The 71,918-nt window shown below is 36.2% G+C and overlaps 6 protein-coding genes across 6 annotated transcripts in view; 4 read left to right on the forward strand and 2 right to left on the reverse strand.

The window, feature by feature from the left end:
* LOC112697535 (probable receptor-like protein kinase At1g80640) overlaps positions 1-2,516 on the forward strand; it is a 6,325-nt gene extending 3,809 nt beyond the window's left edge. Inside the window, exons 8-10 of the mRNA XM_025750766.3 lie at positions 814-932; positions 1,014-1,103; positions 1,951-2,516. Coding sequence (XP_025606551.1) covers positions 814-932; positions 1,014-1,103; positions 1,951-2,136 — 395 coding nt within the window. The 3' untranslated portion in view covers positions 2,137-2,516. The remainder of the gene's footprint in view (positions 1-813; positions 933-1,013; positions 1,104-1,950) is intronic.
* A 1,201-nt stretch (positions 2,517-3,717) lies between these two features.
* On the reverse strand, positions 3,718-8,373 carry LOC112697536 (aspartate aminotransferase P2, mitochondrial). The gene is made up of 12 exons (XM_025750767.3): positions 8,094-8,373; positions 7,825-7,905; positions 7,664-7,705; positions 6,752-6,946; positions 6,524-6,562; positions 6,345-6,434; positions 6,146-6,254; positions 5,942-6,051; positions 5,446-5,589; positions 5,087-5,253; positions 4,548-4,812; positions 3,718-4,174 (listed from the first exon to the last, which is right to left on the reverse strand). Exons 2-12 carry the CDS (start codon positions 7,903-7,905, stop codon positions 4,043-4,045), a joined length of 1,374 nt encoding a protein of 457 aa, XP_025606552.1. The 5' UTR covers positions 8,094-8,373; the 3' UTR covers positions 3,718-4,042.
* Positions 8,374-20,266: 11,893 nt separating this feature from the next.
* Positions 20,267-23,652, reverse strand: LOC112805919 (uncharacterized). The gene is made up of 2 exons (XM_025848239.1): positions 21,307-23,652; positions 20,267-21,259 (listed from the first exon to the last, which is right to left on the reverse strand). The coding sequence occupies exons 1-2, from the start codon at positions 23,650-23,652 to the stop codon at positions 20,267-20,269; spliced, it is 3,339 nt and encodes a 1,112-aa protein (XP_025704024.1).
* Positions 23,653-25,848: 2,196 nt separating this feature from the next.
* On the forward strand, positions 25,849-31,248 carry LOC112697537 (disease resistance protein RPM1-like). The gene is made up of 2 exons (XM_025750768.3): positions 25,849-26,574; positions 29,110-31,248. The coding sequence occupies exons 1-2, from the start codon at positions 25,956-25,958 to the stop codon at positions 31,161-31,163; spliced, it is 2,673 nt and encodes an 890-aa protein (XP_025606553.1). The 5' UTR covers positions 25,849-25,955; the 3' UTR covers positions 31,164-31,248.
* A 27,685-nt stretch (positions 31,249-58,933) lies between these two features.
* On the forward strand, positions 58,934-63,430 carry LOC112697538 (disease resistance protein RPM1). Its single transcript, XM_025750769.3, has 2 exons — positions 58,934-59,551; positions 61,179-63,430. Exons 1-2 carry the CDS (start codon positions 58,954-58,956, stop codon positions 63,179-63,181), a joined length of 2,601 nt encoding a protein of 866 aa, XP_025606554.1. The 5' UTR covers positions 58,934-58,953; the 3' UTR covers positions 63,182-63,430.
* Positions 63,431-69,232: 5,802 nt separating this feature from the next.
* LOC112698308 (ethylene-responsive transcription factor ERF003) lies at positions 69,233-70,387 on the forward strand. The gene is made up of 2 exons (XM_025751609.3): positions 69,233-69,385; positions 69,786-70,387. Exons 1-2 carry the CDS (start codon positions 69,303-69,305, stop codon positions 70,309-70,311), a joined length of 609 nt encoding a protein of 202 aa, XP_025607394.1. The 5' UTR covers positions 69,233-69,302; the 3' UTR covers positions 70,312-70,387.
* The last annotated feature ends 1,531 nt before the right edge of the window (positions 70,388-71,918 follow it).

The following is a 71,918-nucleotide window of genomic DNA, read 5'->3' on the forward strand; positions in this document are numbered from 1 at the left end:
ATGATCTGTCAAACTTGTGGTGTGTTCTTGCATTGGGAATGTAGCAGCTGCCCCAAGTGACCTAGCAACTCTAATAAAATAATACATTATTAAATTGCTTATGTTGTTTGTTACACTTTGCAACTCATGCATGGTTTGCTCTAGTTGCTTCTTGTCAGTGATTTAAAAATAATATATGATCATAACTACTAACTAGTGTGGTAAGCCCTGCATACATTGAGTGAGGTGGAGGATTTGATTATTGTCTCAAAGATGGGAAACATTGCAAGGTTTTTCCTCAGTTGAAAATTTAATTAATTTGGTGTGGGGTTGTTATGTAGTTTAATTATTGTCCTTTCTGAGTTAAAACTATATATTAAACTTTCAGATATAAATAAGAGTTTAGTTTAGAGTAAGTGTTAAGACCGTTATGCCAACGAGCTATAACTCAAATGGTATAAAAGAAGTGTTAAGACTGTTATTAGTGGAAATTTTTTAATTTTTTAATAAATATATAAAAATTTGAATTATGTATATTTTTTGTAAAATTGTTTCAGTTGAGAATTTTAACATGTGTTTTTACAATATATATTAACTAAATTCTATAAACAAATTGAATTATTTTTCAATAATTTTTTAAGGACATTGAGTAAACAGCTAGAATTCCTACTAGTTTGACTTTTTGGAACAATATTTTTGTTCCGATATTTAATTAAGTTTTATGTTGACAAAGGTAGTTAATTTTTATAGTATCTAATTAGATATTGTAAAAAAATATTGGATTATCTACTAATAAGGAGATTAAAAGTAGATTATATAATTATTTGGTTCCAGGTAAATTGACTGATAAAAGTGATGTGTATGCTTTTGGAGTTGTGCTTTTGGAGCTTCTATTAGGAAGAAAGCCTGTGGAGAAACTGGCACCATCACAATGCCAATCTATTGTCACATGGGTACTAATTTTGTTTTTAATTCCAAGGATTGAAATTGAATTTGGGATTTGAGTGACAAATGGAAATTCTTGATTATTGCAGGCCATGCCACATCTCACAGACAGATCCATGCTTCCAACTATTGTGGACCCTGTGATTAAGGATGCAATGGATCTCAAGCACTTGTACCAGGTTTGAGAACCTAGTCAAAATTTAGACATAAATTTCAGTTTTTATGGATTACCCTTTTTGGCAATTACATTCATCATCCTATGTTTATTCTAGAGTTAGTAAAACGTTCTTGCTTTGTATATATGAATTAAGTCTTAATGTATTATCAGTGTAAAACCTTTTTAATCAACTCTCACTTTTGTCTCTAACAAAAGATATAAAAGGATAAATTTGTTATTTTTAAAGACGAATTTATCTTAAGGTGATTTTAGTTAGAAAAAAAAATTTGAGATTTACTCAATGTCATTTTGAAATAGTATTTTTCTCTTGTGGAGTAAGGCTAAATGCATATATATTTGTATATAAATACATATATTGTTGAATTCATTTTTAATATGTATTTTGCATTTCAACATGTATTTTATATGAGTAATTAATTTTCAATTTACACGTAATATATATTTGGTTTCTATCCCATGACAATAGGAGACAGGGGCACAGAAACAGTGAGGGAGAACACAAACTTTTGGGATCATTATTGTGTTTGGTTACTAGTGGTTAGAATTTAGAATGAGAATATCTTAAAGGGGCAAAATAGAAATATACAAGGAAAAGAAGAACAAAGACATGTTGGAAAAACAATTTCCCACCCTCTCAATTCACATCCTTGCATGGACACAAATTTTTGTCCCTTAATATTGCATGTCCTAGTAATCAAACATCTTTTGTCCTTTGTTTTCATGTCTTTATTGTCTTGGATTACTAGGACAATAGCCAAACAGAACCTTTGATATCTAGTGTAACTCAAAAGATAAAATTAAATGATAATAACTCTTTCAGCATCAAAATTATTTTTATGTGTGTGTAGGTTGCTGCCGTGGCTGTGTTGTGTGTGCAACCGGAGCCGAGTTACCGGCCGCTGATTGCGGATGTTCTGCACTCACTTATTCCTCTTGTACCTGTTGAGCTTGGAGGAACACTCAGAGTTCCACAAGTGACACAACAAGTTTTACCAATTGATGATGTTGCTGAGAATTCTAGTCACTCAATTTGAAGACAAGACAACATCACATAGTGATAATAATCCAGGGCATGTTTTTGTCATGCTGCTAAAACCAGTTAGGCTTAGGCCTAATAATCAAGGTAGGAATTCTAAACAGAGACATGATAATTAGGGTCTGTTTGGTTTCTGTTTTTATTTTCAGTGTTGCAAGAAAAAAAGTGAAAAAAAAATAGAGATCCTCCCCATATTCCCTCCAATTTTCACTTTTTTTTTTCCTGCAAAATTTTGATAACTAGAAATATTGAAAATGAAAATCGACCAAACTTGTCTTAAGCCTAAATGCTGTACAAGAGGATGAGAATGTTCATGACTAATGTAAAGAATAAACTAATTGCACATTTTGTATATAGTGGCACTTTCTTTTGGAACAACGAATAATTTCAATGATCTTATTTTCTTGAGATATTTAAATAATCAAAAGCAGTGCGTATCAATATTGAGAACAAGAGTTTACATACATGCCTATCAATTTATTTATGTATAATAAATTATCATTTCACTAAATCATTAGAAGTAAAAGTGATTTGGCTGATTTTATTCGATGGTTTCTTTGGAAACCGGTTCCTTGGGAGTGGGACCAAGATAAATTAGGGAAGATCTTCAAAGATATTTTAATATGGTAACTTCTATGAGGATGAGTGACTGAGTGAGGCATGCATCAATTCTGTTAGAATGCAGTTCTATGGTCCATGCAAGAACATGGTTCTTGACTCGAGTATAAAGATTTTGCACCTTGTTCTCTCTGAAATAGAACTAACACTCATGTAAACTAAAGTAACGAATGAAGTGTTGAACTTACTTAAGTTGCATTGTGCCAAATTTTAATGGTAAAGAGATGTATCTTAGCTTGATTTATGAGATATTTTCATTATACCCAAGGTCCCAAACGTTATTTAAATATTAACTCTACAGAATATTAAAGAGTCAATAATTTTAGTTAAAAAAGTTAACTAGTATTAATTCAAATGCGCAATATATATATATATATATATATATATATATATATATATATATATATATATATATATATATATATATATATATATATATATATATATATATATATATATATCACCTAACATCTCTCAATTTAGCTTTTGGTAAATAAGAAATTAGCCACAAACATTGCATATATTTAGTTCTTAAGGATCAAATCTAGGACATTATCTTTAAGCAAGCCAACTAACTAGCACTTTTGTTAGCCTATTTAAGTATCATGGTTTCCTATCAATTATTTATTTTATCTGGATCTTTTGTATACACCTTTTAAATACCTTGGGTGTTTTTACAAAATTTAAATCAAATACACAATCACTTGTGTAAATAAAAAGAACAGTACATTTTGTCTTAATTTTTAGAAAATCATGTCATTTCTTTCTTCTTTTTGAAAATCGCCAGAAAACTTATTTTTTGACACAAAGTTGATGGTTTACTCCTAAAAGAATAACAACACGGGTTGACATTTTTCTATCAAAATAAATTATTTGATCATATACTGAAAGCAGGATTATAAAGAAAGAAAGAAAAAGAAATTCGAAACATAAAAAGAACTGATAACATCTGAAGCACATATAGTGAACAAAACTACTGTTATTAATATAGTCTATTCAATCTTACAAACCATAAATGTTAAGAAACAGACTCATTATTCATCAAGTTTTAGATTCAACTTGCTTCAAGTCTATGAGAAGCTAACTCATTATGCATCAACACTTTGATTCATACTGCTATATAAGGTTACAAAATTTCCTAAGTTTCCTTCAGGTACATGCATGTGTGGCAAATCAATGCACACATAATGTATTATTGTTTTCAGGTATGTCACCCACAGTGGTTTGCTATATAACACTCACCAAAAATAGAAGTTTTGGTTATGGAGCATATTTAACTAGAGTTTTCAGCTGACATTATGGTATGAATCAATGATAGCATCAGCCAAGTATTCACATTTGGCCAATGACAATCCTGCCAGTGAAATCCTTCCATCCTTTGTCATGTATACATGCCACTTATTGGTCATATTGTCACTCTGATCAACCAAGAGGAGAAAAACATTCAGCAAATAGAATAAGAATAGCAATATAGCTACATAAAATTACATATTGATATCATGACAAATTACTCTCATTCCCCTTGAGTCCTTTACATTATGTGATATTACACTGAGCATGCTTTGGTTCATCATATCTACATTAACCTCCCCTTAGTGTCAGATTTTAAAAATACTAGAGAGGACAGTGTCATATTTTACTAAATATAATGGTATTTAGGGTAACGTGATCTATATCGTGAGAGATCATAATAACTTTTTGACTGGGAGAAAAACAAGAAAAGACATAATTTACCCTTCATATTAAGATATAGATTCAAAGAAATGAGAGAAGATAAGGTGACTCAAATACCTGGTTCTTGTTCAAGCCTGTGTATGAGAACATGCCTATCTGCTTAAGTATGAATGACCAATCTTTCCCACTCTTATCTTTTGAAGAAATACTATCATATAGCTTCTGCCTGACATTCTTTATCCTTCCAGCCATCATCTCCATCTCCGCTTTCCATTCATCAAAAAGGACAGGAGTTCCAACAACGTTGGCGACAATCCTGGCCCCGTGAACTGGGGGATTAGAGTACATTGGTCGTGCTAGCCTCTTCAATTGGCTCTTTACCCTGAAAAGGCATATGAACAGAATTGCGGATTATATAATCAACATTACCAAGGCATAAATAAAATCAACGATATCTTTCTTAAAATGATTGAGCATTTTGTCATGATGGTTTCATATCAATATAGCATCAGATTCCAACTATTTCATGCTACTTGTACTTAAATCACCTTGCCAGAATGGGAATAAACATGCATGAGAAGTAACAAAAGTAGACTGATTCAATCTTTTACTTAAACCATGATTAAAGAAAACAATGCAAACTCAATTCATCATACCTTGTTGCAGATTCAGAAGATGATGAAATGACATTCATTGCTCCAATCCTTTCAGCATAGAGACCAAGATTTTTACTGTAAGATTGGGCAACAAGAACCTCCATGCCACGTGCCACAAACAATCTCACAGATGCTGCATCTTCATCAAGGCTTCCACTAGCAAATCCCTAAAAATTAAAACCATTTAGAATATAGCAACATTGTGAAACAGATTATATATAATATCTACCATTTATAAAAAGTATCCATATTTTTATCTACAGCGATTATTTTTCACAATTTCATATGCAAATAGTGTTTTGATACAAACCATACAAAAATGAACTAAAATAATTGCTTATTTACCAAAAGATTTGTACCTGGTAAGCAACATCGAAAAATGGAATGTGGTTCTTCTGTTGAATTACATCTGCTATTTTTTCCCACTGTTCAGGTGTTGGGTCAATACCAGTAGGGTTATGAGCACATCCATGAAGTAGCACAAAAGTTCCTTCGGGGGCTGCCTATGAAAATGGAGAAGTATACAATTAGGTAAGAAAGCACTTCCATACAGAATAGAATTGAGCTTAAAAATTAAATGAGAAAATTTGTGTTTCTATTTCTTATTCAAATTTCTATCACTAAATCAATTATTTGTCAAACACAATTTTACAGTGCAACAACATATCTTAATTAAAAGAATGATATTGATTATATACTTCAAGTGAAAGTTACATTTGGAAACAATACATCAATTTTGATAATAAAAGAAGAAAGCATAAAGGCATAAAAAACTAAGATAAATGAACAAGAGAGAAAAAGATTAACTAGAAAGTACAACAAAACACAGTTCTTAATTCTGAATTAGGATATAACCTTAATATCTTCTATCATGCCCTCAAAATCCAAACCAACTGTCCGGGGATCATAATAACGGTACTCAGACCATGGGACCCTAGCATCATTAAAAATATTCTTGTGATTACCTGCAAGACAGTATTGTTAGCCATGGTGAATGAATTCCCATTTTTTTTCAAAGGTAATGATTAAGTTGACAGAGGTAAGGAATGAATTGCACACCCCAGGTGGGAGCTGATATCAAAACTTTTGACCCGGGAAAATATCGTTCTATCAGAGCTGCTCCTAGTCTGAGAGAACCGGTTCCAGAAAGACCTTGGACAGTAGCAATCTGAGTGTATTTTGAAAAACAAAAGAACAAAGAAATAAAACATTGATTTTTACTCTATCATAAATAATAATCACTGAATCCACTACGTACTCTTTGTTCTTTGATTGCAGGGTTGTCTGCTCCGAGTAACAACTCTGCTGTTGCCTTATTAAATGCAGCCAAACCCTCAATAGGGAGATACTGCATATACAGGTTAAATCATAGTCAATAATCTACCGGGAAATAATTCCATGATAGACACAAAAAGCATATGATGCAAAGAAAATTACCTCTTTGTTGTCACCTCTCTCCAGCATAAGATTCTCTGCCTACACATTCAGGAAGAAAAAAAAAATATCAGATCAATCATCAATGTTCACTCAATTTTGAAAGTCCTGGTTTTTTGAACAAGAAGTAAAATTAGCAACAAACATATGACGAGAGTTATAAAAAAAAGAGGATGAAAATAAGCCATCAAATCACTGCATGGTTCACACCATCAAGGAAAGAACATAGACCTTCTTCACAACATTAAGCACATATGGCTGTAGTTCCTCTGTCCTGTAGGCCCCAACTCCAAGGTTGAGCTTGACATCATTTGTGTCTGCTCTAAATGCTTCTGATACTCCAAGAATTGGATCAGGAGGAGCCATCGGAATGCCCTCAAATCGAGAAACATTAACTGCAACAGTCATAGAGATCCGTCCAGAAGACTGCAAATAAACATGATTAAAACCAGATTTAAAAAGAAGGGGGGGAGGGAGAAGAAAAAGAAAAAAAGAATTCAAGATCTTGAAAAACTTGAATGTCTATTCACCCTCATGGTTACACCCTTAAATCACAAACTTATAGTTTGTCAAAATTCAAATATCAACAGAAAAGGTGGAATATAATAACTCTCAATTTGAATTGAGTTTTGAACATCAACAACAAAGCCGTATGTCAACAAGTGGAATTGGATCATACAACGCTGAAGATCTAGTCATAACATGTCTATCCTCATACCACTAAAATATAAACATCTTTTAGTTTGAATTGAACAATTAACAAAAAGTTGCAAAAGTGAGGATATTACTATTACAACAACAACAAAAACAAAATTCATTCCTCACTAGGTAAAGCCAATTACATGAATCAAACAACGTCACTGTATTTTGTTGATTAAAGTGGGTATAATTTTACAAAAAGAAAAAAAAAAAGTATAGTTGTTGAAAAAAATATTACCAAGTCTTACCCAGTTGATCAAACAGTAATAACTAATCAATAGTGAACCAACCAACCAAAGCAAGGAAATTTTTTTTTATGCAAAAAAAAAAAAAGAAGAAACAATTTAACAAAAAATTCTAGTAATAACTAATAAGGTTGTTCCCTGGGACATAGTAACAGTACATAGTAACCCTTGAATTTGAAGAAAAGTGTAAAGTATTTACCTTGCTAAATCTCAACGTACTTCCTCCAAGCTTGGCCTTTCCCTGTTCAACTCAACACCAAAGTTCAATACCAGTTATTTTCTTTTCTTATTTTTAATAAAATAAAAGAATTTAATTATTAAAATGTGTGTATTGGTGCAATTTCTGAAGAAAGGGAGTACCTTGTGGGTTTCGTTAATCGACAGTGAAGAAGCATTGGGAGAAACACACTGTGTAGCTATGGATAGCACTGAAGATGCCATCTGCAACAAATTCAAATTAGAAATTAACAAACAATTCAGAATATAGAATAGAAACTGTTGATTAGTTAAAAAGAAATGATTAGGATGATTAATGAAACAGAAGCAAGTAGAATATTTGAGGTGTGAATAATTATTAATCATTAATAATTCATAATTAAGAGAGACAAAAAAAAGATAAAGTGGCGTACCGAAGCGAATTGGGGTTGAAGAAGAGAAAGGCTAACTTCAGAATGAGATCAAAGTTAAGAATTTATGAGTAAAGAGTGTGAAAATGAGTGTAGTGACAAAGTGAAGAAGCGGAGAGAAAAGAATATGGGCGAAGAGATCGAAGTTAGAAGAGCCTCACGTTGTTTGATTTATCACCTTGTGATTTTATAAATGTTTATAATAATGTTATGATTATAATATAATACAAGGTTAGAACTTTAGATATGATGTCACCGGGATTTTGATTTGTGATGCTGCCTTGCTGCCCATAATGTATTCTTACAATATTTATTTTTGTTTAAGGGTATCCTTGACAATTCACACGGGATTAATGTAATGTTTGGATTGGTAAGCTACTACTGTACTAGTATGAGTATGAGGTAGACTAAAATTGAGTTTATGAGAATTTGAATTTCAAGTTTCTTATGCGTGTTTAAAATTTTTTAATGGTATAAAATTGAATTGAATTTTATTAAGAATTAAATTCAGTTAAAAGAATTGGATTTTAATATTTAAAATAAATTAATAAAATTATAAAATTGAATTAAATTTTATTATTTAAAATATTTATTAAATAAATTAAAATTTTATAGTAAATAATTTTATTTTTTATTAATATAATATTATATTTAAATAATAAATATATTTATTTATTTATTAAATTATATAAAATAATTAAAAAATTATATTTTTTAATTAAATTTTTTTCAACTAAAATTTGTTTATCTCTTTATAAAAAAAATTGGTTCAATCTAAAAAATCAAATTTTAAAAAATATTGTTATTAAGTAAAAAAATTAAATGGTTCTCCATAATTAATTTCAATAACAAACTAATAACAAAAAATAAACGTGAACTATTAAGAACCAATTTATTAAGTGATATAATAATATAACAAATAAAAAAATAGTTATTAACAATAAATTATAGCAACTAATTAATATCTTATATCGATTTAGCTCTATTCACTTTCACTCCTTCTTAATTATGGCCTTTGGACGTGGTTTTGAGCTCATGATCACAAGAAGACATTTTTAGTTATTATTTTAGTAATTACTTATGAGTTCATGAATTGATGTTAAAATTGACTAACAAATAACAAAGAAGTACTTCTTGAGTTCTTGTTTGAAGTTTGATTCAAGAGTGAGGTCAAAACATAGAGTATTCAATTTATTTGTTGTTTTTTATTTTTTTTGGTGACTTAAAAGAAAATAAACAAAAATTAAGAGAGAAAAAAAAAACAAGAAACTGTTTAAGAAAGGCAGTTCCGTTGAATACTACTCTCAAACTCCTTCCAAGGCAACGGAAGCTCCACTTGGGGAGAAAGGGTTCTCATTGCAGTCTTTGCCATGATGTCTGCTACTGTATTTGCATCTCTCAAGATCAACCGAAGATCAGCACGCCATTTTCAAGACATGATATCTCGAATTTTTAACACTAAAGGATCAATAAACCCAGAGCAATCTTGCAAATTATTGACAATAGTAAAAGCCTACACATAGTCTGTCTCACATATAATGTCTCTTTGTCCCGAGTCCCATGCTAAAAGAAAGCCTCTCCAAATAGCAAATAACTCTCCTTGCAAAATGCTACGACTCTCAATTGTTCCCAGACAGCCTCGTTGCCACCTTCCCTTCCAATCTCTGCTAACACAAGCAAAACCAACTCGAGTACCACTGTTAGGATAGCTAGCATCACAATTAATCTTAAAGGTACCCATTAAGGGGGGAATCCAAGAGCCACTAATGGGTGAGGGGATAGACAGTCGTTGCAACTCAAAAATATTTCGGAGCTCCTTTTCCAAGGACAAAGCCATACCAATCACCTTGTCTGTGGTCCAATACTCGTGAGGATGAAAGATCTCGTTATTCCTCGAACGCCAAATCCACCAGAGACCAGAAAAGAATCTAAAGGGGCGTTGTTTGCTATTATGTAAGAACCAACTCATCAAATCCACTGGTTGATCGGAGATCTCTAAAGCTTGCCAAACAAGTTGGGCTTTTGGACAATCCCGAATACAATGTAAAACCGATTCCTGACCTGAGAAACATCGTGGACAGCTATCCGTGTGCGAAATGCCCCTCCTAAAACGAAACGCGGCAGTAGGAAAAGCCTCCCGAAGACATAGCCAAGCCAAAAATTTGTGCTTTTCCGGAACATGTTGACACCAAAGCCAAAGCCAATTACCCCTATCCTTCCAACTAAACATCTTCTTACTGAGCCACAAATAGCCACTATAAGCATCATAAATCTTTGAAGCCGCACCAGTCCAACACCAACCGACCTCTGAACCAGCTTGAACATCTGGATTGTAAGAGTTAATGTTGCTCTGCAGAGACTGATTCAGAGGAGAATATATATTCTTAAGGTTCCACTGTCCAGATGACCAAAGGTCCAAGATCCTGAGATCCGAATCAGAAATGTGAACATAATCCATCTCCTGACACAGTCGCCCCTCTCTTCTCCATTTAGAAAACCAAAAGTTTTGTTCCAAATCCCCAATGCACCAAATAAAACCTTCCTTCAGGATATCCCAAGCTCAACATATACTCTTCCAAACATAAGATCCCCTTCCTCGAGACCGACTAAAACAATCATCCTTAAAAGAATGATATTTCTCCGTCACCAGTTGAACCCATAGCTTATCGGGATGGTGAAAAAGTTGCCAAACTAGTTTTCCAAGAAGAGCAATATTGGCACAAAAAGGATCTCTAATTTCCAGACCTCCAAACTTCTTAGGGGTGACCAATACTTTCCAGTTAACTAGATTCAGGCCTCTACCATCAGCTTGACCCTTCCATAGAAAGTTTCGCATCATGGACTCTATCTTATTAGTTACCCCTTTAGGGAAGAGAATACTTGCATGCGATAAGTAGGAATCACAGTCACTACCGAGTTGAGCAAACAGAGTCTGCCGGCCTTATTAAGCAATCTCCCTTTCCAGCTGGCTAGCCTTCCCCGAATCTTGTCCAGAACATCGTTGAAAGTTGCTCGTGTCACCCGAGAGTGATTAAGGTTTACCCTTAAATACTTGTCCAAGTTTTGGACGAATCTGATGGAGGATACTCCAGTGAAAATCTCTTTTCTTGTCGCTGAAACATTCCTAGAGTATAGCGCTTTAGATTTCTCCACATTAACCTTCATCCCAGAGGCTCTGCAGAAATTTTCCAAAGCTACCATTACAGTTTGAACATGCTATTTTTCAGCTTTACAGAAAAGAAGCAAATCATCGACAAATATCAAATGAGAAATTCTTGGACCCCCTCTAGAAACCGCAACCGGCTTCCACAAGTCCTTATCAACTTGCTGATTAATAGAACTAGATAATCTCTCCATACACAACACAAACAGATACGGTGATATAAGATCTCCTTGCCTAAGACCCCTGCTCAGAGTGAAGCTATTTAATCTATCCCCATTCCAGAGGATAGACAGTGAAGAAGCAGTGACACGATGCATAATCAGATTGACTGTCGGAGGAGGAAAGCCAAAACTCACCAGGGTTTGTTTCAGAAATCTCCAATCCACTTTATCGTACGCTTTCTCCATATCAATCTTAAAGGCCATGGTGCCTTTCTTTGACTTTGTCTTATTTATGAAATGGAGAACCTCTTGTGCTACAATGATGTTGTCTGGGGTTCCTCTCCCCGGGATAAACCCTCCTTGAAGGGGCCCAATAATCTCTTTGACATGGGGATGAAGTCTATTGACCAGAACCTTCGTTATAACTTTGTAAACCACATTACAGAGACTAATTGGTCGGAAATCCTTCATGGAAACTGGGTTTTCTACCTTCAGAATAAGAACCACAAGAGTTTTCATCATCCTTGGATCCATATCCAAACCAGAGAACGCATGACGAACCATAGTCCAAACATCAAACCCAACAATCTCCCAGTATTCTTTAAAGAATAAAGCTTGAAACCCATCAGGGCCCGGCGCCTTAAAAGAATGCATACTGAAAACGGCGGACTTAACTTCTTCCAGAGTAACTGGCGCTGTGAGGCTACAACAGGCTTCATCATTCAGGGAAGGCAGCGGCACATCACCAAGACAACCTAAGTCTACATCCTCCGACTGGTAGAATAGGCGTTTATAAAAGGATTCAGCTTCCCTTTTAAGGACATCCGGGTCCATTTCCCATACCCCATCTTGAAGAAAGAGACCATGAATCTTATTATGCTTTTTCCGCACAAGAGTCTGGACATGAAAGAATTTGGTATTTTTATCCCCAAATTTTACCCACTGCTCTCTGGATTTTTGAAACCATAAAAGTTCCTCCTGCACAAGCATGTTATTAAATTTCTCAATTAGCTATTTTTCTTTTTGCCACATAGACAAATCTTCCATTACTTCAAGTTGCTTCTGAAGAAAATTAATCTGTCTCTCTAATTTGCATTTTCTAACGAAAATGTTGCCGAACACTTTAGAATTAAACTCCAAAGAGTTCTTCTGCACTTCTGAAAGCTTGCCATGCATCTCTCTGTAGCCAGCCTGCCATGACTGGTTCACAATATCTCTGTACCCCGGATGAGTTGCCTAAGCCGTAATAAACCGAAAAGGTCTATTATTTTTCGGTTGGGGACGACCTGCATAGCGTACTAGGATAGGACAATGATCAGACTGAAGCCTATTTAAAATTTCTACGTAAGCCTCTGGAAAGAGAGATAGCCAGCCACTATTGATACAAACCCGGTCAAGTTTTTTCGCCACCTCAACACCATTTTTAACCCTTTTGTACCAAGAAAACCGTCTTCCAATAGTCTTCAAGTCAAACAGATTACTATCCCCTTAGAGATGCAGCAAGCCGATCTACATGATGACTCGAGAAGAGGCAACTCTTAGATTCATGAGAGAATAGTGCTTCATTAAAATCACCAAGAACAATCCATGGCCCGCAAAAAGATGAAGACTGAGTAACAAGATAATCCCATAGCAGAACTCTGGTATTAAATTGAGGACTACCATAGATACCACTGCACCTCCAAATCACATTATTTACCAGAACCTCAACTGTAACACACTGATCGAAAGCATCAACCCATTTGCAGTGAACACCCTGCATTGCAGAAAGGAACCAGATACCCCCCTTATGTCCTGATGCCTCCACTATACCAATAAGGTGATAACCAAGTCTTTCCCAGAACAGTTTCAAGTGTTGAAAAGGACAGTGAGTTTCAACCACAATAAAAATTACAGGTTTAAATTTCCTAACCAGCTTTTTACAATTCACCCGGGCTAACTTATTAGAAGCACCCTAATATTCTAAGCTATTATATTTAAACTATCCATAATATAAAATATAAAAATATAAAACAAGGAAATCAAAGTGCTTCACCAACCTCAAACCGAGGCTTGCCCAGCGGAAGTGACTCCCGTGACCTTCAGGTTTGCCGGATCTCCATGGAATATCTCCTTATTCCCGTCTACCGACGCAATAACAGCCGGCAACGCGCCTTCCTTCTCCAATGGAACCGCCACGGTAACATTCTCCTTCACGGTTGCAGGAAGACATGACGATGCTTCCACCACCGTGCCTCCATTCTTCTCAACTGGCGAGCTCTGTAGGGACCACGGCCTTGGTCGTTTCCGGAGAGAGGACCCACAAGGCATTGGAGTGTGTCGGGTTGAGGAGATCGATGTCTCACCAACACGGAAAGCGCTGTGTCCGACCTTGACTCGTGACCCGACCCTGGCGCGATAAGAGCTGGATCCATTCGTGTGAGAGAAGTGGATGGTGGGCCTGATTACTCTACCCGAATCGGTTCTGGATTGAGTGCCTCTTTGGACCTTGTTAGATTGCTTCTTGTAACACCCTACCACACAGAGCCTTACGCTTAAGTCGTAAAGCAGAGGTGGGGAGGTATTACGACTTCTAAAAAAATTAAAATACATACTTGTAGTAGTAGAAAGAAGATAATAGACTAGGAGTCTTGAAAAATGGGTAAAACAAAATTGTAAAATGAAAAGCGCCACGCTCCAATTCTAAATTAAAATATCAATTACTCAAATTAAAATATAAATGACTAGAATTATAGTTTTAATTATGTAAAATATTTCGTCATAATATATATATATATATATATATATATATATATATATATATATATATATATAAAAGAATATGAATTTGATTGAATTCAAATATTTATAAAATTAGTTCAATTTCTGATAATAAAATAATTTTTTAAAAATAGAAAATTTTAATTTATGAAATAAATTATAACTTATTTATATTTATATTTTTTTTAAATTGAAGGTCACTACACTTCTGGCCCAGCTTGGTTTTACCTTTCTTCACAACTTGCTCCCAGCCTGGTTCATCATGCATGCAAGCCTCCTCAACATTATTTCCTTCCAAATTATTAGCCTCCAAATCCTCTTGCAAACTCGGTGCAGGATTCTCGCCAGTAACGCCACTTACCACATCAGGTTTTACTTCATTTGAATTGTGAATTTTGGTCTCAGGATGTGACACTGCCTTTGTACCGTACCGTGGTTTGGTGGCATCGGAATTAACACTCTTTCCTTCCTTAGAGTCTCTGCCCAATCACTGTGCCATATCGTGACCGTAACGTACACAAGAGTTACAAATTAAATTTAAACTTTTATACTCCACTACATGAGTTACGCCTTCCACAATGATATGCTTGACCACTGGCAGTCCTAAATTTATTTGAACACATACTCGGGTATATCGTCCTCTCTCAGCCAACTTAGTGGCTAAGTCCACTTTGATGGGAACTCCTATTGCAGAAGCAATACGCATCATGGCCTGTTCCTGATAGCACCAGATTGGGAGCACCGAAATTCGAACCCATACAAGTGTAGATCCGAAGGATTCCTCACATGGCCGAAAATCTATATCCCACAGTTTTACAGCAACATAGTGCTCCTCAATCAACCACGGGCCACTAAGCATGACATTCTCACGATCTTCACCTGCATCAAATTTTACCATGAAGTACCCAAATCCTACATCAAGCATATCAAAGCCACCTTTGATGTGCCAAACCATCCGAAGCTTATATGAAAGAGCTGTGTAATTATAATTTTTATCAAGAACCTTTATCACCAAAGCTTCTCGATAAGGCTCTGCCAAACAAAGGTTGGCTTCTTTAGTGAAGTTTACACATGGAGGTTGGGGATCGTCCTGCTTGCTCACCACGGTCGCTATACTATCCCCAGATAGAGATTCTGTAAGTGCAAAGACTTTCGATTTCTCTGGACCAATGACTTTATCTCTAAAGGAGATCTTTGTTGACTTTGAAAAACCCTCTCGTGACAAACCCTCTTTGGCACCGGATGCACCTCCACCCACACTCTCTCTCTTATCTTTTGCGACGGCATGGCCGCCATCTTCACTGTGTTTCGCCTTCAAACACTTGTTTCCGCTCTCTCCTTCTCTCATTCTCTCTCTCTCTGAATACAGAGTACATACTCTTTCTCTTGTTGTTTTTCATTTAATCCAATTTATTTGAACTTTAATTGATTTTTTTTCCTTCGTTTTCCGAATAAACTTGTTTTACTTCGTTACTTCTTTTTGAATTTCACAAAATTAAAATAGCTTATTTCATTTGATGCTTGAGATTAAAAAAATGGAATAAATGTTAGCGTAAAATAGCGGAACCTAAATATAAAATTTAAAACAATAATAATATGTTTTTTTTAATGAAAATAAATGTTGCATGGTGACTAATCCATTGCTTAACTGATAGGAACCTTGATAGATAAAATATCTGGTCCCAATGTTGTTCATTCTACTTTTTTTATGTACCAATTTCAATAAGGAACATTCTATTTTACACATTTGTTCGGTTGTCGAGTTCCGGACTGGTCGGGTGAGGGTTAATGGGGGCGAGGATTCCTCAATCGCGATTGTGTAGGGCTCCGGTTTGCCGTGAAGTCGAGCACTTGTTGTGAGAGGAAAAAAGGGGGGTGCCACCTGCAAAGACACTCCGACGATCTAGTCAGTCCGTGCGCAGGTGGAGGGATATTAGGTGAAAAGGTGACGTACCTCGAGGGAAGGGCAGGTCCTTCCCTATTTATATCGTGTCAGAGGTGGGCCCTACGAGGACAGGCCCACCTTCCTCGAAGCTTCCTCACAGCTGTAGCGAGGAGCTGCCAGGGACGCGTGTCCAGGTCGCGCTGTGATCCGTTCGCATCCGGTCGTCCGGGTCGGGTTGTCATCGGGTCGAGTTGACCCGCGAGCTGTTTGGACTGGGCCGTAACAGTGCCCCCACGCACCAGTGGTAGTCGTGGGGACTATTAGTGGCGTGTCGTCTCCTGTTTCGTCTGTTCTCGTCAACTCGGCCGCACGTGGGGAGAATGTGCCCTTAACGCGCGTGTCCCTTGGTTTGCATAAGCAACCGTTTTGCCGTATTGTTCCTTGTGCGAAGCATTAAATGCTCATAATGGGGTGGAAAAACCCCATTTGCAAAGACCATTCTGCCCCCAGGTGTTTCGCGCTTCTTGGGAGGCAGTTTTTTAAACAATTGGTTTTATGCTTCTGCATTTCTTCATACTTTCCATCTCTCTCCTTCCTTTGCCTTGTTACAAGATTTCAGAGCGTTGCTGCGGTGCTTTCGTACATCCTCATTGTATCTTCCCAGACTTGCAATTTCATCCTCTTTCCATCAATTCAGGTAATTCTTCAAATTCTTTTCTTTTGTGCTTCGTGCTTCGTTCTTGCATGCTTGCTGTCTGGTTTTTATTGTTGTTGTGTAGCCTTTCAATGGTGGTTATACGCGTTAGGGGGGATATCATTCCAGGGTAGGTTTTTCCCTGTCCACTTATAGTGTTTCATCCTTAGTTGGGGAGTAGTGGGGGTAGCGTCTGTGCTCGGCCTGAGCAACCGATCTCTTAGACTGACTGGATGGTCCCTCCATGTAGGTATGGCTCGCACGGTCTCCCGGGCTTCTCCTTCTCCCGCTGCGTACGATCCCTATGCTTGGGTCGTTTCCGACGTGAAGGATTCGCCCAACCAAATGGGTGAGGAGGAACTCACCGAGTTCCCACAAGCCGAGTACTTGTGCGGAGGGACTGATGAAGAATCTAATTATGACGTCTTCGTCCCGGCTCCTCACGAGCGGTTGTACGAGATCAATCTCCATCACCCCCGAGTAGCCGACTGGATTTGGTTCTACAAGTCCATGTTTACTCAAGTTGGGGTTCGTATCCCATTTTCCGCCTTTCAGATGGCGCTCTTAAGTCGTGTGTCCGTGGCGCCGTCGCAGTTGCATCCGAACAGCTGGGCCTCAATCCGCTGCTTCGAGATGGTTTGTGAGTATCTTGAGCTCCCGGTGTCTGTAGATGTCTTCCTTTTCTTCTTCAACCTTACTAACCCTTCGAAGGAGGGGAAACATAAAAAAGGGTTCATGTCCTTCCGGTCTGCCCAAGGTCGGAGGATTTTTGGTTTATTTGAAGACTCCTATCATGGGTTTAAGGACAAATATTTCAAGGTCCGCCCTGTCAAAGGTCGTCATCCTTTTTGGCTGTCGTTAGAGGGGGTACGCCTTATTCCGACCTATTGGAGTTTCGGAGCGGGGTCAAACGCCTTTGTTAAGGTAACCTATAGGGGCATGTCTGTGGTGGATAGGAAGATTGCCGATGTGTTGATGGCAGTCTTTGGGAGGAATCATGTAAATCCTCACCTTCTCATGGGTGATCGGGAGGCCGGTCGTAATTATATTTGTGAGAAGCCTTTACTTGTCCCTTGTCTTTTTGCTTTTGCTAACAACTTGTAGTGACTAACCGACCTCGTTTGCTTTTCTGCAGTGGAGATGTCTGCCTCGGTGACGGGTCTTCCTAACTTATTCCAAACTTTCCTGTGCGCTAGTGACGACGAAGGGGACAATGAGAAATCTGCCGCCGAGAAGTCTGCAGCTCCTCCGGAAGACAAGGCTACTACCGAGCAAGAAGCCGCGGTTGACGGTACTGGGACCTCGGCCCAAGCTGCCCAGGTCGAGGTCGACAAAGCGGTTCATGTTTCTCCCTAGCCTTAAGAGGAAGAGGAAAACGTCGTCCAGTCCTGAGGGGTGCTTACAGTTATGGAGAGGAATTTTGATGCAGGAAACTTTATAGATTCCCAGCTGATTCCTGGTACCGAGGAGTATTTCCATGAGTCTTCCCTTGCTGGGCAGGCGAGGTGGATGTACCGTACCCTTTTACGTGGCGCCGTGATAGCCCGGAAGGCCGAGTTTGAGCTATCCGGGATGGAGTCCCTTCGTAGAAGGTTGGAATCTACTGGGAAGGCTAACAACGAGCTAAAGAGTGAAGTTGAGACTCTCCGGGAGCAGTTGACCCAATCAAATGAGAAACTTGACGCCGCCGAGAAGAAAGCTACTGCTGCCGAGAAGAAAGCTGCCACTGTTGAGAAGAAGTTAGAAGAATCGGATGCCACGGTTTCTCGTCTTGTCGATCGTGAAATGACTTTGGAGAGCCAGGTCGGCGCGGCGCAGAAACGGGTGGCCGACATAGAGAAGGAAAAGCAGGTCGTGGAGGCCGAATTGGCAACGTGGAAAGCTAAGTATAAAGACGTCGTGAAACAGGGGAAGGGTGCGATTTTGGCGACCGAGGAGGCTCTTAAAGCTCAGGTCAAAATCATTGCTCCTGAGTTTGACACGTCGGCGATTGGTGTTCTCAAAGTCATCAAGGACGGCAAAGTTGTCGACGTCCCGAAGAAATGAATCCTCTGTTTAAAACTTTTTGTTTAGCCGTTTTATTTTGGCTTATGAACAATTTGACTTCTTAGTCGTTCGCCCGTATTGGCGTAGTAAACTTTTTCTCATTCGTCTGATTGTGTTATTGTTTCTATTAACCGTTTTTGGTTTATAGTCGTCGTTTATTCGTCTGATTGTGTTATCGTTTCTGTTAACCGTTTTTGGTTTATAGTCGTCGTTTATATCAACGGCTCGTGGCCTTTCGCGTAGTCATTTGTTACATCGGCAGTTGACGGGCTCCCGGGGTGATCAGTCCCGGGGTTGCGCGTCGTCGTTGGTCATGATGAGATGGTTTATCTGGAAAACAGGGAGACAAGACAGGAGAGAAAATTTGCACAAGTATATCTTATTCGGTAACCATATAAAGGGCTCGTAGGTCACTATGAAAAGTTCAAATTTGCAAATTAACTACTTAACTAGATTAGTCGGCATGTCGGTCCGTCCGCTAGGAGTAGAATCTTCTAAGGTTGTCTGCGTTCCATGTCCTCGGGACTTCCTTGCCATCAAGCCTTTCTAACTTGAAGGCACCTTTTCCCATCACTTTTTTGACTCTGTAGGGGCCTTCCCAGTTTGCCGCTAGCTTGCCTGCTCCAGGGGTCGGTGGGCCGATATCGTTTCGCCTCAGGACGAGATCGTTCGGCTCGAATTCCCTCTTGAGCACTTTGGTGTTGTAGCGCAGAGCCATTCTTTGTTTTAGCGCTATTTCTGTCAAATGGGCCATTTCCCTGGCTTCATCTATCAGGTCCTTTTCCACGGTTTCCTCTACTCCTTTCAAAAGTAACCGCAGGCTCGGTTCACCGATCTCTACGGGTATTACTGCATCCACCCCATACGTTAGCCGGAAGGGAGTTTCCTTAGTGGAGGATTGCTCAGTTGTTCGGTAGGACCAGAGAACCAATACTAGTTCGTCGGCCCAAGCACCCTTTTTATTATCCAACCTCTTCTTCAGCCCTGAAAGGATAATCTTGTTGGCGGACTCCACCTGTCCGTTCGTCTGGGGGTGTTCTACCGAAGAGAACCTTTGTCTTATACCCAGGCCGTTAAGGAATTCCGTGAACTTTTTGTCAGTAAATTGTGTGCCGTTGTCTGAGATGACGACTTCTGGTATCCCAAATCGTGTTATCACCTGCCTCCACATGAATTTCCTGCAATTGGACGAGGATATGCTAGCTAGTGGTTCGGCCTCTATCCATTTGGTGTAGTAGTCAATTGCGACTATGAGGTACTTGACTTGTCCAGGGCCGACCGGGAAGGGCCCTAAGAGGTCGACTCCCCATTGAGAAAATGGCCGGGAGGTCGTTAGCAAGCTTAACTCGGAGGCCGGCGCCCTGGCGAAGTTGGCATTCTGTTGGCACTTTACACATTTTTTGACAAACTCCTTGGAGTCCGCCATCATTGACGGCCAATAGTATCCAGCTCGGATTAATTTCCTCGCTAAGGCCTTGCCTCCGATGTGGTGCCCACAGCAGCCTTCATGGACTTCCCTGAGGACGTAGTCGTCTGGTCGGGGTGTAGGCACTTCAGTAGGGGCTGGTTGAGCCCTTTCCTGAACAGCTGTCCTTGGATGACGGCGTACTTGGCTGCTTCCCTTCTCAATTTCGCCGCGTCCTTTTCGTCGTTAGGGAGTTTGCCGTGTTCTAGGAAGTTGGTGATGGGGTCTAGCCATGAAGAGCCTAGGCTTGTCATGTGCAGTGTGACCGCTGGTTCCCTCGTCATACCTTGAATGAGAGACCGGTTGCCTTCTCCCGGCTTCGTGCTGGCCAACTTTGATAGGAGGTCTGCCCGTGTGTTCCTTTCTCTTGGTACGTGATGGATCGTGACCTCTTCAAACTTTTGGCTCAAGCTTTTAACTTTTTCCAAGTACTTTTGTAGCAATGGGTCTTTGGCTTGGTAGCTCCCGTTTACTTGGGAGGTGACGACTTGGGAATCGCTGCATATTTCCAGTCTTCTTGCTCCGACTTCCGCTGCTAGGGTTAAGCCTCCTATAAGGGCTTCATATTCTGCCTGGTTGTTCGATATGGGAAATTCGAATCTGATCGACTGTTCGTATACAACCCCAATCGGGCTTTCCAGGATGATCCCGGCACCTCCAAAAGTCTGGTTGGAGGCTCCGTCCACATGGAGCTTCCACCGTGTACTCACTTCTTCGCTTGGATCCCCTGTTACGTCTACTAGAAAATCTGCCATCGCCTGCGCCTTGATGGCTTGCCGGGGTTCGTATCGTATATCATACTGGAGAGTTCGATGGACCAAGTCATCATTCTTCCCGCCAGATCGGGTTTTTGAAGTACTTGCCGGATCCCTTGGTCCGTTCTGACGACAACTTGGTGACTTTGGAAGTACTGCTTTAACCTTCGTGAGGAAGTCAGAAGTGCTAGGGCTAGCTTTTCCAACTTGCTGTACTTTAATTCTGCTCCTTGCAAGGCCCTGCTTATGAAATAGACTGGTTGTTGAGCTTTTCCGTCCTCCCGCACCAGAACTGCAGCCAGGGCTTCCCCCGTTATAGCGAGGTATAGGTATAGTGGTTCCCCGTCCTTTGGCTTCCCGAGGACGGGTGGTGCCGCCAAGATTTCCTTGAAGTGCCGAAAGGCCTCTTCACATGCGGGTGTCCACTCAAACGCCATCCCTTTCTTCATGAGGTTAAAGAATGGCAGGGCCTTTGTTGCCGAGGCTCCGAGAAACCGGGATAATGAGGTCAACCGCCCTGCCAACCTTTGGACGTCCTTGATGCAACCCGGGCTCTTCATCTGGAGTATTGCCTGGCATTTCTCCGGGTTAGCTTCTACCCCTTTCTGAGTTATCATGAATCCCAAAAACTTGCCGGCTTCCATGGCGAAGGCGCACTTGAGGGGATTTAGCCTCATGCCGTGTTGCCGGAGAGACATGAAAACCTTTCCTAGATCCTTTATGAGGTCGTCAGGTTGCGTTGTCTTTGCGAGGATATCGTCGACATAGACCTCCACTGTCTTGCCTATCAGATCGTGGAAAATCTTGCTCATATGTCTTTGGTATGTCGCCCCTGCGTTTTTCAGGCCGAATGGCATCACCCTGTAACAGAAGGTTCCTCCTGGCGTTATGAATGCCGTTTTGTCTTCGTCTGGACGGTGCATCGGTATGTGGTTATAACCGGAGTAGGCATCCATGAAGCTTAGATAGCGGTAGCCCGCCGCCGCGTCGACGAGTGCGTCTATGTTAGGGTGGGGGAAACAATCCTTAGGGCATGCCTTGTTAAGGTCAGAGTAGTCTACGCACATTCTCCACTTGCCATTGTGTTTTTTCACTAGGACTACATTCGAGAGCCACGTCGAGTAGTCCACTTCTCGTATGAAACCTGCTTCCAGGAGGCTGGCTGTTTGCCTGGCCACCTCCTCTGCCCTTTCTGCCGACATCTTTCTCCTCCGTTGCGCTACCGGGCGTGCTTCCGACCTGACAGCCAGATGGTGTGACATGATTTCTGGATCTATGCTTGGCATGTCGGCTGGTGTCCAAGCGAACAAATCCCTGTTGGCCCTTATCATTTCGATCAGGGTCTCTTTTAACTCACGTGGCAGGTTCTTATTGATGAACGTGAACTTCTCTTCCGTGTCACCGATCACGAATTTTTCCAGATCCCCTTCCGGTTCTGGTCTTGGTTTGTCGTCTACTCTGGAGTCCAGGTCGGCTAGGAACACACCGGATGCCTCTCTGGATTTCCTTCTCAGGGATAAGCTGGCATTATCGCATGCGACTGCCGTCTCGAGATCCCCTCTTAAGGACCCTATGGACCCGTCGTCGGTAACGAACTTCATGACTAGCAGCTTAGTGTTGATTATCGCTTCAACATCGTTTATCGTCTTCCTTCCCAAGATGATGTTGTAGGCGGTGGAATCTCGGAGGATTACGAACTCGGCCATCGCCGATCTTCGACCTTGGGCTTGCCCTACCGAGATTGGTAGGGATATTACTCCGTCCGGTTTGATGAAGTGGTCGCCCAACCCAATAACCCCATGCTGGTGAGTCGTCAGGTCGGCATCCTTTAGCCCTAGCGCGTCAAACACGTTGCGGAACATGATATTTGAATCGGCTCCTGTGTCGACAAGGATCCGTTTGACGAGGCCGGTTCCCACTCTGGCCGTAATAACCATGGGGGGGTTTTTCGGGGCGTCGTTGAACCATTGATCTTCCGGGCCGAAAGAAATGGAGGGAGGCTTCTTAGAGCTTCGCACCGGCGGGGAAGAGACCGTCAAGACCTTAGCATCTTTCTTGTGTGCCGACCGGGATTTTGGCGCGGCGTTTTTGGCTGTCACCACGTTTATCACGGTGATGCCGTGGTCCCTTTCTTCTGGCTCTTGTCGCCGTTTGGCCGAGTGGGTCTTGCCTTCCTCGTCTTGGTCGCGGTGGCGCCTCCTCGGTTCTCTGATGAGGTGGGAGAATGTTGCTAGTTTACCTTCTCTTATCGCTTGTTCGAGTGCATCTTTCAGGTCGAAATAGTCCTGCGTTTGATGGCCATAACCCTTGTGGTAATCGCAATAGAGGTTCTTGTTTCCTCCCGTACGGTCCTTGAGCGGTCGGGGTTTCGGCAGAATTCCCTTCTCAGCTATTTGCTGATAGACTTCCACGATAGGGAGAGTGAGTGGGGTGTAGTTAGTGAATTTCCCGACCCGAGGGAACGGCCTGGGTGCCTTGCTTGGTGCCTCCTCCCTGGCTTGTTCCTTTGCTCTTTCTCCGTTACCCGGTTGCCGAGCTTGGTTGTAACCGGACTGCCGTTTATTGGCAGCCACGACTCGGCTGACTTCCTCGTCATTTATATACTCCTTGGCCACCGTTTGGATCTCGTGCATCGTCCAAACTGGTTTCGTGGTAAGGTGCTTTCGAAAGTTTTCGTTGAGGAGGCCGTTCGTCAAGCAAAGGCTGGCCACCGAGTCGGTTAAGCCGTCGATTTCCAAGCATTCGTCGTTGAACCGATCCAGGTACTTTCGGGTCGGCTCTCCTTGTCTTTGTGTTATCCCCAAAAGGTTGATTGGGTGCTTTGCCTTTGCTATTCGCGTCGTAAACTGGGCCAGGAACGCACGACTGATGTCCGAGAAGCTGTAGATGGATCCCTGCGGGAGGCCGTTAAACCACCTGATCGCGGGTCCCGCCAGGGTCACCGGAAAAGCTTGGCACCTTACCTCGTCCCCTACCCCCTCTAGGTTCATCCTTGCCTCGAAAGCTATGAGATGTTCTAGGGGGTCTTGAGTTCCATCGTACCTCATGTCCGTTGGTTTGTCGAAGTGTTTCGACAACCGGACTTCGAGGATGGAACGGTGGAATGGGGTGACGCCCATTATCACAGGTTGTCGAGTCCTCCCGGACCTTCCTTCGCTGTTCTCGCGATCACGTGCCGTGCGGCGCGTCTCTCTGCCACGGAGTAGATGATGGTGTCGTTTCGTCTTCTCGGGATTGGGGACTCTTCCCGGGTGCTCTCCGCTTCCGTTCGGGATGCGGAAGTGTATCGCTGGCGGCTCCGGTGGGAGTCTCTCTCTTGGCCCTCGAGGGACGGGGTGTAGCTGGGGTCGGTGCTTCGTCCATCGCGCTCTTGGTCGGCTAACTGTCGCTCCAAATTTTGGACCCTGTGCCGTAACTCCTGCATTATTATGGCGCTGTCGCCGCCTGTTCCCCCGAAGGGTCGTGCCCTCGTGTGCTGTTCAGTGAGTTGTAGGGGGGACCTTCGCCGACCTCTCAACGAGGCGACAGAGGCTGCCCCCTCCGCTCCGGCTCCCCGGCCCTGATCGCCAGGGCCCTGCACAACGTCCATTAAGGAAAAATCCCCACAGACGGTGCCAATGTTCGGTTGTCGGGTTCCGGACTGGTCGGGTGAGGGTTAATGGGGGCGAGGATTCCTCAATCGCGATTGTGTAGGGCTCCGGTTTGCCGTGAAGTCGAGCACTTGTTGTGAGAGGAAAAAAGGGGGGTGCCACCTGCAAAGACACTCCGACGATCTAGTCAGTCCGTGCGCAGGTGGAGGGATATTAGGTGAAAAGGTGACGTACCTCGAGGGAAGGGCAGGTCCTTCCCTATTTATATCGTGTCAGAGGTGGGCCCTACGAGGACAGGCCCACCTTCCTCGAAGCTTCCTCACAGCTGTAGCGAGGAGCTGCCAGGGACGCGTGTCCGTGTCGCGCTGTGATCCGTTCGCATCCGGTCGTCTGGGTCGGGTTGTCATCGGGTCGAGTTGACCCGCGAGCCGTTTGGGCTGGGCCGTAACAACATTAAAGTTATATAGGGAGAATATAATTTTTTTTATAATTATTTTTTATTATTTTATTATTATTTAAAATGAGTCCTCATTTTTTTAATTTCTCTTTTATTCCATTAAAAAAATCAATAAATTTACATTTTTATTGTATAATTCACCTTTCAATAATTATTGGGAAATTATGCCTTTGTTGTTGCAGAATTTCTTGAGCAATGATAGAAGCTTGTGCAGCAAGTTTCTCAGCAATGTTAATAGAAACAAAATGAATTCGGCAACAATTAAGAATCTCAATAATTACAATAGTGGTCTGATCTGTTTTCCATACCAGCAGAATGTTCATCTCTCCAACTAACTCTAACTGAACTTCCAGCTCATCATGCTGACGGTACAAGTTAACCACCTTAACAAACTAATGGAAAAGGAAACTAACATAACTAACTAATAGAAAAGGAAACCAAGGAAATGTACATTTTTATATAAATAACGAATAGTCACGTGAACAAATTTTTATATAAAAATAATAAATAAAAATATTAAATGACTTTATATATTTAAATAAATTGTTTAACATAATAATACATGTGCACGTAAAGTTAATTTTTATTTGAGTAGTCACCATGATCGTTCCGTTGATTACTGCATAACTTTCAATGCAAGCAAGAAGTATTGAGCCAACAATGGGTGAATCAAGATATATAATTGTTTCATAGAGCAAGCAACATGTAGAACAGGTTAGAATACGTTCCTTAATTAATTTCCTCATCACACATGATTCCATTAATTTAAGAAAGAGATATGTGCCTTTCTTGATGCATGATGGATAAGTTATCCATATTCTCTGCAACTACTAGTATATATAGAGGTGAGTATGTAAATACATGTTATTAACGAAAACCAAATACTTAAATGGCAGAAATAGCAGTAAACCTAGTTGTTGACAAACTGATCCCATTACTGAAAAGTGAGGCAAAGTTGCTGAGTGGCGTGCGTGGACAAATCGAAAGCATCAGCAAAGAACTACGGCTGATGCGAGCATATCTGAGGGATGTAGATACAAAGGCGGAGATGGAGGCACAGAACTCTGATCAGAGCAGAAAGGAGTGGGTTGCTCAAATCAGACAAGTTTCCATCCGCATTCAAGATGTCATCGACCTTTACTTGTACAAGGTGGCCAACAAACCCCGCCGTGGACGGCGAAACGCCGTTGCTGGGGTTCTGTGCAAAATTTGTGACTTGCTCAAAAGTTATGTACCCCGCCATGAGATTGCATCTGAGATTGGCGAAATCAGAGAGTCAATAAATAGACTGAAGGAAGCAGGACAACTGTATGGCCACTCCGAAGCTGCTGCAGAATCAAGCGGCGGTCGCAGTTCACCGCAACGGCATTACCTTCGACTGCGAGCCAATTTTGCAGAGGAAGAAGAGCTTGTGGGGATTGAACATGCCAAGAAAGAGCTCAACAACTGGCTCTCAGAAGGCGGTGCTGGTCGCACAGTCATCGCCGTGGTGGGCGAAGGCGGACTTGGTATTATGCTTCCCTCTCTCTACACTTCAAAAATATTACATTATAATTATCAAGTTATATTAAGTATTAATCTAGTCATTAAAATTTAAAATAATTTATTCAATTTAGTTTTTTAATTTGACATATGCAATAAGATAACATAAGATTAACAATCTCTCTCAAGCTTTGTGGGGTCTCTCCTCAAGTGTGAGCCTCCACATTAAGCATCAACTCCTCTCTAACTCCTCCATCACATATGAGTAGATGCTTTACTCGGAGAGATTTTAAGGAAGAATCAAGTGAGGTATCAAGTAAATGAGCCTCTCATTCTTATAAACCCCTCACTCTTCTTTACTTTCTTTGATATAGGCCTAATTTTACGGACTCCTCACACTTACAACATTAACACTACAAATTGTGACAATTAATTCTTAGGAGTTAGGACTATTAGAATTTGTGGAATAATACTACTAGGTACTAACATTCGGACATTCCTATTAGAATCCTGGATACAATTAGCTAATAATCATCCAAAAACACTAAAGATTGGTTTTCAAGCAAAAATCTAGGAGTAGTACCAAGTTTTTCAAATAAATTATGTTTAAAATAATAATTTGTTAACACAAAACATATCTTTTCCCGTTCTAGGATCTTTTTTATCATAGTTGTCAAAATCGAATTAATAATTCAATCGATCAAATTATTGATTTATTAGTTTATTAGTTCAACCAATCAATTATAAAATAGAACTCACGTAAATAAAAAATATAAAATAGTCAAAAACTTAAAATTAAAATTTAAAATACATATCTTCACTAACATTTTATGAAAAATCAAGTCTTAAATTCTAAAAACAACTAATATAAAAAAACATAAAATTTATTTGTAATACTACAATAATATCTTAATTTGACACAATAAAAGTAATAATTAATTCACAAAATCTATCATTTAACTATAATATCAATAAATTTTAACACTAACATAAAAAATAACCTTAATCACAAATACTAGCATTAAAATAGATCAAGTAAATTAATAAATTTTTAGTGAAATTTATTTATATTAGTAATAGTATATAATTAAAATATAATTAATTCAAAAAATAGAGAATACAAAATTAAATTAAATTAGATATTTATAAAATCATGTAATTAAATGTATACTATATAATTAATATTTGTCGCATATAATGATAAGAAGCATGATGGCTGAATGGCAATTGGGAGTTGTTGTAACTCAAAGATTCTTTGTTTAAAACTTGATGTGGATATTTTGAAATTTTTTTTAAATAAATCGGTTCGATTAGACCAATTTATACCAATTCTTGCAAATTTTGATCAGTTTATTTCGATTTTTATTGGTTCACACCTTTTTTTCTTATTCAGTCTAAAAAATAAATTGAACTGGCTTAGAATTTAGTTCATCAATTTTTTGGTCGAATCGGTCGATTCGATTTGATTTTTATAACTATGTAGTCACTTTATTTGGTGAAGTTTTCTTTATTGATAAATTATAAAATTTTGACATTTATATTTTTAATAAAAATGTGAAAAAAAAAACAGTTACAGAAAACACAAAACTTTGTATAACAATAAAAAAGAGAAAAGCGTTAATAAAGTTGGAACACTAAAAATATATCCTCATTGTATATTGAAGTCAATTGTTGCCACATTAGTATAATATTTTTATATTACGTTTTTATTAATAAAAAAGATAAAATCATATCAATTAGATGTTATTAATTTTTTAATCAATTTATCAAATTTATAGTTATTTTTCTCATATAATATAGCATTTTTATATTAATAAATAGTAAACAATTAAGGAAAAACCTACTCTCTAATTTTTTATTTGAATATTTTAGATATGCATTATTTGTTTATATTTGCATCTAATAGATGATAATTACAAACTATTATTGTTATTTTTATTGATCTATTATTATCTTTAAATTAGGTTTTCTATTTTACTATTCAAGTAACATCAATAACACGCATTAAAGAGTAGAAATGCTATGTATATAAAAAAAATTTTAATTAATTATTATGTATTTATGTATAAATATATATGTTATGTTATTTATTTTTTTATGTGTATTTTTATATTATAATATATAATGTTAATTGGGTAGTTGATTTTTAGTGTATCTATAATATAGTTGAAGAAGTAGTGTTTGAAAGAGATACAAAGACAGAGACTCAAATAAGAATGAAATTTTAATTTAATTTGCATAAAAAATAAAGTTAGAATTAATTTATTGAAAATGAGAATATTTTAAGTATTAAATATTATTAAAGTTTTAATTTTCGTCTCCAAAATTTTTAGACTATTAAGTCTCTATTTTTTAAGATAATGACTGAAATTTTAGAGATAGAGACTAAAATTTTAGTACCACCAAAACAAACGCTATTATAAAGAATTTTTTTCGTTATTCTATTTCCATTAAATTCTTTTTTAGAGGTAATTACTTTTTAATTATGGTTCTTTAATTTTATCTTAGACGCTTTTATACATATTTAATCGTACCTTTTGGTCATGTATGATTTGAAACAGGTAAAACGATTCTGGTGAGAAATGTATACAAGCAAGAACAACAAAAGCACTCTTTTGATTGTTATGGGTGGGTGGATGTATCTCGCTCACTCAAAGGAGTGCAGTTGTTCAAGACTTTGCTGCGGAGCTTTCATGATAGGAAAGAAAGCAATGTGGACAAGAACCTTCATGCTTTGATTGAAGATACAAGAGAATACTTGAAAGAAAAGAAGTACTTAATAGTACTTGATGATGTTTGGGAGACAGATCTATGGGGAACTGTGGAATTGGCATTACCGAAAAATAATGGAATGATAATGATTACAACAAGAGACACGGGTGTTGCTGATTCTTGCAAAGTGTCAGCAAAAGTTCATACCTACCCACTGAAGCCTCTAGAGCCCGAAAATGCTTTGAGACTCTTCCATTCGAAGGCATTTCAATCTGGTTCCAAGAATCCCTGTGAAGCGTTGATGAAGCTATCTGAAGAGTTCACAAAAAAGTGTGATGGTGTGCCACTTGCAATTGTGGCTATAGCTTCTCTTCTGTCAACCAAGAAAGAAAGACTCAAAGAATGGAAGGCGGTGTACAACAGCCTTCAATCAAAGCTTGCAAGCGATTCTCATCTTAAAGGTTACCATCAGGCACTGTCAGAAAGCTATCAGGATCTTAGTTACCACCTCAAATCATGTCTCTTGTACTTTGGCCTTTTTCCCGAGCAATACGCAATCAAGAGGGCGAGGCTCATCAATTTGTGGATAGCTGAAGGGTTTGTGGAGTGCAGAGAGCACCAAACTCAACAAGAAGTTGGAGAAGAGTACTTAGCTGAGCTCATTGCTAGGAGCTTGGTTAAGGTAGCTGATGTGAACACTTACGGCAGAGTTAGAAAGTGTAGAGTTCATGATTTGATGCATGACTTCATTGTGAAGAAATGTGAAGAGTTCAACTTCTGCCAAGTGAAGAAAGGTAACCCGTTTTGTTTTGATAAATGGAGTAGACGTTTATCAATTGGCACAAATGTTGACTTTGCTGATCTGAGAACAAGTGCTGATAGAAACCAATGTAGCTTGTTGCGTTCTTTCCTTCTTTATGATATTATAGATAAGGAGGAAATGATAAGCACTTTTGTGAACTCACTTTTCTCTAATTTCAAGCTCTTGGTGACACTGCACTTTGAAAACATACCACTTGCTCATCTTCCAGAAACAATTGGAAACTTTGTCCACTTGAAATACCTAAATTTAAGACATACCAACATTGAGACCATCCCCAAATCCATCGGAAAGCTCCGAAACCTGGAGACTCTTGACCTAAAAGAGACCAATGTAAGTGATCTTCCGGTGGAGATTTACTCACTTACAAAGCTGTGTTATCTTAATGTGCATACGGAAGCGGGGGTAGGTGTGAAATTAAAGAGAGGTGTTGCAAATTTAACGGCCCTACAAAAATTAGCCTGGGTTGATGCAAGTGATGTTGTTGGGGAACTGAAGAATTTGAAGCAATTGAGGAGTTTGAAGATCCGAAATCTTGTTGAAAAGGATGGAATGTGGTTGTGCAATGCTATAGAGAGCATGACCAATCTATGCTCATTGTCGATAAAAGCCAAAGACAATGAAATCCTTGAATTGGAGTCACTAACTAGTCCTCCTCCACACCTTGAGCGTCTTTGCTTATTTGGAAGTGATTCAGAAATGGTACCAGACTGGGTTTTTAGACTCAAAAATCTAATCAGGTTGGACTTGGTAGGGTTTAAATTCACACAAGACCAATTGTGTCTTGTAGGGCGTCAAATGCCAGAATTGATGCGACTTTATGTCCGCCCATTCGAGGGTGATGAATTAAACATCCAAAAGGGGTGGTTCCGGAAACTACGATCACTCACCTTAGCGGATTCAACATTGAAAGCTATTAGAATAGATGAAGGATCACTGCCTTGCCTCTTACACTTATTCCTCCCATATTGGCATCGGAATCTAGAAGAAGTACAAGTGCCAGATCATGTTCGGAAACTCCTGCATACACTACGAGAAATATGGGATTTAGCCATGAAAAAAATTGAGGAAACTCTAAAATAACTGTAGCAATTATATATTGGCCACGAAAGAATATTTGTGGCTAATCGGGAGGTTGCATTTTCAATTTGCCACGATTTTAGCGTTATTAGCCACAATTTTAAACATCGTAGAGACCTTCAAAGAGCCACGATTTGTATATCATTGTCCACGTATAATGCCGTGGCTAAATAAGAATAATTAAATCAAAAAGTATAATTCTACTACACTTCATCCGTAGCTAATTTGTGCAAGCCGGGTTTTTCAGCCACATTTTTTTGTGGCTAACGTTGGGTTATTTAATCACACTATTTTCGTGGCTAACTCACTATATTTTTCACATATAATCCAAGGCTAATTTGTGCTAATTTACTCTAATTGAATAGTTTTATTAAATTAAAATTATATTTATATATATTACATTAATAACAAAAATCAAACTTTTTAAATATATAATATCTAACATTTTTCCATAATAATAATAATAATAATAATAATAATAATAATAATAATAATAATAATAATAGTCTAAACTTATATATAATAAGAAATAAAATTTTTTAACATAAATAAAATAAATTCTAATCCCTTTTAAATTAAATATATTTAAAATTTTAACTATTACTTATTAAATACATCAATTAAATGTCTAGCATATTACTGGATAAATTAGGCACTTTATCACTGTATTTTGATAACAAAAATTTGTACAGAGCTGCAATATCCATAGCTTTTTCTCTAAAGTTTCAACCGTTTCTCTAAATTTATCACACATCCTACATTTTCAGCACCAAAGACCTTTTCAATTTACAGTGTTGCTCTACGAGCCATTACACCCAGAAATCATATCAATAAATTTACGTCATTATCTCGACTTTGTCCATTCCCATCAAGTTCCATAATGTCTTTTTCATCCTTTTTCAAATGTCAAACTTGAATTGTCGTCCTTTTGCCGGTTGTAATTTCTCCCATAGAAGTGTCTACAATGAATACAAAATTGAATAAAAGAAATAAACTAAATATTAGAACTCAAAAAATCACGTAAAAAAATTGAAATTTCATATACCTTTGACATTCACAACTAAAGGGTCATTATAATCTTTTCTGGTAGGAACAGCTGGTTGAGACTTATTTCACCCAAATCTTCTGCAAATTCTTCATTGTTGTTGATATTCTGTGTTATCGTAGTTCTGCTAAAAGGGCCTCTTCTGAATTATTATGTTTTTGCTTCACGAAAAAATTTACTAAAAAAACTAACAAATAACAAAGAAAAAATCGGTATTTTGAGTTTAGAGGATACTCTATCATATGATAGGATTTATATAGTGTGGTTAAAGAGAGTGTGCTGTAGAAAAGTAGGAGTTAAAAGACAACGTGAATGATGGGAAGTTATATTGAAATTTGTCCGTGATTATTTTAACTTTCCGCCAAAAACTACTTCAAAAGTTAAGCGCACATTAAAATTTTAAATTTTAAAAATTCAGCTTGACCAATGTTGTTTAAATCTTCTTTTAACTTTCTTTAATTTTAAGAATATTTCTTTCCATCCTATTGTTTATTATCTACTAAATATACCTTAAATTATTTTATTTTTAATACAATAATTATTTATTTATTTTTTAATGGTCAAATATAATAAAAAATTTAAATTTAAATTTTGATTCTGTAATATTTTTGTCTTTAATTTTTATTATAATAACAATAAATAACTAAAAAACTACTTTAATAAATATATGACCCTCACAATCTCTCATTTCATGCAGTTAATAGTTGATGATTCAAACAATATACTATCATTTAATTATTTACTTATTATACACAAAATAATATAATAAGAGTTATACATTAAGTAAATTTTGTAAATATTTTTACCTTAAAAATTTAATGTTTAATAAATTTTAATTACTAAATTAGTTACTAAAATTTTATTACATTAAACAAATTTAATTATCAGATAAAATTGTTATAAGAAATTTTATAAATTAATTTTTTTGTTACTTAATAAAATTTCAAACTTTTATACAAGTGACTCATAAATTAATTAGTATTAATTTTTTTATAACTGGAAATAATTGTAAAATAATTAATTAATGTAATATACCAATTAAATATTAGTAAAAATAAAAAATTTAATTCATAATTTCACAAAATAATTTTTAAAAAGATAATTATACATATAATAAGAGTATAGTACTCACAAAAATATATAGTGAGTACTAAACCATGTAAATAAGACTATTTTTTTAACTTATTCTCATTTTCTTAAATTCAAAAAATGATAAAATAATTTATTTTTAATAAAAACTAAAAATTTTTTTATACTTACAAATTATTGAACTTTTTATTATCTATTCAAATTATATTATTTTAGTTAAATAAATTTTATCTTTATAATTAACTCAAATATTAGAATATTATATTTATTTTTATAATTTTTTATTTTATCTAAATTTATTTTTTTATATTTTCAGATTTAATTTCATAAATATGTGTTAATGTTAGAATATTAAAAAAATGATACTATACATTAATAAATTTATTTAAAAAATTAATTTATTCAAGACAGAATAGCCGTGGTACGTTAATGTAAGCAAGAAATACAGCTACAAAAAATATTATTCGTAGCAAAAAATTAAATTTTAGCCACTGTCATAATGTTTCGTGATAAATAGAAGACACGCTTATTTATTTTTACCACGATTTAGTGTTCGTAGTAAAAATTTGGTAGCTAAACACCGTTTTTGTGGTAGTGATATATGGGTTTATAATTTGTTTTCATAATTTGTTTTCGAGAACAGGACAGAACAAAGCACTGATGGATAGAGACACAAAATTTTGTGTTCTTGTATTCTATTTGGTGATAAACTAAAACAAATTATGAAAATCTAATTTATTCTCATTTTTTTTATTCAAAAAATTTGAGATGAAAAATATAATAATAAAAAATATAATTATAAAAAATCAACAAGAATAATGAAAGAAAAACTAAAAAATAAGTTGTGTCCCTTGTTAGTGTTTCCGTGTCCTTCCTATTAGGATGAACATAAAATACACTAATTCAGTGTCTCTGGACACATTGTCTCTGTCCATGTCCCTTCTACCAAACACGATCGTGTATCTCTATGTTCCTGTCTCAGTGTCCTATCTCTGTAAACAAACGTAACCATATAGACTAAAGAGCACCATCATGTGGTTACTGCTTATTCATTATGTACATACACTTCTATATTTTCTTTTACACTTGTAAACATTAATCTACATATTGTCAAAATCAATTATATTCAAAATTGTTCTTTGCTTTTTGACATAGTAACTTTTCTCGATTAACAAAGGTTTTCACATGTCATCTTTATCTTACAAAACCATTTTTAGTTGCTATATATTAACTATCAACTAATATCAAGCTCCACAGTTCTTAAACTAATTAACTACCTGATAATAACTAATTACTTACCAAATGTACAATATTTAAATAATTTAGAGAATAATGACTATGATAAATTTAATTGTTTATACCTTCTCCTAAGTACTGATACTTATTGTCTCCATTATGAGTTGCTCCCAACTCCATACACAACAAATTAATAATAAAGAGAGGGTTGTTTTAACGCTATGAATCAGTGATTTGTGATTTGATAAAATAATAGTAATGATTAGGTTTGATTGAATCTCTCGCCGATTAATATTTTAGGGTAATTATGATGGTCAAAGAATCTTTGACTTTAACTCATGTTTGTCCCAACTTGGGATTATTGACCCAATTATAGATGCACAATATAATAATGCTTTGTACACTATTTTATTTTATATTTCATAACTTTTTACTATTCATTATTGAGTTGAGATGAAATATTTCATGTGAATTCATGATTTATTTACTCATTTTTCTATTCATTTTACAAAATTCTCACCTCTATTTTTTAGTTTTATACCACCCACGTCCTTATTCATATATTTTTATTCAAAAGATGTGTTCCGTCCTAGGTGATCCGAGGTATGTAACTTTTTGAATAGTTGCTCGGTTCCTAAGCTGAGTTATACGTCGTCCGGAGACAGCATCACGAATAAGCCTCGGTGCTCTGAAACACGGCGGCGGGAGCACCTGGAAAAAAGACTCCGACGCTCAAGTAAATATATGAGTTATGAGAAGTAAAGATAATAAACTAGACTGAGTGATGTGACCTGAGGCTTTATGGGTTATTTGGCTTGGCTTTATAGGCGAGTGGTATGTTAGTTTCGGTCTGTTTGTTCCAATATTCCTAATGGGTGCCATTGTTAGCATCTTTGACTTGTGCAGAAACGTGATCAAGTTTGGGAGGGAGCCCGTACCATTACTTCCGGATTATTAGGTTGGTTATGGTGGTAGTATAGTTACCGAGTTTTTGGGGTACGCATCATAGCCCCCAAGCTTGTCTGGCTCTGTGCTTTAAGTGGCAGGCAAGCTTTATTTAGTTGGGTTTTTCTTTGTTTTTTTCGTTTGGGTTGGTTTTTGGTCGTTGGGCCTTGCTTGTTTGGGGGTTAAAGGAAGTCAAGGGGTTTTCTGTCTTGCTTGGCGCGCTGCGATTAATGCGTTTCTTCCGCGTTTGGATTTTCGAGGCTTCTAACAGTTATCGTTTAGTTTACCCACTAAGTTAGTGGGCTTGGTAATAGCATTTAATTTGTGGTTTTGGAACTGATGCTCTGTTGCTTCATCTTCTGTCAACTTTAACTTCAAATATGACTTCTAAAGGTTAGTTCTTTCTTCCACATTTACTGCTTATTTTTGTTTTCGTCATGGCGAAAGAGAAAGAAAAGAAAACAGCTGTTGAGGAAAAGAAAGATAACCCATATCATTGGGTTCATGATGATGTGAAAACTCGATCATCTTTGTACGTTGATTCTGCGTCCATGCGTGAACTCGAAGGTTTGAAGGTTGTGAAAGAGGGTTCGGGTGTGAGTGTTGAGTTGCTTCATTGTTCGAGTGACGATATGGTTTTTGAGAGAAGGGGAGATTGGGAATATTTTTACATGTACACTCCCTGTCTCATGAAATTAGGTGTTAAGTTTCCTTTTTCTGCTTTCGAGTGTGACTTACTGACCCAACTAAATTGCGCACCCTCTCAGCTACACCCAAATTCTTGGGCGTTTCTTTGCGCTTTTCAGTGTTTAATGGAATTCTTGTCTTTCCCTTGTTCCATTTCTTTATTTTTCTCACTGTTTCAATCTAAGGGGGTTAGGAAGGGGCAATGGGTATGTTTGAGCAGTTTTTCCAGCCGTTCCCTCTTCTTGCTTTATAAATATTTCTTCAAAAATTTTAAATCTTTGTTTGTTAAGGTCCAGTCATTGGAGGCCGAGTACCCTTTTTATCTGGATGATGAGCTTATAGAAAAATTTTCGTTGTATTGGTGTTCGGAGCCGTGTCAAATCCTTGAAGCTATTGAGCGAAGTGAGGGGGAGAAGTGTTTGTTAGAGTTTCTGATAGAAAGTTTTGCTGACGAGGTGTGTTTATCCATTCTCAAACTCCTTCGTTTGCATGATGCTGGTGATAGTGAGGGTCTGAAATCTTATATAGGTAATGATGGTTGTTGTGTTTTTGTTGTTCGTTTGTTTTATTTATCTGACTGTTTTCTTTTGTGCAGGTGGGCGAGTTCCTCTTCTTGACCCCTCCCGATTTCAATCATTTTTAAAGAAGAAAAAGGAAAAGGATGCTGGTGTCTCCGGGACGCCAAAGGAGGGTGGTGGGGAGGCTGCTTAGTCCGCTGCCCAGCCCGCGTCATCGTTCAAAAGGAAGATGGATGAAACTGATCAGTCTCTGGAGGTTATCTCCGAGGGTGACAAGGATGTTGCGGGTGGCAGTAGGTCTGTGTTTGACCGACAGAGGTGACTTCACGGTGTCATACCTGGGACGAGTACTCACTCTCTGTGGAGCGATCAGTTCTCCATCGCCGAGCTCTCAGACAGGGTTTCTCAATACCCTGGTGATATGCTCATGACTCGCCGCATTGGTATGGAGGGTATGGGAAAATTCATTCAGGTTGGTTTCTGTATTTGTTTGATCGGTTTTCTTTTCCTTTGTTTTTATTGTCTTTGCTCACATTTTTCTTTGTGTTGCCATTTGTAGATTGTTGCCTCGCGTCTGATGTGTGTTGGTCGTACTACTGAATTGATTGAGGCTAAGCAGCAGGCTGCTATGGGGAGAATGGCTAAGCTGGAGAGGTTGTTGAAGGATAAAGATGCTGCAATGGAGAAAGCTTTGAAGGAGAAAGACAAGGTAATTGTGGATGTAACAGCGAAGATGAAGTCATCTGAGGATGAGGTTACTCGTCTCAGGGATCAAATTCGGCTCCTTCAAGCTGAGATGAAAGATAGTGACCTGGTTAAGGGTCAGCTGACCTCTAGGGTCCATGAATTGGAGGAATTGGGGATGGAGATGTTTTCCTCCAGTTTTGACCGAGCTGTTAGTTAGGTCGCTGTCTTGGTTCCTGAGTTCGATTGTGCTCTGCTGGATGTGACAAAGGTGGTCATTGATAGGAAGCTTGTGGTGGATGGGACGGTGGAAGATCATGATGTGAACGCCCCATCTACTTAATTTACATAGATTTTTGTTTATTTTGTATGTATTTGGTTTGTCTTGGTAGACTTTTGGTGATATTTTGGTTTGTTTTGGCCGAGTTGTGAGTGGCCTTGAATTTGAATATTTTGGTATGTATGCAAGCATGACTTGTCTGGATAGATGTTCTTTAAGTAGCTTTTGAAAAAGTAAAAATAGATCGGTATTTATAACTTATTGTTTGGATGAAATTTTTAGGCGTTCGGCCTCATTAAAACCCACCTTAGGCAAAACCCTCCTTTTTTTTGGGAAAAAAGCTCTAAGGGAGAAAAAGAGTGCCTTCATTCGAGGATTGTACAAGTTATGATCTATATGTTTTCAAAGAAGATACATTCCAGTTTCCTGATACTGGTTCGCCGTGTAGTGTTTGGAGCTGGTAAGTCCCTATTCCGAGCACTTTGGCTACTCGGAATGGTCCTTCTCAGTTTGCGGCGAGCTTTCCATGTGAAGGAGGTCGTCTAGCTTCCTCTGTTCGTCTGAGGACTAAATCTCCCTCGCTGAATGTCCTCAGAATGACTCTCTTATTGTGCCTTCTTTCTGCCAGCTGTTTCTTAGCTCTTTGCTTGATGGCAGCAATTTCCCTATCCTCTTCAGTCAGGTCAAGCTCGACATTTCTCGCGTTTATGTTGTGTTGCTCATCGTACAGCTCGGTCCTCAGCGTAGGTATGCCGACCTCAATTGGGATTAATGCTTCTGATACATAGACTAGTTTGAAGGGCGTTTCGCCTGTGGTGGTTTGTACTGTTGTGTTGTAGCTCTATAATGTTTCTGGGATTAGTTCCGCCCATTCTCCTTTTGCGTTATTGAGCTTTTTCTTTATTACCTGTAATATAACTCGGTTAGCAGCTTCGGCCTGCCTATTGGTTTGTGGGTGTTCGACCGAGCTAAAATGATGCTGTATGTTAAATTTTTTTAGAAATAATGCGAGCTTACTATCTATAAATTGTCTACCATTGTCTGATATTATTTCCTTTGGTATTCCAAATCGGCATATGATGTTTTTCCATATGAAAGATCATACCTTTTTGGCAGTTATCCTTGCTAATGGTTGTGCTTCTATCCATTTTGAGAAATAGTCTATTGATACTAAAAGAAATTTTACTTGGCCTGGCGCTACTGGAAACGGGCCAAGGATATCGCGCCCCCACCTGTGGAAGGGCCAGCTTGCCTCCATGCTATGTAATACTTCGGCCGGCTTCATAGAGATGGCTGCATGTTTCTGACAGTTGTCGCAAGTTTTGACCTTCGTTATGCAATCTCTCTTCATTGTCGGCCAATAGTATCCCGTTCGGATGATCTTTGCCGCAAGGGCTCGACCTCCGATGTGGTTTCCACATACGCCCTCAGGGATTTTGTCCATCACTTCTTTTGCTTCTTCGTTACTGAGGCATTTTAGCAATGGTTGTGAGAACCCGTTCTTGTATAGTTCCCCTGCTATGTTTGTGTAGAGACTTGCTTTTCGTCTGAAATGTTGAGGGTTAAGTTCGTTCCTGGGTACGATTCCTGCATTAATGTATTCAAGGAAAGGTGTTCTCCAGTCGTGGAGGTGGTTAATGCTTGTTATGGATAATAGTTCAATGCTAGGCTTTTTAAGTGTAAGTTGTGATAATGTCGTTGTTTGTGTGTCTGCCCTAGTGGCAGCAAGTTTAGACAATATGTCTGCTCTAATGTTCTTCTCTCTATGCACATGTAATATGATAAATGAACTGAATTTTGAAATGAGATCCTTTACTATGAGCCAATACTTCTCTAGCAAGGGATCTTTTACCTGAAATTCTCCTCGGATTTGTTGAACCACCAAGAGGGAATCATAGTGTACTGTTAAGCTGTGAACTTGGAGGTTGAGGGCGAGCTTAAGTCCTGCTATGAGCGCCTCATACTCGGCCTGATTGTTGCTTGCCGAGAAGTGGAATTGGAGGGATTGCTCAGCTATAACTGTGTGCCCTGCCTTCAGGACGACCCCGGCCCCGCTTTCTTCTTGGCTTGATGCCCCATCAACATGTAATTCCTAGGTTTTGTTGCTGTGGTGCTCGCCAGGTGTGAGCTCAGAGATGAAGTCTGCGAGAATTTGTGCTTTCAGGGACGACCTTGATTGGAACTGAATATCGAACTCAGAGAGCTCAATGAACCATTTGGTTAGTCGTCCGTCCAGTTCTGGTTTTGTCAGTATTTGCCTTAATGGTTGGTTCGTTTTTACAATTATTGTGTGGCTTTGAAAGTAGTTCCTGAGTCTTCTTGCTGTTGTCACTAGTGTTAGGGCCAGCTGTTCTATTCTTGGATACCTTTGTTTTGTTGGTTGCATGACTCTGCTGATGAAGTATACTGGCTTTTGTGTTTTTCCTATCTCAATGACAAGAGTCGAGCTCATAGAAAAATTGGAAGCGGATAAATACAAGTATAAAGGTTTACCGATTTCTGGTCTTTGTAACACTGGTGGTGATGATAAGATGGCTTTGAGCTCGGTGAACACCGTCTCGCATTCTGCTGTCCATTCGAATTTCTTATTCTTTGATATCGTCTGGAAGAAGTGATACGATCGGCTTGATAGCGCTGGCAAGAACCGTGACAGAGCAGCTACTCTCCCTGCTAATTGTTGTACCTCTTTCATTGTTTTAGGGCTTGCCATGTTAAGTATTGCGTCACATTTTTCAGGGTTTGCTTCGATTCCCCGTGAGGTTAGCATAAATCCGAGGAACTTGCCTCCTTGTACCCCAAAGGCACATTTCTCCGGGTTAAGTCTCATGTTGTATGCTCGGATCTGATCGAATATTTCCCTGAGGTCTTCACAGTGGGATCTTCCTGGTGTGGTCTTGGCGACCATATCGTCTACATATATTTCCATATTCCGACCTATCTGATTGCGGAAGACCTTGTTCATTAACCGTTGGTATGTTGCACCTGCATTCTTTAGACCAAATGGCATTACTTTGTAACAAAAATTTCCATGTTCAGTTATAAAAGCTGTTTTGCTTTGGTCTTCTGGGTGCATGAGGATCTGGTTACCAGAGTATTCATCCATGAAGTTTAAGCTTTCAAAACCTGATGCATTATCTACAAGCTTGTCAATGCATGGTAAAGGATAGGCATCTTTAGAACATGCCTTGTTCAGATCTGTAAAGTCGACACACATGCGCCATTTACCTGAATTTTTCCTTACCATTACCACGTTTGATAGCCATGTGGTGAAGCGGATCTCTTTGATGAAGTTGGCACTGAGGAGCTTTCTGGTTTCTTCAAGGGTTGCCTTTGATTTTTCTGCTCCGAGATTCCTCTTCTTTTGAGCTATAGGTCAGATTGTTCTATTAGTGGCGAGCCTGTGACAAATGATGTTCGGTTCTATACCTGGCATGTCTGCCGGTATCCAGGCAAATAGATCGCCGTTGGCTTGTAATACCTTTATAAGTTTCGACCTTTCTTGTCCTTGGAGTGCTTGGCCAACGTATGTGACCTGTTCCGGTGTTGATGTCAGCAGAACCTTTTGGAGTTCATCTGTTGGTTGAGGCTTTTCTTGGGTGTCCCCTCGAGGGTCAAGCTCGGCTAGGGACAATACCTCGTTTGTGCTGTGAATTGCTTTGACTTCTTGTTGAGATTTCTGTCTTGTGACTGACCTCTTTAGGCTTGCATTTTAATATGCCGAGCTTGCTGGTGGTCTGAGTGGAGTGTCGCTATCTTACCGTCTTGTGCCTGAAACTTAACACATAGGTGAAAAGTGGATACTACTGCTCTGAACATGTTCAGAGCAGGTCTTCCGAGAATAATGTTGTAAGGGCTGGGGCAGTCAACTATAAGGTATTGTACATCAATGGTCCGTGATAACGGGGCTTCTTCCATCATCGTCTTTAGCCATATATAACCTTTAATCGGAACCCTTTCTCCAGAGAATCCGACTAGTTCTCCGGATGAGGGTGGCATGAGTTTTTCAAATATTTTCATTTTTAGAAAAGTAGAGTAAAAGAGAACATCTGCACTACTACCTGTGTCCAAAAGGACTTTTCTTACCAATAGCTCGCCGGTTTGGATGGAGATTACCACTGGGTCGTTAAGTTTGGAGCGGCCGAGCATATATCTGTCTGTCTGAAAGTGATTTCGAGGTCAGACTCATGTTTGTTTCTTTGTGGTACTATTTCTTCGATTGCCAGCATTGCGCGGTAGTTTCGTTTTCTTGCCGAGGTTGTTTCACCTCCCCCGGCGAATCCTCCGGATATGCAGTTTATGATCCCCTTTGGTGGAGTATTGTTCGACCATTTATTGTCTTCCTTGTTTCCCGAAGTTTGTTGGCGTTCTTCTCGGTCCCTGCCATTTTCTTTGTGCTTTCTTCCTTCGATGTATTTGTCCATGAGGCCTTGCCGAGCTAATCTCTCTAATAGATCTTTTGCTATCACACACTCATCAGTTGTATGTCCGTACTTCTGATGAAAAGCACAGTGTTTCCTTCTGTCCACAAATCACTGATCCTGGTAGCTCCCTGTTCTTGCTGGAGGTTTTATGATTTTAATGTTGAGTATCTCTTTAATTATCTTTTCCCTCTTTGTGTTGAATCTGGTGTAATTGTCAAATTTTGGGGTGAGCTTGAATGGCTTCCTGGAGTCTTTGTTATTCGCCGATCTTGTGTTTCTGTCCTCCTTCCTCCTAGGTTACTTTCTTTCTGTTCTTTCGGCTTCACGGAGCTCCTCAATCTCCATCTATCCGGCCGCCCTTTCCCGGAATTCTTCTAACGTCTTCGGCTTAGTGACTGCGATCGTTTCCCTGAACTTTCTAGGTCGGAGGCCGACCTTAAGGGCGTGTAGGTGGACGGCAAGATCTAGATCTAGTATTTCCATGGTTGCTTCTGCAAATCTGGTCATGTAGTCTTTCAAGCTTTCTTGTAGACCTTGGCGGATGGTGCCGAGGTAATCTGATCCGTGTACGTATATCCGCGCCGCTGCGAAGTAGTAGATGAAAGACTTCGCCATCTCTTCAAATGAAGAGATTGACCCTGCAGGTAATTTCGAAAACCCAAGTAATGCAGCACCGTCAAGGTAAGTAGGGAAAGCTCTGCAAAGCACAGGCTCATTGTTAGGGCCGTTAAAAAATATTGTGGACTGGAATTTCTTAATATGAGCCCGGGGGTCACTAATCCCCTTATATGGCTCGAGCAAAGAAGGAAGTGTGAAATTCTTTGGCATCTGGTAATTGGTGATTTCTTCGGAGAACGGGTTGTCTAAGGTTAGCTTCTCCTTCGGCGGGTTGACGCTTAATAGGTCTGCATTGCTTTGGGCTGGGCCTTTAGAACTACCCTCCTCACATTTGCTGGCGCTGTTTTGGGTGGACAGTTAAGCAAGTCTTCTGACTTCTGCTTGTAGCTCGGCCATCTGGGCCATAAGCTCGGCCTGAGTGAGTTGGTGAACTCCATTATCGGCCATGTTGGAAGGTTGAGAAACCCTGCGTAAAAAGAGAAACACAAAGTGCGATATAGAAGAAATAGTGGGGTTAGATTAACTCTCGGACCCCACAGTGGGCGCCAAATGTTCCGTCCTGGGTGAGCCGAGGTATGTGGCTTTCCGAACAGTTGATCGGTTCCTAAGCTGAGTTATACGTCGTTCGGGGACAGCGTCACCAATAAACCTCGGCGCTCTAAAACACGGCGGCGGGAGCACCTGCAAAAAGAACTCCAACGCTCAAATAAGTGTATGAGTTATGAGAAGTAAAGATAATAGATTAGACTGAGTGATGTGACCTGAGGCTTTATGGGTTATTTGATTTGGCTTTATAGGTGAGTGGTGTGTTAGTTTCGGTCTGTTTGTTCCGATATTTCTGGTGGGTGTCGTTATTGGCATCTTTAACTTGTACAGAAACATGATCAAGTTTGGGAGGGAGTCCGTACTGTTACTTCCGGATTATTAAGTCGGTTATGGTGGTGGTATAGTTACCGAATTTTTGGGATCGCATCAAGATGTATGCGCGAATTAAATATGTTATAGCATGTGCAAAAAACGCACTACTGGTAAGAAAATTTTGTTGATTAGTGCTTAGCAATGGGCATGTGTTTGAATTTTCGTTTCCATCCATCAATATCAATATTTATGGAGGATTAGATTTTTTTTTCTGACTTATGGAGGATTAGAATATGCTTTGGTCATCAACTCATCATTGATCAACTTGTTTGAGTTTTCAATAAATAAATAAATAAATATTACTATTTAAATAATAATTTTGTTAAAATTAGTTCTTAAACTTAGCAAATTGAACTTGCTAATTTCACAGAGAAACTTAGCAAAAATTACATACTTAATTCAATTTTGACTCTCTAATAATTAATAATCAGAGCTTTTAAGGACAATATCACCTTCCAAAACCCATTATTTAATTTGTCAGAAGCTTCACACTTTGCATGTCAACTCTAAATTAAGAAATGTAAACGATTTTAATTGCAGATACACACTCATATAATTACGTATCTCTAAGAAGGAACTGCTCCATACTTTTTTAAAATAACGATGGCTTCTATTTTTTTATTTCATTGAAAAAAAGTATAGACATTTCCACTTATAATCTCTAGTTGGCTAGTTTTTTTGGGAATAGACTAGTGTATTATCTAATGTTATGAGTAGGTTGAGTATTTTTTTTTTCCTTCTAATGTGGAGATAAGAAATTTGAGAATTAGATTTTATGTTGAGATTTTATAAGTATAAAAATTCTTAAATTAGTAATTTTAAAATAATAAAAAATTTATAAATATAAATTTGACACTCAGATTTTAAAAAATAAAAAATTATAAAAATAAAAATTACAAACATAAAACATACCCTCGTCTCCAATATTAAAAATAAAAAGTCTCTCTAGCTATCTTGGTAAATGAGGTATTATTTCACCAATTTTAAATAGAGTCTCGCAATTTTATATTTTTAGGTTTTTTTCTCTTTTTTGAGTGACATCCTTTTAATCTTTCTTAATTTGCTGCATAATGATGTATTTAAAGATACCGCAGTTCAAGTTTCACGGCATGGGGCACTAAAGACAAGTCATTATCCACAATTTTCTCCATACTCACATGAGAGAATCAAAATGATTGCGACCACATAGATTTCATATTTTTCCTTCGAGAAAACAGGGGAGCTAATGTGCCTTTTTCTATTTTTCAAAAAAAAAAATCCTTCAAAACTTTAGGTTAAAAAGAGTAATGATAAAATAAACTGCTTTCTGGTTAAAAAAATATTGACCTTTAGATTTTAATATTTATCTATATTACAGTTAGAAATTAAGTTAATTAAGGCTAGCTAATAGCAATATTTTTTTTCTATTATGGCCAAATAATAGTCTTCGGAAAATAGACATATCTGAAAATATTTAGCAGTAAGTAGAATAAACCAAAAGACATGTGAATTGTCCATTGAAATACCTATTTCATACTTGCAACTTGCGATATAGACAAAATTATAGTTCATAGCCAAAGAAAAAAAATAGAAGGTAGGCAAATTTGCATGAGCATATAAAAGGTTTACATTTTTTTATGAGGCCTGCTACACATACAAGCAAAAAAGGTTTACAAGTCTTACAAGTTGGCCCAGTCTAAAAATAAATGAAACGGTTCCTACGCGTACTTACTCTTTTTGAATGGAGCGTCAATACCACGTGCCTCACCCAAACGGTTACGCTCGCAAAACGCGCTCATTATGACACACTCTTCCTCTTCTCCTTCAAAGAAAAAGCAAACCGTCAAGTTTTGAGGAACATTCCAATTCGAACTCGTCATGAAGATTACAAGAAACCAAGAAGAAAAGATAGAACTCTCCATCAACAATCTCCAGAAGAAACCAAGAAATATTATTCAAGGTACGTTACTGTTTTATTGATTTTGTAGATTTTCAACATTTCTGTTTCTGATTTCGAAATCGAAGAACTAGATTTTACTGTTACTGTTCTTCTAAGTTGTTCTAGGTTTTACTGTTCTTCTTGTTCTAAATCTGATATTACTATTTTTACTGTTCTACTTATTCTAGGTTTTACTCTTCATCTAAGTGGTTCTAGGTTTTACTGTTCTTCTAAGTGGTTCTAGGTTTTACTGTTCTTCTTGTTCTAGTTCTTCTCCTAACTGAATTTTCGCTGTATATTGCGTAATTTGTTGGGTGTATATGAAGTAATTTATATGGTTGATTGTTGGGTGTATATTGTAACAGCCCAGATCACCCGCTAGCACGATATTGTTCGCTTTGGCACCAAGGCCTCACGGTTTTGCCTTTGACGATAGGAATGATAGCCGAAGCCCCCACACTCACTCGTCAAAACACGTCATGCTAGGGAGAGGTATCCACATCCTTATAAGGCATGCTTCGTTCTCCTCTCCAACCAATGTGGGATCTTACAATCCACCTTCCTAAGGGAGCCCAGCGCCCTCGCTGGCACATTGATCCGGGCTCTGACTCTGATACCATCTGTAACAGTCCAGACCACCCGCTAGCACGATATTGTCCGCTTTGGCACACAAGGCCTCACGGTTTTGTCTTTGACGATAAGGATGATAGCCGAAGCCCCCCACACTCACTCGTCAAAATGCGTCATGCTAGGGAGAGGTATCCACATCCTTATAAGGCATGCTTCGTTCCCCTCTCCAACCGATGTGGGATCTTGCATATATGGCGTAATTTGTTGGGTGTATATTTCTGAACCCACATAATGTAATGTAATCAACTGTTGCAACTGTTCTAATATTGCTTGTACTTAGGTGTATATTGCCTTATCTATGGGTGTATATTGACATCATCTCTTTTTCATTGCAGTAGAAATGGAAGGCAAAAAATAAGCTGCAAAAAATGTAAGAACTGTTCTAATATATGTCTTGGATCAAATTAGTATTTCATTATAGAAAATATATCTAACTCTAATTTTGCTTTGTTTACAGCAAACCAAAGAACTAAAGTGTGTAATCCATCTGTTGAGTGAGAAATTCAGAAATATGAGCAACGAGAAGAAAGCAATTGTCAGGAATTTGGGATTTGGTGGCCTGATGCACATCCCGCCACTAAGGGTGCATCACAAAATATTAAAGGAGTTCGCTAACTCCTTTAAATTAGGAAAAAACAGACTCGAAACTGGCTACGGTTCGTTTAAAATAACACCAAAAAAATAGGGGCTGCACTTGGCCTCAACGCGTCAGGTAACTCATTACAAACAGAGGTGTATATAAGGGCATATTGGGGGTGTATTTCAAGTGATGTTTGGGTGTATTTCATAAAATGTTGTTTTTCTTTTTGTAGGAGATCTACCGCCTCAGAAAGTCAATTATAAGGATCTTTCTGAAGACAACAAACAAATTTTTAGAAGATTCCAGGGGAAGACCCTAAAAAATTTGACAGATGAGATGATGGCTATGGGTGTTGATAATGAACAGGATCGCCTCATGTTCAAGAGGATTTTCATCCTCTATATACAGATGGAGTTCTTGTTACCAACCACAATAAACAAAATCTTCCCTGTGCACCTGGCACCAATTTTTAAGATGGACACAATACAATAGGCGAATTGGGGGGCACATGTTCTGGATTTCATAGTCAAGGACATAACAGTTTACAAACTGGAAAAAAAAGGCAATTGATGACTGCCTGTTTGCCCTGATGATAGTTTACTTGCATCTATCAAAAAATAAAGACAAGAAAGCGAAAGAAAGAACCCTGAATTGCCAATTGGACTAGAGAGCAATTGGTTGAAAGAATGAGAGCTGAAATGGACGAACATATGGTAAGTGAAAAGAATATTGGGTGTATTTTATTTACATGAATGATGTTAACTGAGATTTCTAATGTTTTAGGGAATTGCAAAGATGGCCGAAACAAAGGATAAATTAAAACAAATGAAGAAAAAAGATAAGAAAGAAAAAAACAAAAAAACAAAAAAAGGAAAGCAAATTCATCATCATCAGAAACTACTGAAACATCTGAAGTTGAAGTCTATTCTGATACTGATTCTGAGATTGAAGAAGAATCAGAGGGACAAAAAAGGAAACAACCCACCCGAACAACCAAAAAGTAAGTAACATATTTGGGTGTATTTTGTGAATTCAGTTGGGTGTATTTTGTGTATTCATTTAGGTGTATTTTGTGCATTCATTTGGGTGTATTTATAGTCTGTTCTTAGATGTATTTTATATCTTCATTTTGGTGTATTTTTTCCCTTTTAGTATGTTTTTAAATGATGATTGTTTGCCTTCCAGAATGCAATCCAAAAAAAGGAAGAAGATTCAGGAGGATTCTGATTTAGAATCTGAATCGAATGATGAGTAATATTCTGAAATTATCATTGCTTTCCATTCGTTTTATTATCAAAATTTCGTGTATTAACAGAGCGCCTCTTATTAACTTTTAGAAGCAAAGAATCATCACCTGTAGAGAAACAAAAAACAAAGAAAAAGACTCAGAGAACACCACAAAAGTAACCAATTCTTTGCATAGTATTTTCTGGTCAATTTTATTTTGTATTTCTGATTCATACTTGTTTTTTGGCCCCAGAACACAATCCCCAGAACACAATCCAAAAAGAAAAAAGTCATTGTTGAGGACTCATCTCCAGAACAACCTCAAGCCTATCATGGGTAGACTTCTTTGTAAGCTATATTAATGTTTATTATCAAAATTACATTTGTTAACATGTTCTTTTATGTATGTACTGTCAGATCTGAAATTGAAACTGAAGAATAAGAATTCTTAAGGCAAAAATAATGAAAAAACTGCTGCACAGGGGTATGTGTTGTTGGGGTGTATATTTCCGATTTTAAGATATTTTCTTTGCAAATAATTATTTCTGGTTTTCCAGAGAGAAGGAAGCTGACCTCCGATCGACAGAAGGTCACTATATCTCATCTGAAATGTAAGAACCTTCTTCTCATTAAATATTGTTATCCTGATTTAACAATATGCTTTTTTTTACTGAATAATATCTACTCTATGTTTAGAATACCGGAGGTAAACTTAGGAAGTGATGATCCTTTGTCTCAAGGACACACAGATCAAAGTAGTGTAAACAAATCGGCGGAGAACATGTAATTTCTCTTTCTAAAAATGGTTGCTTTTAATCTTTTATTACCTTCTACTTCTAATTCTGAATATATTTTTTTTAGAAAAAAAAAGCCCTTTAATGTTTTATTCAAGAAAAAAAAGGCAGAAAAAAAATAAAAACTAGAACTACGTAAGTTATAAAAAAAAACAAAGCCTATCTTTCATTTGAATTCTTCGGGTGTATTTTTTACTTTCTTAGGGTGTATTCCAGGTTCAGTCTCGTAGAAGAATCACCCAATCACTAAGCTAAGGGGAACATGATGGTTGTGCGGGAAGAGACACAGTCACAACCAGAAGCACTTTCAGCGTGAGTTTTTCGAGTAAATTTCAACCTTATAACCATTTTATTTTCACGGGCTTTCTTAAACCTTTTATTTTTGTTTTGTTTAGATTTTCAATTTAAGTTTGCCCACCTCTGTCCCAGACAACCCCAATGCCACAAATTGAACAAACCCCTGTAACAGAAAATAAACCAACCCCTGTGCCAGAAATTGATCCAATCCCTGCAAAGTCTCAAAGTGAAAAAAGTAATGAAGGAACTACAAAAAGGTAAGGAATAATCTTGGGTGTATTGTCTGTATTGGTTTGGGTGTATTGTTTGTATTCATTTGGGTGTATTGTCTGTATTAGTTTGGGTATTTTTCTGTATTCATTTGGGTGTATTGTCTATATTCGTTGGGGTGTATATCCTCATAATTGTTCTGTAAACCTGCAGCACTCCAGAACCACCGCCACAAACTGAACAAAGCACACTGACGCTTCCACCAGCTCCATATAAAGTGTAAGTTCAGCAAAGTAAAATTTTATTTTCAATATCATTCATCTATTCTTATTCTTATAGTATGTTATATTTCATCACGTAGTAATCCAGCCCCAAAAGATGATGTTGATGCACTGATGATGATGGCACGGACAGCATCGTACATTCCTAAACAAGGTCCGATGCCATCATTCAACTTTGGCTTGACTGATTCAAGCCAAGAAGAAGCTGCAACGCAAGAGGGTGCATCAACACAAAGGGGCAGAGGGCAAAAACTCCTAAAACGCCAAAACTACTAGAACAATTAGGAAATTTGGTGGAAAAAAATAGTAAGCAGTGGGGTGAAAGCAGAAGGTAAAAGTCCACAAATTCAAAGGGAGAGTGGCGGAAAAAGTTCTGGAAAGTTTGAAACTCCTGTGACGATGAATGAGAATACGACTGAGTTAAAAGAGAAGTGCTACATCTGGGGAACGTGATTGAAGACATATGCATATGGACGAACTAATGAGTATAAGGACATGTGCACACTGATTGCCCATGATAAATACATTTTGACACCTTGCATCACTCAAAGCAGAATCTCATATAGAAGCTGAGGTAATATTAGAATAACATTAATATTTTTATCACCAAAGTTAACTGCAATGTTTATTGATGTAAATTGATTTCGGCATATTTTTTTAGATTGTCTCTCCCATGTGTCTCATCCTTAACCAGCAAAATAGTAAAAGGTTTCAAGAAGAAGTGTACTGTCTCCCCCCTGATATTGTGATAAGTGTTACTTCTACGAATTTTGGGTGTATTTTCTGTATTTCTTAGGGTGTATTTTATGTTTTAAAATGGGTGTATTTTCTATGATCAACTGGGTCTGTTTTTGTATTTATCTTGGTGTATTTTTTTATGTTCAATTGGGTGTAAGTTGTGTATTCATTTGGGTGTATTTAATGTATTCAGTTGGCTGTAATTTTAGTATTTCATTTGTTGTTTCACAATTATTGCAGAACATGGCCATTGAAAATCATCCAAATGGGGAATTTGTATCACCTAAAACCAATAAGGAATTCAGGGTGGAAGACTACCCAATATTTATTCCCTTCATAGATGCAAAAAAATTAACATCACATCCATATGTAAGTTTTCATTTGTAAAATTTGTTAGTACTGTTCTTTACTGATATGCCAAATAAAATAAAACACTGTTAAAATGTGGCCATGTTTCAGATTTTTGTACCTGTTTGCCATTCACAACATTGGTGGTTATGGCTGATTGATACAAGAAAAAAAGCGGAGATTTTATATACTCGACCCATATCACATGACATGTCCATCCGATGAGAGAAAGCAGCTTAATAAATTCATTGTACGTTGGCTCTGTGTTCTTTATTTTAATAGTTGGGTGTATTTCAATTCAATATAAGGTATATATATATATATATATATATATATATATATATATATATATATATATATATATATATATATATATATTTTGCTTTGGGTGTAAGCATATTCTCCTTTGGGTATATTTCCTTCGGGTGTATTACTTATTTGTTTTGTGTTTTAAGAGATATGTAATTTCAAGAATGAGAGTATATGCTGGCGGGGTACCTCTGAAGAGAAAGGACAAGGAGAAGGAAATTATACCACCATACGTTAACATCTCGGGCCAAAAGATAAGGTATAAATCTGTGACTCTGAACATTAAACTTTCCTAAATGTGATTTGTAATTTATTTTCTTGGTTTTCAACTATGACTGTGCTATTTACGTAATGAAGTGGCTTGAGTTAATTGAGCCCGAAAACATTAAAAGGGCGAAGTATGAGTGGGAGAATTGGACACAGGTAGCTGTCTTTAAAACTATATAACTTTGTATTACTTTACTGAATTAACATGGTTGTTTAAACATAATATTCTTTTTAACTGTAGGACGAGGTGGATCACTATAGAGTAGAATATGCTTCCCGGATTTTATTCAGTGAAATGAATAAAGACAAAGCTGAAGCAATTAGGGAGAGTAATGCAATAAGACTGTCCAAGCCATCCTCAGTATTATTGAGTCCATTTTGTCAGATAGATTCTAATGATATAGACACTGAGTAATGTAACTGTTAGGTAGTCTTGTAAATTGAACACATGGTGTAAAAATTTGCCAATTATAAACAACTTCTATTCAATGAAATTTTTTTCCATAGTTAAACTGTCTATGATGTATTCAAAAGTTCTGTATTACAAGTGGTAAAATATGAAGGAAAACATCAAACCAGATATAAACGCAAAGTATAAAATTTTACACTCAAGGAAAGTTGAATATACACCCAAGATTGTTTAATATACACCCAAACTTCTATCCCCTTAAACCCCTAACCCTAAACCCTAAACCATAAACCGTAAACACTAAATCCTAAACCCTAAACCCTAAAATCTAAACCATAAAACCTAAAAACCCTAAACCCTAAAATCTAAACCCTAAATCCTAAAATCTAAACCCTAAAATCTAAACCCTAAATCTTAAACACTAAACCCTAAACCATAAACACTAAACACTAAACCCTAAAAACCCTAAACCCTAACCTTAAAAACCATAAACCCTAAACCTTAAACCCTAAACCCTAAAAACCCTAAACCCTAAAAATCCTAAACCCTAAAACCTAAAAACCTTAAACCCTAAACCCTAAAAACCCTAACCATACACCCTAAAAACCCTAAATCCTAAACCCTAAACCCTAAAATCTAAACCCTAAAAACCCTAAACCCTAAACCTAAAACCCTAAACCATAAAAATCCAAAATCCTAAACTCTAAACCCTAAACCCTAAACCCTAAACCATAAAAATCCAAAATCCTAAACTCTAAACCCTAAACCCTAAACCCTAAACCCTAAACTCTAAACCCTAAACACACTAAACCCTAAACCCTAAAACTTAAACCCTAAGCCACCCAACCAACGATACACCCAAAAGATGAAGTTTTACACCCCAAAGAATTTCAATATACACCCAAACTTCTATCAATTGATGCTGGATTCCTAAAGCCTAAACACTAAACCTTAAACCCCTAAAGCCCTAACCCCTAAACCCTATAAACCCTAAACCATAACTAATTAAAAAAATAATAATTTATAACATAAACAACAGCACACAATATATATATATATATATATATATATATATGTAAAATGTCGAACACAAGAAAATTCAGAAATACACCCAAACAAAAAGTGCTTTACACCCATATTCTGTAGTTATACACTCAAAAAGTTATCCCCTGCTGCTGGTTGTCTGAACTGAAAATTCATAACACGCCCTAGATATTGGCTGGAATTTGGACACACCACTGATGTAGCATCAAAGACGTTTAACTGCAAATAATAAACTCACATATTAGGAAAATTATTCATGAGAAAATTAAACTCAATCACCACATATTTAAAGAACATCAATTTTACCTCATTTAAAGCTTTCGTTTTCTTCTTCTTTGAGGTATTTGTAATCTGTTTGTCCAACTTTGAACCTAGCTTATTTTTTGGACGTCCTTTTGTTCGAATCCTTGGAGGGCTTTGAAGCTCGTTAACGGATTCCAAGTTGGCGTCTTCGTGAGATAAAGAAGATGTCCCCTTCCTTTTGGCTTTCAATGCTTTCATCTCAACCATAATGTTATCGTACGTACGGTGCAGAATTGCAGCCAGCTCCTCTAATTCTGATGCAAATTCGCAAATATTTTGCGAACAAAAAACCAATTCGTCAAACCTCTTGCTTCTTGGCTCCAACAATGGCTCGTCGTGGTTGCTCATGATGTGTGTGTGTCGCCTCTTTACCTTCTTGCTCCATCGTTCCAATATATATCTTGATGAAAGTTGGGTTACTCGTTCAAAGCTTAACACACTTAGTGCGTAACGGCACAATATCCCTCTTGACTCGAATAATAAGCATTGACATTTTACCTCGGCTGCTACTGAGTCGTAAGTAACCATAAACTTGTTGAATATTAAGCTGGAAACTTGTTCTCCAACTTCATATACTGAATAGCATAGAGCGGAATTCGTTAATCTAGTGATGCAATTCGCCTTTCCTCTAAATTGTGCTTGGACTTTCCTAAACTTTTGATGGGTGTACACATCTTGAAACTGAGCTTCAATGGAGAATTTGGTTGCACACGTTATGACCGTATGAAAATCTACAGCATCTAATTCTCTCTCTGCTTGCTCCCTGCTTCCGAGACAATTATCGTATTGTTTGACAAATTGAATAAACGAGCTGTTCCGGGTAATAAACTTGTTAAAAAATGAATGCATGCTCTCACTCCTTTGTGTGCTTCTCATCCCTACCCAGAAGTGGTGATCCAAATAGATAGGAACCCATATATGACGGTTTTCGTATAGATATGCATAATACACCAAAAAACGTACTATAAATACACCCAAACAACATGCATTTTACACATCTGCTGCAGATTTTAAACAACATTACATGAAAGCCACTTTTTATCTACAAGACCAAAATTTAGCAGAAAATCATTCCAATTCCTATCAAATGAATCTTTACTATGAGAGTTCCAAACAACTTGGCTCAATTCTTGTTCAATTTCAGCATGTCCCTTGTACCCATTTAATTTGTTTGGGATATTCTTCATGATGTGCCAAATACACCAACGGTGAATTATTGTTGGCATACAAGCCTCCAAAGCCCTTTTCATTGATACGCATTGATCGGTGAGAAACCCTTATTTTCCCCCATGTAACGAAGCCAACATTGAAATATCCATTTGAATGACTCAATTTCTTCGTTTTTCATCAAAGTGCATCCAAGAAGTATTGACTGACCATGGTGATTCACCCCGACAAAAAAACCATAAACCAAATTATACCTGAAACAAATTACAACATTACAGAATGAAAATTATTACGTCCATATAATAAACTTATACACCCAAAGAACATCCAATATACACCTCTGCACCAGATTCATAGAACAAAATTAATTTAGCAGCATACACAAGAACAGGATATTACCTATTTGTATTGTACGTGGTGTCAAATGAAATAACATCTCCAAAATACTCAAAGGCAGCTCTACTCCTTGCATCGACCCAAAAAGCAAGCTTAATCGATTGATCGTCCTCGAGTTCGAGCTCAAAAAAGAAATTTTGATTCTTCTCTTTCATTCTCAATAAATATTTCCCGAATTCCTTTGCATCTTCTTGTTTCGAAACATTCTGCACTTCTCTCGTGATGTAATTCCTCACATCCTTTTCAATAAAATTTAACTCATGGTGACCCCCTACTGCCGCAACGAATGATTGAAATGTTTTGCTTGGTCTGATACCGGCCTCCTCGTTATTCTCTATTGTACGACGAACGGACATGCTTAGTTCCCTGTGCTTGATAAACCCCAATTTGACGGTTTATCTTGTATCGAATTTATGGTATTTTGATAACCTTTTCTCGCATTTAGCCTATGAATTAGCATGGTTTTGTTATCTCTCCCGTAATTGTGCCTAAGTGTAAAAACATGCTTTTTAAGCCTTATTTTGATGAATTCTAGTTTCTCTTTGATTCCATAAGATGCCTTGATATGTTTGCTAGTAATTCCAGGATTGGAATAGGCTAGGCATGGATCAAAGGAAGCAAGGAAGGAAGCATGCAAGTGGAGAGAAGCATAAAAAGTCAAAGAAGCAAAGTCAGCCATGCACGCGCACGCGCACAAGGCTCCCGCGCGCACATTGCAAAATCCGCTAGGGACGCGCACGCGTACCGTGCGCGCACGCGTCGATGACCGCACATGACTTCATTAATGCAACACGTGCCTGGCGATTTGAGAAGGTTTCTGAACCCATTTTGGCGCCACCTGCTAAGAGAAAGGAATAAAAGGATCAAGGATTGAAGGGAAGACATTATTAAGCATTAGATGTTAGTTATCATTAGTTATAGTTTTAGTTTTAGAGTAGTTTTAGAGAGAGAAGCTCTCCCTTCTCTCTAGAATTAGGATTAGGTTTAGGTTAATCTCTCTTCTTAGATCTAGGTTTAATTCTTGCTTTAATTCACTTCTCCTTTATCAATTCTTAATCTTCTTCTCTTCCTCTTTCTAGTTATGTACTCTAATAATTGTAATTCTTCATTTTGTTTTGGATAGATTGTTGTTCTTTGTTTTCTTTCAATAATGCAATTTGAGGTAATTCATGATAATTGTGATTTCCTTGATTGTTGTTGTTAATTCATTTCAATAATTGTTGTTAGATTCTATTCTTGTTATCAATTTACTATGCTTTCCTTTTATGCCATCCAAGTGTTTGATGAAATGCTTGATTGGATTTTAGTGTAGGTTTTGTTCCTCTTGGCCTAGATAGAGTAATTAGTGACTCTTGAGTTATCTAATTCTTTTGTGGTTGATAATTAGAAGTTGCTAATTGATTTGAATGCCTCTAAAGCTAGTCTTCCCTTTAGGAGTTGATTAGGACTTGAGGAATCAAATTGATTCATCCACTTGACTTTCCTCCATGGTTAGAGGTTAACTAAGTGGGAGCAATACACAATTTTCATCACAATTGAGGAGGATAACTAGGATAGAACTTCTAGTTCTCATATCTTGCCAAGAGCTTTATTAGTTGTTAGTTTATTGTCTTTGCCATTTATATTTCTTGTCCAAATCCTTGAAAACCCCAAATAATTCACAACCAATAACAAGGCACTTTATTGTAAATCCTAGGGAGAACGACCCGAGGTTTAAATACTTCTGTTTATAGATTTTAGGGGTTTGTACTTGTGACAAACAAATTTTTGTATGAAAGGATTATTGTTTGGTTTAGGAACTATACTTTACAACGAGATTTCATTAGTGAAATTCTAAACCGTCAAAAATCCAATCATCAGTGCTGTTTGAGCATCTCTGCTTGAGTTGGACAGCAAGGGTGTGAATGATGCAGCACGACTTTCGAAATGATCCAAGCACCAACATCCTTCAATGTGTGTATATAAATTCTTGCAGGACAATTTAAACCAACTGTGAAATTTGTCTTCTTGGTCGGAGATATTTTAGATTTCCATTTTTCCTCTCTGCTACATGTAATCAATTGATTCTTAATTTCGTTTCCCTTTTTATTTGTGCTCCGAACTCTTGTAGAAAAACCTGCAGCCTTGGCATAGTTCTTGTAAAATTTTGTAGCATCTTCAAGGTTTTTAAAAGTCATTCCAACCTTGGGAACAAGCTGCTCATCAACAATAGAGAGAGGCTGCAAGAATACAACATGTTAGAAATAAAAAAATACTATAGAATTGCTGCACCTCATAAAATACACCCAAGGACTCCCTGATCTACACCCGAATGACAAACAGTCAATTAAAATAACAAGGAAAACCATTAACTGTAAAATACACCCAAACTTTCCTAAAATACACCCAAAAGTCCCTAAAAATACACCCAAAAAGTTCTGATCTACACCCGAGTGTCTACTTTAAATTGCAGATATTTAATCAAAGCTAATACATTAGATTCAATCCACAGTCTATGTTCACGAATTCAGCTAGACAATCATAGACGAATAACTGCATCAACTTCAGATTAATCTTAATTAGCTGAATGTAAATCAAACCTCAGAAACTTCGTTAGATTCAAATTCAAAATCCACTTCGCCCTAATTCAGCTGACAATCTGAGGTTGAATCATCCATTATCTTAAAAACGAGTTCAAACTTTGATTTCAGAAACTAGAAAATAAAAAAAAAACAGAAACCTAGAGCTACAGAAAAAGAAATTCACGTCAATAACGAAGAACAAACGAGTGATAAACATAGGGAAAAGAATGATAAAAAAGGTAAGAGAAGATGCGCAACAAGGAAAACGAAGAAATTTGAGAAGAAGGAGAACGAAGAAGGAAACGAAATCTTTTGAAAATTAGAAGTTATATATTCATGCGTTCTGTTATATAGCGCGTAAAAGCTACGTACCACTAGGAGCGCGTTTTGGAAGTTGCTTGTTAATTGGACTTGTAAGACTTGTAACTCTTAAACGCTTGTATCTAAGATTAATCCTTTTTATTTACGTTCAATCTTAAATAAATGTCTACAATTAATTATACACATAAGTTAATAAATAAATAGAAATATCTTAATATTAGATTCACTAAATTAATTGTAAAAAAAAATCCTTATTAATTATTATTCTTTCTTATATTTAACTTTTTTATCCAATTATTCTCTCTCTTTTTAAAAAAAATAATATTGTTATTTAAGTTATCTAAGTTTCTAAATAAGCATTTAGTTAGAAATGAGTCATCTTTATATTTTTTGAGGAATATATTCTCTATTTATTAAGAGTCTCTCACTAACTACTTGTTATACACACAAGACGAGATTCGAATTCTAAATACTTGCTTAAATAGATAAGTAAAATGACCATTCAACCAATTCAAATTAATTAAAACAAATATTAATTATTTTAAATATTTTTAAGTTGTAAAATATTTATAATAATAATTACTATATATATTTTTTATTTAAATTTTAATAAAAAATTATATAATTTTATATATTATCCCATAGAGTATAGAAAGATATACTAGTATAGAATAAAAATGAATTCTGCAATAATTAAGAATCTCAATTACAACAGTGGTCTAGTCTGATCTGTTTTCTATACCAGCAGAATGTTCATCTCTCCAACTAACTCTAACTGAACTTCCAGCTCATCATGCTGACTATACAAGTTAACCACCTTAACAAACTAACGGAAAAGGAAACTAACATAACTAACTAACAGAAAAGGAAACCAACAGAACAAGGAAATGTTTCTCCTAACTAATCACTTCTATCAACAATTATTCCACTTATGTGAATTCGACTCTTTTTTTTTTTAGGACTACAAAATTATAAATACTAAATGGTTTTTAACAAATAAATTTTGCTAATTTATATGTACAAATTCTAAAAAATATAAATACAATTATATTTATTTATGCGTATAAAATTATAATAAATATAAATATAAATTATATATTTTTTTATATACAAAATATATGTAAATATAAGTATAAATTATTGTAAACCAAAAATAATAATATTTGCTAACTATGTAGTATTGTTCTTTATATATTTGAATAAATTGTTTTAACATAATACATACATGTTTCCATAAAATTTATTTTTATCTGAGTATTCACCATGATCGTCATGTTGATCACTGCATAACTTTGAATGCAAGCAACAAGTATTGAGCTAAGAATGGGTGAATCAAGATATATAATTATCGCATAGAGCAAGCAACATGTAGAACAAGTTAGAATATGTTCATTAATTAATTTGCTCATCACACATGATTCCATTACTTTAAGAAAGAGATATGTGCCTTTCTTGATGCATGATGGATAAGTTATCCATATTCTCAGCTACTACTAGTATATATAGAGGTGAGTATGTAAATACATGTTATTATCGAAAACCAAATACTTAAATGGCAGAAATAGCAGTAAACCTTGTTGTTGACAAACTAATCCCATTACTGAAAAATGAGGCAAAGTTGCTGAGTGGCGTGCGTGGACAAATCGAAAGCATCAGCAACGATCTACGGCTGATGCGAGCATATCTGAGGGACGTAGATGCAAAGGCGGAGAACTCTGATCAGAGCAGAAAGGAGTGGGTTGCTCAAATGAGACAAGTTTCCATCCACATTCAAGATGTCATTGACCTTTACTTGTACAATCGTCGTCGTGGAAGGCGAAACGCCGTTGCTGGGGTTCTGTGCAAAATTTGTGACTTGCTCAAAAGCTGTGTAGCCCGCCATGAGATTGCGTCTGAGATTGGCGAAATCAGAGAGTCAATAAACAGACTCAAGGATGCAAGACAATTGTACGGCGGCGACTCCAATGCTGCTGCAGAATCAAGCGGCGGTCGCACTTCACCGCAACGGCATTACCTTCGACTGCGAGCCAATTTCGCTGAGGAAGAAGAGCTTGTGGGGATTGAACATGCCAAGAAAGAGCTCAACAACTGGCTCTCAGAAGGCGCTGCTGCTCGCACAGTCATCGCTGTGGTGGGCGAAGGCGGACTTGGTATTATTCTTCCTTCTCTACTTTTTATATTATGCTTCTCTCTCTACAATTCAAAAATATTACATCCTAATTATCAAGTTATACTTGTGTCTTAATCTAATTTTAAAATGATTTATTCTGGTTTTTCAAATTGACATCTAATAACTACAAATCATGATAATTAATTTGTTTTTATCTCAATTTATTTCATATGAATTTTTTAACAATTAAGATTAAGATTATAAATATTTCGTTGGGAGTAAATTATTGAGATAAAAAAAAGTTAATTGCCAATTATTTGAAAGTCTAGTGATGAGATAGCTGTTAATTTATTTTAATATGTTGTTAACGATTTTTTAACAAAAATAATGATAGAGATTAATGTGAATCACAAAATATTAAGTTAGGAGAATTTAGATCCTCTAAATTTTGAATTTTTACTTTAGAGGATAAAGTATGATCTTCCACTATTGAATGTTTTTTTTATATTTTTTCTTAATCCCACTTATGAAATAAATGGTAAGAGATCACATTTTACTCTCTAAAATAAATTTAAAATTTAGAAAATTCAAATCCAAATGACTAAGTTAGGAGATCAAATTGAATAAATTAAAACTTTAAAAATTAAATTAAAATGAGTATAACTTTATAAATGAATATGAGTATTAATTCTCTAATTACCACTAGGTACTAACATTCGGCCATTCCTATTAGAATCCTGGATACAATTAGCTAATAATCATCCAAAAACACTAAAGATTGGTTTTCAAGTAAAAATTTAGGAGTAGTACCAAGTTAATAAATCATGTTTAAAATAATAATTTGTTAACACAAAACATGTTTTTTTTTTATGTTCTAGGGTTTTGTCGATCACTCTATCCGTGAAGCTTTTCTTTTATTGATAAATTTATAAAATTTTGACATTTATATTTTTAATAAAAATGTGAAAAAAAGAAAGAAAAATAAAACACTTACAAAAACACAAAACTCTATAAAATAATAAAAAAGAGAAAGTTTGATCACTAAGAATATATCTCATTGTATATTGAAGTAAATTGTTGCCACATTAATATAGTATTTTTATATTATGTTTTTATTAATAATAAAAAGGTAAAATCGTATACAATTAGATGTTATAATTGTTTAATCAATTTATCAAATTTATATTTATTTTTCTCATATAATATAGCATTTTTATATTAATAAAGCTAAGAGTAAACAATTAAGGAAGTACCTACTCTCTAATTTTTTATTTGAATATTTTATAAATGCATTATTTGGTTATATTTGTATTTAATTTATACAAAGAATAAAATTAAAATTAATTAATTAAAATTAAAATATTTGAAGTATAAAATGTTATTGAAGTTTTCATTTTCTATCCAAAAAATTTCCATTTCTATACCCTCACTTTTGGAGGTACTAAAATACCAAAATTTTGGTAATAGTCTTTAAATTAACAAACATGATATTAAATCCCAATCTTCTTTTTCAGTACCCTAAAACAAATGCTACCAAAGAGTTTTTTTTTTTTGTTAATCTATTTCCATTAAATTTTTTTCTATAAGTAATTATTTTTTAATTATGGTTCTTTAATTTTATCTTAGACGCTTTTATACATATTTTGGTCATGTATGATTTAAAACAGGTAAAACGACTCTGGTGAGAAATGTATACAAGCAAGAACAACAAAAGCACTCTTTTGATTGTTATGGGTGGGTGGATGTATCTCGCTCACTCAAAGGAGTGCAGTTGTTCAAGACTTTGCTGCGGAGCTTTCATGATATGAAAGAAAGCAATGTGGACAAGAACCTTCATGCTTTGATTGAAGACACAGGAGAATACTTGAAAGAAAAGAAGTACCTAATAGTACTTGATGATGTTTGGGAGACAGATCTATGGGGAACTGTGGCATTGGCATTACCGAAATGTAATGGAATGATAATGATTACAACAAGAGACACGGGTGTTGCTGATTCTTGCAAAGTATCAGCAAAAGTTCATACCTACCCACTGAAGCCTCTAGAACTCGAAAATGCCTTAAGACTCTTCCATTCGAAGGCATTTCAATTTGGTTCCAAGAATCCCTCTGAAGAGTTGATGAAGCTATCTGAAGAGTTCACAAAAAAGTGTGATGGTGTGCCACTTGCAATTGTGGCTATAGCCTCTCTTCTGTCAACCAAGAAAGAAAGAGTCTCAGAATGGAAGGCGGTGTACAACAGCCTTCAATCAAAGCTTGCAAGCGATTCTCATCTTAAAGGTTACCATCAGGCACTGTCAGAAAGCTATCAGGATCTAAGTTACCACATCAAGTCATGTCTCTTGTACTTTGGCCTTTTTCCCGAGCAATATGCAATCAAGAAGGTAAGGCTCATCAATTTGTGGATAGCTGAAGGGTTTGTGGAGTGCAGAGAGCACCAAACTCAAAAAGAAGTTGGAGAAGAGTACTTAGCTGAGCTCATTGCTAGGAGCTTGGTTAAGGTAGCTTATGTGAACCCTTACTACGGCAGAGTTAGGAAGTGTAGAGTTCATGATTTGATGCATGACTTCATTGTGAAGAAATGTGAAGAGTTCAACTTCTGCCAAGTGAAGAAAGGTAACCCGTTTTGTTTTGATAAATGGAGTAGACGTTTATCAATTGGCACAAATGTTGACTTTGCTGATCTGAGAACAAGTGCTGATAGAAACCAATGTAGTTTGTTGCGTTCTTTCCTTCTTTATGATAGTGAGGGGGAAAGGATAAGTAGCACTTTTGTGAACTCACTTTTCTCTAATTTCAAGCTCTTGGTGACACTGGACTTCGAAAAAATGTCACTTGGTCATCTTCCAGAAACAATTGAACACTTTGTCCACTTGAAATACCTAAATTTAAGAGATAGCAACATTCGGACCATCCCCAAATCCATCGGAAAGCTCCGAAACCTGGAGACTCTCGACCTAAATCGGACCCATGTGAGTGATCTTCCGGTGGAGATTTACTCACTTACAAAGCTGTGTTATCTTAATGTGCGTACGAAAGGGTGGGAAGGTGTGAAATTAAAGAGAGGGGTTGCAAATTTAACGGCCCTACAAAAATTAGCCTTGGTTGATGCAAGTGACAATGTTGGGGAACTGAAGAATTTGAAGCAGCTGAGGAGTTTGAAGATCCAAAATGTTGTTGGAAAGGATGGAATGCGGTTGTGCAATGCTATAGAGAGCATGACCAATCTATGTTCATTGTGGATAAAAGCCAAAGACAATGAAATCCTTGAATTGGAGTCACTAACTAGTCCTCCTCCACAACTTGAGCGTCTTTACTTATTTGGAAGTCATTCAAAAATGGTGCCAGATTGGGTTTTTAGACTCAAAAATCTAATCATGTTGCAGTTGGCAAGGTTTAAATTCACACAATACCAATTGTGTCTTGTAGGGCGCCACATGCCAGAATTGATGCGACTTTATGTCGACTCATTCGAGGATGATGAATTAAACATCCAAAAGGGGTGGTTCGGGAAACTACGAACACTCTACCTATGGGCTCCAACATTGAAAGCTATTACAATAGATGAAGGATCACTGCCTTGCCTCCAAGACTTCTTCATCCCAGTTTTGGATCTGAATCTAGAAGCAGTACAAGTGCCAGATCATGTTCGGAAACTCATGCGTGGATAGTTATATACTGCTTATTCATTATGTACATACACTTCTATATTTTCTTTGAGGAGTACTAGGGGACAGTAACTTTTGTGATTTGTAACCATTAAATAACCATCAATGATGATTTAATGGTGTGAGATTAGTATGAAATTTCATCGAATGACTCACTTTTCTTTGTTAGTTACATACCTCTAGACTTTTCCATTTTCTTTTACACTTGTAAACATTAATGTACAATTATATTCAAAATTGTTCTTTGCTTTTTCATATAGTAACTTTTCTCCATTAACAAAGCTTTGCACATGTCATCTTTATCTTACAAAACCATTTTTAGTTGCTGTATATTAACTATCAACTAATATTAAGCTCCACATTTCTTAAACCAGTTAACTACTAGATAATAATTAATTACTTACCAAATGTACAATATTTATTTGGTGGTGTCTCTGGTGGCCACATGGTTTCGGTGGCTAAGGTGGCCAAATTTCTTATTTCATAAACGAATCAAATTGGGACACGTGATCACATGTGGAGTTACAAAATCATACTTTGACCAGGATAAAGATTTTAATTGCACAAATGAAACATTCTGAAATTTTTCAATCAATAAACAAGAATAATCAACAATTTATTTGAAGCTATTAATCATCGAGACAAATTTATAAATTTTCAACATCCAAACTGAGAAAGATTGGACATTATCAATATAGTAATGGATCGAAAAAATAAAAATTTTTCGATACGTAAAGAGTTGTATTATATGAAGACATAGACCATGGTGGTTGCATGATTGGAGAGACTTAAGGAGAGAAGATTAATCCTCTTCCATTGTTGATGCTGCCACCGACATAGATATTAGTGCCATATGGATTGTGATGCTGCATCTGCTGTTGGAGGAATAATTGTTCTTGGTAGCTTTGGATGGTGTTATGGATTGCTTGCGGAGAACACTGCCCTTGAGGCCTTGATGTTCTTCCTTTTTTTATCATTCCAATCGGAACTTCAAGCCTTAGTGATAAATATGCATATGAAATTTGAGAGGCTGAGAGAGAGAAAGTGATGAGATTGAAATTTCAGAGGTTTAAAGATGGTTTTCTTTTCTTTTTTTTTTGATAATGTCTTTTTTCTTATACCAAGAAGAGGGGAAAAAAAGAGTATCTGCAACCAGCTTGTCAGATGTCGTTTATTTACTAGATAGTCAACCCTTAACCACACTTAGGCACAGTAAATTTGGCCACCAGAAAATCACCCTATTTAAATATTTTAGAGAATAATGACTATGATAAATATAATTGTTTATAGCTTCTCCCAACTACTCATACTTATTACACAACAAATTAAGAATAAAGAGAGGGTTATTTTTGCGCTATGAATCAGTGATTTGTGATTTGATAAAATAATAGTAATGACTAGGTTTGATTGAATCTCTCGCCGATTAATATTTTAGGGTAATTATGATGGTCAAAGAATCTTTGACTTTAACTCATATTTGTCCCAATTGGGATTGTTGACCCAATTATGAAAATATGCACCTTCCTACACAATAATAATAATACTTTGTACACTATTTTATTTTATATTTCATAACTTGTTACTATTCATTATTGAGTTGAGATGAAATATTTGATGTGAATTCATGATTTAGTTACTCATATTTCTATTCATTTTACAAAACTCTCACCCCTATTTTTAGTTTTATACCACCCTCGTCCTTATTCATATATTTTTATTCATAAGATGTATGCGCAAATTAAATATGTTATAGCATGTGCGGAAAATGCACTACTAGTAAGAAAATTTTGTTGATTAGTAGTGTTTAGCAATGGGCATGTGTTTGAATTTTCGTTTCCATCCATCAATATGAATATTTATGGAGGATTAGAATATGCTTTGGTAATCATTGATCAACTGTTTGATTTTTCAATAAATAAATAAATATTACTATTTAAATAATAATTTTGGAGGGAAAATCCAGTTTTGAAAAGATAATTGAATTTAGGGTGGACCTCTGAAAGTGAATTTTTCAAGAATTTTTTCTGTTTCAAACCAATAAGGATCTGTGATAGGAAATTGTGAGTTTTGGGATGAGTTAGAGTGGATTTTGAACTTCTAGTGGAGGAGAGAGTTGTTCTAATAGGAGCTGAAACTTGTCCATCAGCTTCATGAGAGGACAAGACCACTGCAGCTCTCAGCTGGTAGAGAGGATAATGTTGTTTGAAAGTTTGATAATAAAGGTGTTTTTTCTACTAACTCTTTTATGCAGGTCATACAATCGGAGATTCTGTCGGATGAGATCACGAGTTATAGTTTCACAAGCTCGATTTGGAGAGGTATTGTACCACCGAGAGTTGAGCCCTTTGGATGGTTTGTGCTAGTTGGTAGAGTTAATACCAAAGAAAGGTTGAGTCGATTAGGCGTTATTATTCAGAGTGATAATATTTGTGTTCTATGTAAAAAGGAGATAGAGAGTTCGAGTACCAGGCGCTACGGCGCTGAAGTAACCCATGCCATACTCCCAGGAAAAGCTCGAACGACCTTCAACAAAAGGGTACCTGTACCCGAAACCGACACCGGTGGGTAGGTAGAGAATACCTAGGGGCGCAAGACAACTCTCTCTAAGGAACTCGGCAAAATAGCCCCGTAACTTCGGGAGAAGGGGTGCCCCCTCACAAAGGGGGTCGCAGTGACCAGGCCCGGTGTTCAGCATTTGTTTCTTCTTTGTGAGTTAACTTGGCAGGTGTGATGCACTTGGTTAAAGTCGTTTGGTAGGACTTGGGCTATTCCTGGAACTATAGTTGTCAGAACCGAACCGGTGATCAAACTGGTCAGGTTACTAGGTCACTGGGTTATTGGTTCAACCGATGAGTCACTGGTTGAACCGATAGAACCGGTCGTACGTAAATAAAAAATATAAAATAGTAAAAAATTGAATAAAGTGACAATTAGGTCCTTAAAATTTTTGACTTCAAATTAATTAGCCCTTGAAAAAAAAAGTACCAATTTGGTCCTTCAAGATAGTAAATAATGAACACGTTATGTCCCTCTATTAATTTATCATGTGAAATTTAGTGGTGATGCTTATATGTCCCTACTAATTAGTCTTAAGTCGAAATCTTCGAAGACCTACTAACTCAATACTCTAAAAAATTTAAAATAAATATTTTTACTAACATTTTAATATGTAAATGTAAATATTAAAATATTTTATACTTATTTTAATAATTTTATAAATTTTAAAGAATTAAAAAAATTGAGTATAAAACTAAAATTAAATTAAATAAATATAAAATAATTCAGTTGTCTATGTATATAATATATAGAATAATTAGCACATACATTTACAATTGAAAGCATTAGCTTGGTGGCATTTGGAGCACCCAAGACCTGCATTTGTTGGGAGCACCATAGAATCGGTCGGTTTACAGATTGTATCTCGGCCGATTTTATCCGGTTCATGATGAACCGTCCAGTTTTAAGCGATTCAAATCCTTCTTCGGTCATATTTGTATTGTTTATACTCCACTTCAATGTGTTGAGTTTTCTTTGCTTCAAAAAAAATTAGTTCTTAAACTTAGCAAATTGAACTTGCTAATCTCACAGAGAAACTTAGCAAACTACATACTTAATTCAATTTTGACTCTCTAATAATTAATAATCAGAGCTTTTAAGGACAATATCACCTTCCAAAACCCATTTAATTTGTCAGAAGCTTCACATTTTGCATGTCAACTCTAAATTAGGAAATGTAAACGATTTTAATTGCACATACACATTCATATAATTACGTATCTCTAAGAAGGAACTGCTCCGTGCTTTTTAAAATAACGATGGCTTTCATTTTTTGATTTCATTGAAAAAAAAGTATAGACATTTCCACTTATAATCTCTAGTTGGCTAGTTTTTTTGGAAATAGACTAGTGTATTATCTAATGTTATGATTAGGTTGAGTATTTTCTTTTTCTTGTAATGTGGAGATAAGAAATTTGAATTAGATTTTATGTTGAGATTTTATAAGTATAAAAATTCTTAGATTGGTAATTTTAAAATAATAATAAATTTATAAATATAAATTTGACACTCAGATTTTAAAAAACTAAAAAACTATAAACACAAATCTGATCTAGGAATTTTTTATCTAAAAAGTTAAAAATTATAAACACAAAATATACTCTCGAATAAGAGGAGTATTAGGGACCAGTAACTTTTGTGATTTGTAACCATCAAATAGCCATCACTAATGTTTTTAATAGTATGAGATTTCATCTAATGATGTGAGATTACTCACTTTCTTTTTGCTAATTACATGCTGGCTAAAATTTAATAAAATTGTTCACCCTAAATTTTTCCTAAAAATAAAAAGTCTCTCTAGCTATCTTGGTAAATGAGATATTATTTCACCAATTTTAAATAGAGAGTCGCAATTTTATATTTTTAGTTTTTTTCTTTCTCTTTTTTTTTTTTTTTTTTTTGAGTGACATCTTTTTAATCTTTCTTAATTTGCTGCATAATGATGTATTGAAAGATACCGCAGTTCAAGTTTCACGGCATGGGGCACTAAAGACAAGTCATTATCCACAATTTTCTCCATACTCACATGAAGAGAATCAAAATGATTGCGACCACATAGATTTCATATTTTTCCTTCGAGTAAACAGGGGACCTAATGTGCCTTTTTCCATTTTTCAAAAAAAAAAAAAAACTTGAAACTTTAGGTTAAAAAGAGTAATGATAAAATAAACTGCTTTCTGGTTAAAAAAATATTGACCTTTAGATTTTAATATTTATATATATTACAGTTAGAAATTAAATTAATTAAGGCTAGTAACTAATAGCAATATATATTTTTTTTTTTCTATTGCGGGTATTTAAAATGATGGCCAAATAATAGTCTTCGGAAAATAGACATATCTGAAAATATTTAGTAGTAAGTAGAATAAACCAAAAGACATGTGAATTGTTCATTGAAATACCTATTTCACACTTGCAACTTGCGATATAGACAAAATTATAGTTCATAGCCAAAGAAAAACAATAGAAGGTAGGCAAATTTGCATGAGCATATAAAGGTTTACATTTTTTTTTATTTACGTTCAATCTTAAATAAATGTCTATAATTAATTATACACATATAAGTTAATAAATAGCTAGAAATATCTTAATATTAGATTCACTAAATTAATTGTAAAAAAATATCCTTATTAATTATTATTCTTTCTTATATTTAACTTTTTTTATCCAATTATTCTCTCTCTTTTTTAAAAAATAATAATATGGTTATTTAAGTTATCTGAGTTTCTAAATAAGCATTTAGTTAAAAATGAGTCATCTTTATAATTTTTTTTATGAGGAATATCATATGACTGATAGATTTTATTATTTTTTGTTAGTAATTAGTCATCAATACTAAAATATATAGGCTAAAAGTATATTATTAGATTATTAGACTAAAAAAATTAAATTAATAGCTAAAAATACTAATAAAAAAATAAATTTTCCTCAGTCTTAAACTTTTTTTTTCTTCTACACTATTGATTATGCAATATGTTTTTTTTTTTTTTGTAGGGAGTTATCTCTTGTCTTGCTATGATGACCCATGTGATCCACAATGTAATTCTCTTATGGAATCATAATACCTTTGTAAAAAAATTTTAAAAAAATAAAAAATTATTTAAGATTAATTGTAGTACCTAAACTTAAAATGCCATTTACTAAATGAGCATGAAAATATATGGGATCAAGTTCTTCTAAAATAAAAAATTAATAAAATAATAAAATAATTAAATTAAAATAATAAAATTTACATATAATAAAAATTATAAATTTAATAATAATTAACTCTTTCCTTTATCATTTATTAATTTTCTCATTCCAGAAAATCTTCACTCAAATATACGAGAGTCGGAGTGACACTAGATTACGGCAAAAAAAAAATAAAAAATTGTCCATAATTTGAGGCTCGCAAGGGAAAAAGAAATATCTTAGATGTTAAAATTGTTGTGGGCCCATGTGCATAACTGGTTGCCAGGTTGTTTAGAAAAAGAGTGGCTTGTCTTTGATCCAAAACTCTAACTACAAAAACCCAACCCTTCCATTTCACACTCACTCATAAACACACCATTTTTCATTCCCCCCAAACATGGCAAGATCACAACAGAGATACCGAGGTGTGAGACAAAGGCATTGGGGTTCTTGGGTCTCTGAAATTCGCCACCCCATTTTGTAAGTCCACTTTTTTTAACTTCCAAAATATCTCGTGCAATTTCAAATTCTGTCAACCAACTATAATAATATAGTCTTTCTATATTCATTTAAAAGTGGTAAGTTTAAATTTTTTTATAAAAAATATATAATTTAAATTTTTAATATATTTATTATGTATATATTAAAGTACAAAATTTAAGATTTTTACTAATAATTACTTTAACATGTGTTAATTAAACTCTCATTTTTATTCTCTTTATTTTTTATCTATTAGCACCGAATTAGTTGAATATAAATAAATTTGTTTATTTTTCAGTAGAATTTTGGGAACTTTAAAAAAAAGTTGAAAAAAGTTCATGCAAGTAATATATTTTTTTCCCTCTAAAAGAAAAAAAAATTATTTATAATTAATTTGCAGGAAGACAAGGATATGGCTTGGAACATTTGAGACAGCAGAGGATGCTGCTAGAGCCTATGATGAAGCAGCTAGGCTTATGTGTGGTGCAAGAGCAAGAACCAATTTCCCTTTCAACCCTAACACCACCAACAACAATGTCTCTCAATCTTCTTCTTCAAAGCTTCTCTCACCAACTTTGACCGCAAAATTGCACAGATGCTACATGGCTTCTTTGCAATTAACTCGCCAACAAGATCCTCAAAATCATAATAATAATAATAGCACTAATAGTAACTACTCCAAAGTGCAAATTAGTGAAAAGGGTGATTCAATTGTGTCATCAAAAAAGAGAACACATGATGAGGAGGAGGAAGAGGTGAAACAAGATTCAGAGGCCAATTGGGTTGTCAAGAAAGTTAAGGGTATGGACCAAATTGGTCCACAGTTCAAGCCACTTGAAGAACATCACATTGACCAAATGATTGAGGAGCTTCTTCATTATGGCTCTATTGAACTTTGTTCTGTTTTTTCACATCAAGATATTTAATTTAGTAATCACTAATCAACCTGTGTTATTTCTATTTATTTTATCTCGTATATTAAATTCATATATTTTCATATCATGAGATTTGTATAGTGTAAATTTTATATTGAGTTTGGAGTAAGTTCTAAAGTTATCCCTAACGTTTCAATTGTCCTATTTAAGTCCTTAACGTTTCAAAATTAGTTCAATGTTGTCCTACTGTTAGAAATCCGTTAACAGAATTGACGGCGGGACAAAATTAAGACGATTTTAAAACGTTAGAGACTTAAATAGAATGAAAACATTGGGGACAAAAACAATAAATAGAAATAAATTTTAATTTTATCCTTCGATAATATCAATTTTTTACTATACATAATATTCAATTATTTTTTAATCATATCTAAGTAAATTATATTTAATCACATTACTTTCATTTTAAATAAATTTTTTTATATTTTTATATTAACATATTAACATTGAGTCAATTTTGAAATGTTAGATACTTAAATAGGACGATTAAATCGTTAGGGATAATTTTAGACTTACCCCAAATATTAGGAATAAAAACGATACTTTATTTTTTTATATTTCATTCGGTAATATAAAAATATTTTTTAAATTAATATACGCCATAAAATAAATACATAAAAAATATTCTTAGTAGATAAAACAATTGAGTATGATTTGCATCGGTAGTGCTTATTTTAGTTCTTCCGTTAATCCCAAATCCCAAATCATGTTGCAATCTGTAAAATTTTTTATGTTTTTCTCTTGCCCTGTGTTTCTATATGATCATGACATGTTCAATTTGTTTAAGCAAGGAGTATTTGTTTGTCAAAGGGGCACGAGTTTTTAGAAAACTTGCTCTGCCCTTTATGTCAAAGATTGTAGAATTTTATGCCCTCAAATCTCTCTTGATTCTCACACAACTGTTTCTTAGTCCTTATAATGTCTTTTTTAATACTTTAACATGCATATAAAAAATTCGTTAAAGTTGCGTCATTTTACAAGTTATCTGTTTTGAAAGGGGAAAATAAAAACTCTACTTAATACATTATAAGTTAATAGAAATTATTTTCATTACCTAAAAATTTAAGAGAATAATTGTTTAAGCTTTTTTCAGTCGTCTTTCGAGTCAATTGATGAGCTTTTATTAATTGTCAACAAAATTATATAAAAAATAAATTCAACTTTTAGTGTTTTGAAAAGACAAAAATATCCGATTGTTTATATTTATTTTCCTCAAAATTTCAACTTCTAATTAAAAATTACCATAATTTTGCTAGAAATGGTCATTATACTTTTTAAGTATGTATCAGTACTTATTATTTAAACTGAGTTTATTATTTTAAATTATTTTCATTATAAAGTACAGTTTTTCTTGTGTGAGAAAATACACACGATAAAATTGCAAGAGTCATTATTAAGTATTAACATCGCTATCATCGTTTGTTTGCTCAAAACGGGTATATCCCTTTTTTCTCCATGCTTAGGTAATTATATCCGTTTAAGACCTAAAAGTTATAATATGCGTTTTTAGAAGTGAATATATATGTCGTTTTCATGCTAATTAGTAATTACAAGGTTACCTAGTGCGATAACTTTCATATTTTTATTCTATAAATTTA

This window comes from Arachis hypogaea, chromosome 16 (assembly GCF_003086295.3).
Source record: "Arachis hypogaea cultivar Tifrunner chromosome 16, arahy.Tifrunner.gnm2.J5K5, whole genome shotgun sequence".
Classification (NCBI taxonomy): domain Eukaryota; kingdom Viridiplantae; phylum Streptophyta; class Magnoliopsida; order Fabales; family Fabaceae; genus Arachis; species Arachis hypogaea.

Excerpts from the sequence above, each read along its gene's own strand:
- LOC112697537 (XM_025750768.3), top strand. The coding sequence starts at position 25,956 with ATGGCAGAAATAGCAGTAAACCTAGTTGTTGACAAACTGATCCCATTA. Across the intron at positions 26,575-29,109 it reads GGTGGGCGAAGGCGGACTTG|GTAAAACGATTCTGGTGAGA; the intron begins GTATTATGCTTC and ends GATTTGAAACAG.
- LOC112698308 (XM_025751609.3), top strand. The coding sequence starts at position 69,303 with ATGGCAAGATCACAACAGAGATACCGAGGTGTGAGACAAAGGCATTGG. Across the intron at positions 69,386-69,785 it reads GAAATTCGCCACCCCATTTT|GAAGACAAGGATATGGCTTG; the intron begins GTAAGTCCACTT and ends ATTAATTTGCAG.
- LOC112697536 (XM_025750767.3), bottom strand. The coding sequence starts at position 7,905 with ATGGCATCTTCAGTGCTATCCATAGCTACACAGTGTGTTTCTCCCAAT. Across the intron at positions 7,706-7,824 it reads CGATTAACGAAACCCACAAG|GGAAAGGCCAAGCTTGGAGG; the intron begins GTACTCCCTTTC and ends TGAGTTGAACAG. Across the intron at positions 6,563-6,751 it reads TGCTTAATGTTGTGAAGAAG|GCAGAGAATCTTATGCTGGA; the intron begins GTCTATGTTCTT and ends CTGAATGTGTAG.
- LOC112697538 (XM_025750769.3), top strand. The coding sequence starts at position 58,954 with ATGGCAGAAATAGCAGTAAACCTTGTTGTTGACAAACTAATCCCATTA. Across the intron at positions 59,552-61,178 it reads GGTGGGCGAAGGCGGACTTG|GTAAAACGACTCTGGTGAGA; the intron begins GTATTATTCTTC and ends GATTTAAAACAG.
- LOC112805919 (XM_025848239.1), bottom strand. The coding sequence starts at position 23,652 with ATGCACGAGATCCAAACGGTGGCCAAGGAGTATATAAATGACGAGGAA. Across the intron at positions 21,260-21,306 it reads AAGCCCTGGCTGCAGTTCTG|GGCCTTGCAAGGAGCAGAAT; the intron begins GTGCGGGAGGAC and ends TTTCATAAGCAG.